Raw genomic sequence first — 72,089 nt, 5'->3', positions numbered from 1 at the left:
AGTATTAAACAGTAGATAAAATCATGCTTTACAGCGAAAGCCTGCATGTCTAAAGATGAATGAGGGGGAATTTAGAATGAATGTGTTTTGTAGGGTTCTCCACCTACACTTGAATTTTAAGAATGTTAAACATAGCTCATCGAGTTTCAGTACGTCGGATTAAGGTGTGTAAGATTTGGTTGTTCGAATTCTAACAAATCATTGTGGTTAGGGGAAGTGTTGTAATACAAAAACACGAAGATTCCCGTTTGACACCACACATGGTGGAGAACCAGGTAAAGTTAAATTCATGTTTGAATATTTGAATGAATGTGAATGTAAGCAGTTAATTAAGGAAAAGAAAAGGATCGAAAACGAAAATGTATCGAGTGTTAAGAAAGTGTAAATCATAATGTATTTCCAATATACTGATGCTTATTCCTTCCAGATGCTGGAAGAAAGAGAAAAGATTGATTGCTGAAGACCAGAAAGGATCCTGTAAGAAGATATGGTAATTTATTCATCTACAGAAATGATTGTAATTTTTGAGGAAACAGTTTGTTTTATGTAAACGGAGCTCTTGAGTTTTAGGTCAGAATATGAAAACTTTTTCAACAGGTCGTTTCTAGGACCTGCTTCCAAGTTTACCAAATTCTGGCAGCGGCAAATGTAGGGTTTATATTTATTTTAACTAACATTTATTTTAAGTTTAAGCTATCTTTCCTGTCAAGCCTTTACTTTCATCTGGAATTGCCAATGCCAGAGTATGTGAACTGTAGTAGAACGCGCAGAGTATTCAAATTTTAGCAGAAGTAATTTGAGTTTAAATAGAAGGGAAACGAAATTGTAAGTGTGCTTCTTGAATCGCGAGCGTGAAGGTTGCTAGGTAGAAATTTAAGAACCGCACGTTTCGGCCTGTGTGCCTATTTCGGCAGTTCGTTGAATCTTCAACTTCTTAATCAGTAAATTTGCTGAATCTCAGCTGTATCCTAGAACGCGGTTAAGTTAGTTACGATTATAGAGCCTCGCAGATAGTGATTTCGTTATTTATTCATCCTGTCATTTATTTTTAGTTGTACTTTGCTATTTTGTTAAACCGCCTGGTCGGTGTAGTTTGCGAGCGTCAAGTGAACGCAACTGTGATTTCTAAAGTGGAGTAAAAGGGGATTTAAACCCTTCTTACGAGTTTGTGTACGTTACAGTTCATAGCAGTCACTACTACTGTTGCTGACAAGTTGGGGCCACGCAACATCATACTTTAATCGAATCATGCAATGCATAAATAATAATAAATTAACAAAGATAAATACTAATAATTATGCCTACAAATAATGATGCTGTGCATTTAGGGAACTTCCGAAAACTGTGGGTCCAGACTATTCTGATCTTTGGTGGTGATAAAATAGCAGCTAGAGTCTTTTATTTAAAATTTTAATATAATTTTAAAAGTTTATTTTGTGTGTTAACCCTCTAATGCCCACTACAAGAAATTTCCAAACAAAAAATTATTTGTTAGTGAAAAGAGTGTTATTTTAGGTCAAATAAAACAAACATGGCGAAAAATTGTGAAAAAAAAATATTTTTTAATGTTTTTTTATGGTAGCAAATATGCTACCGTGGGCAGATTAGGGTACAAATCAAGTGATTTTCAAAATTTTCAAACACATTTCTTTTAGATTTCGTTTAGTTTATGTACAGTTATTTACAAATGATAAGCTCTAAAACAGTTTCTGTCCTTGTTAAAACAAAGATATTTTTCACATTTGTCACATTTAAATTGAGTAAATATTCCTCTAGGGCATATGTGGCATCTTTGCCGTATGGAATTATTACACTGGCCAGTGATGCACACCATCAATTCTTGATCCTAAAAGTAATAAATAATTGAAAAACAAATATTTAAGGTTACAATATTTATATTCACAGCTATGATATCTGCGTTCTTTACAGATGCTACAGAATAATCAATGGATCCTCTGCCTTCTTTTTTCACTTCTTTCTCTTTCTTTAATTTACATTTCATTAGCCCGTTTTCTCTCGAAGTCCCAACAAATCCTACATTTTTCTTGGATAATTCATATACAAATATAATTCCAGAGAAAACGTTATCCGCAAAGATAGTAGTTTTTGTTGGGTTACTTAGAGTGCTGCATAACTGCATCACAACACCTGCTCTTAGACCTAATGCATATACAGTTTGATCTCAATAGTAACCTTCAGATTTTCCAGTGTAAACATCAAAATCGTAACAAATGCCTGACTGTCCACACCAGGCCCACATTTTTAAACCCCATTTACTATGAGGTTTTTAGGCATACATATTGTTTGATGTGGATTGTCCCACGAAATGGAATCATTATTTCATCAATAGACTGCTTGGTCTCACCTGGAACGGATAGCATGTTTTCTCGTCTAGACAACAAAGTCTTCTAACATCATCATCATTTGTCACTTCTAACATCATCATCAATTGTGAATTATCCGCAATATGCAAAAATCTTAGGATATTTTTTTCAAATCTGTTTCTAGACATTACTTCTGCAATTGGTTCATACTTCATTCCTTCTTCTCAATATCCTCTAATATGAGGTATACGGTCCATTCGTATTATTTGCTCTGTTTCATTTGCCGTCACCATAAGAGAAGTCTCTGTTTGTTGAACTCTATACAGATTTGTTTGTTCAACTACTAATTTTATCATATCTGTTAATATGACAATCTGAAAATATGCAAGAGCAGATGGAAGAGATTCTGCAGGATCAGGAAATTTATCATCATTTGATGAAGGCATAAGATTAGGTTCTTTTATCCTCCAGAGAATTTTAAATTTATATAGCTCTTACGTAGATAGACACTTTCTTCAATATTTGATGCATTTTGGTCATTTTCTACATCTTCATTATGATCTTGTTCTTCATCATCTGAGTTTCCTTCATGGCTCGTGTAGTCATATATTCATCATCAGAGTCCTCATCAGATATATCGGATAAATCACTTTCCAAATCATTCATATATGCTATGGCATCTTCTAGTTTTTTAAACACATTTCTTCCTCTTACTCTGTGGAAAAAGGGACCTGAAGTGCATGGCTGGGAAAAAATTCAAAATTTTATTCGAAATTCCGAAAATTTTATTAAATTATTTTTAAAATTTTCATTCAATAAATAAAGTACAAATATATTAAAAAGAACTTGAGATTTAATAGTGGATTAAATTTATTTTTCAACTTAAATCTCAAAATGAATTTTCTTAGAGACTTTTTAACAGAAAAAATATATCTTAAAAGATTTTAATGAAAAATATTAAACTTTATTAAATTAAATAAAATTTAAATCCATAAATTGTATTTAAGGATATATGTATTATCTCTAAAATTACAAAGATTAAAGATCATGAACTAATTTCAATGTAAAAACATATTTTCTTCAGAGAACTGCTAGGCTTAGATACAAGAATGCCCATGGTAGCAGATTTGCTACCATGATTTTAAAAATACATTTTAGCATTAAAAACGATAATTTTGTAAAAGTTATTTTATACTGTGTGATACATTCACTCTTTTACTTTATATAAATAGTAATTATTAATTGTTTTATTAATAAAATGTTTGTAAAATAAACAAACAATTTACGTCTGAAAAGGTGCTTGCATTGTTTGCTGCATCCATGCTTCTTCAATTTTTTTTCCTTTGAGCTGGTGCCGCAATCTATGCTTAAACTTTGCTAATAATACACGAGAAAGGTTCAATCTATAAATTTGTGACATAAAAATTATATTTCATGGCGTTCCTGGTATAAAAACGTGGCGTTTAATATATGGTAGCAAATATGCTACCATGGGCATTAGAGGGTTTGTGTTAAAACAAATGTTGTCGCTACAAATCTGGGTTTTCTTAGCAGTAATAAGACTAAACAATCAGGAAAACGTAACGTAATGCGACTGTGAGCAATATCAACTTTTTGTGCTAAATTTATGCACTGCATATCTGAAATTAATAATCTACCAAATGTAAGGAGAAATACTCTAAATGAAATGGTACCAGAAATTAGTGGAAGGCTTTTCAGAGAACTTTGGTTTGATATTAAATTAAATTAAAATACTGCCTTATATTTTTAAATATTGCGTATTTGGCGTTGATTAAACTAACCATGTAGAAGTTACGCTAAGGGATACAAGTTGCTTATACGCAACGGCTGCTCACTGCTTGAATAGAAAATAGAGTTGGAGAGCGGGAATGTTTAAGCGTATTAAAGTGAATTTTTATGCACAATGAAAAATGTTAATACGCGGTATCTAAACTTAGCAGGACTGCTTGTAAATTATTATCTAGTATTTACGTTAACATTTGTTCTGCTTCTGGGAAGTTGCGGAGATTATTTTCTGTTATTACGCAGGTTGTGTAGCCTGCGTAATAACCGACGATAAATAAGAAGTTTTATTTGAAACCTTCTTCTGAGCATTTTACTTGGAAGTTTAAGACAAGACGATAAGTCGTATTATCGTCTTTTCTGTACAGTTAGACAGTCAGAATTTATGTTAACTTTTAGAATAGTAGAGATCGAGCCAAGCGCTCTAAAAATTAAAGAATGTTTTCTGTCCATGATCGTTTGGTTACTTCTTTCCCATTTTTTTTACTTTTTGTAAGGAGCTTTTCTCATATAAGAAATAAGCAAATACGAAGACCACATTACTGCCTTTCGAGTGAGTTTCGAGTGAGTTAACATAAATTCTGACCAATTATGACCTAAATTATTATTGTTGTCAGTTCAGTACTACAGTTTGATTGTACAGTATCAATTAAAAACTGTAACACTATTTTTGAAATAAATTTTCTGTTATCTTTCACTTTGAAGACATCAAAAGAGAAATGCCAACTCTTCACGTTTTTTCTGTCCAATCTTTATTAGCATTTCTCTTAACTATGAAGCAGAGCTGATACTATCCTGCTGAATGTTTCTACTTTTCTGCATTAGCGTAAGTCTCTCTCGAGAACATTGAGCTCTCGTTTGAAAAATCTTTCATATTTTCTCTATGTGATTTTCTTCCCGTGTGATTATTCTATTTCGCCTTCTTTTGTTTTCATATATTAACTGCATCAAAGCTTGAGAAGGTATTCCCTTGAGTCAACCACTCTTATTATAAACCCAGATGGTTTTAAGGGAAAGGGCGGGAAAAAAAGGAAAACAGATACCTACAACTCTTGTTTTTCCAAGTTATGGACTTTCTCCTATCCTTTTTTTAGAAAAAAGAACATGCATATATATATATATATATATATATATATATTTCTTCTGAGACAAAAGGTGTTCCAGGCACAAGTAAGAGAGCCAGCATGAAACTATTTCAAATCTCAAGTATTTCTTATGTATTACATATAAACAAAATGGGGTTTTTCACAAAATATGCAATTTATCGTAACCCTTAATAAATCAGATATTTTTACAAATGTATGTTTTGACCTAAGAAATATGTGTTTTTTTAGGAGCTGTAACTCTTTTGCTAAAGTGTAAAATTCGAAAATTTATCTTTCTTTGCACACTACAGTTTAAAATTTTCATCTGCTTTATCTTAATAACTAACCCAAGTTTTAAATGCAAACAAAATGAGAAATTCAGATGTTCTATAAACTTGCAGGAAATGCATACTCAAAACTGCGAAATAAAATATTTTGCCTAAAAATGGTTTAAATTTAAGTAAAAAAAGAAATTTTTCTCCATTTAGACCATTGTATAAAGTGCTGTTTATTAGATATTACGGCGATGGCCATTCGCTAGCCGGTGTTAAAAGTCGCCATGAGAAATTTGACACAGCGTAATTACGCCAAATAACTGTAGTCTCTGGCTGCGGTACTTTTAAGTTGTAAATTCAACGTTATATTCTTTTACTATCCTCAAGCGGCGGTGGCTTTAGATTGTAAGTGCAAACACTTTTTGCAAGGTGTGCTTTCTATTCAATTCAATGCTAATAAAAAGAGTTATTTAAATGTTCCATAAGAAATTTGTCGTAAATTTTCAGAGGGAGCGATAGTTCGTTTGGTAGTCTGAGAAGGTCTAGAGGCCTTTAGGTTAACATTTCACAGTTAAGAACCTGTATATTAACAAATTAAACGGAAAAAAAAAATTAATTATTGAATCATCTCATGCTACCAATTTAAGCCAAAATAATTGTTACATACAACTTATACTAACAAATATGAAATGCCATATTTATTGACAAATTAACTCTCTACACAAATAGGCAGATGCAATCAGTATGGCCGTTAAGTAACTATTACATAAAATCTCACTATATTATAATTGTAAACATCATTCACGAACAAGTTTATGTAGGGCTGCTTAGTTGACAATACTTCTTTCCGTGCGAGCGGTACACTATTGAACATGCGGAGGAAACGAAATTCCTTTAAAATTTATCAACGGAATGCGCCACTCGAGAGCTAAAATGTAATATTAGTAGCAATATAACAGTCTTGAAATAGAACACTCTTAATATTTATGGGTCCCAGATTAATAAAGATAATTTATAACTTAATATCATAAACGCACAGGAATGAAAAACTTAATACAGTGCAGTAAGCACTCTTTTAACTTTGTTCCAAGAGTTATGTTGTAGAGTCTTTATGTTTGCTCAAAGCAGAAAATACAAACACAAAATAAATAAATAAATAAAATAAAAAAGAACTAAGTTGTTACTACTTAAAATGTAACCAATTCCTTGAAACAGAGCTGATTAGCTTTAGCTTTAAAGGGAAGCGTTCCATTCATAATCCACAAAAGTTTGAATTTCTTGAATGCGCGCTACGAAAAAAATGGCTTACTATCAAGATTATCTTATCTTGATAGTATCTTACTTTGGCTTACTATCTGTATGTATGTTGTAGAGTCCAACAGATACACTTCTGTATGAAAACTGGAGTAGTAGGAATTACACAAGAGAAGGGTTAAAGTACCCTTTGTTAGTTCCTTAAAATTTATAATGCGTCAACTCGACGCTAACAGACTTCCCCTTTACTCGGGCGGTAACTGAAATCAGATAATGAAACTAAAATTTCAAGATATTAACAAGTGATAGAAGTAACCTACAGGGCTCAGCGAGATCCCGTAACTTAAACCCCCTTTGAAGCAGTGACAGCAAGTAAATGTAATTAAGCCACTTGAACCAGCACTAAGCAAACGTATCTACGGCAGAGGTGGTGGTTATAGCCCAACTCTCTTTCCTCTTATACCGAAACTCTTAAATACTTCCTTCAAAGTAGAAATTTGCATTCCTTTACGCGCGCTACAAAATTTAACTATTCTGGCACTGGCGATTAGGGGAATGAAGGCTTATAGGAAAGTTTTAAAATTTAACTTTAACTTGTTAGTTAAAATAAATATAGATCCCTACAATGTCAGGACAGAAATAATTAAGCGAGAAATATTTTTCTCCTTTGGTAGAAATGAACTGTTTTGATAGTTGATATATACATATACACATATATAAGTATATATGTATATACATGTTATATATGTTATACCATATGTATACATATATGTTACATGGGCTGTGTTCCATCCTTGCTGACAGATGACATTGGAGTCATCGCTTTGGATACCAAAACTACGCTTGTCGAGGACAGTGTATCACCTCTTGCTCAGGGCAAGGAAAAGTACCGTAGCAAAAAGACGTTCGCAAAGGAGAAGGGTGCTAAGCTAATGTGCAGATAGCCTCAGATCATTTCTCTTTCGATAGTAGTTCAAATAAGTAGTGACAATCTACAAGCCAGGAAGAGGTGGTATATTTTATTGACTGTAATTGTGCATGCAATCACAACTTCGTGAATACGTCTGCTCCTTCTAAAATTACACTTTACATATTGTAAATAATAGCGTAATAAGTATATGTTAACAATGCTGGAGTCTTATTCAAGAGATCTAAAAAACAGCCATACATATAGTATATATAAAGTATAGTGTGTGTGTGTGATGTATGCGAATGTGTACATTTAATGCACTTCTCTGAGTTGTTTACTGTATATAAGTAAATTTTCTACTGTATCAGACCCAGCTAGCGAGTGTTAGAGCTTTTTGAGCTCCACGTTTTCCGCCTTTAGATCTGGCAATATTCATCGGAGAAGTATAAAAGTAGTTGTTCTGTGTAGCCTAAAGCGTAAGCATTACGCGGATACCAAGTTTACATGGATATGACCAGTGGTTTGTGAATTATGAATTTTCTAAGAATATAGAAAATCACTACATTGTTCTGTGCCATTTTCTGTGTTACCGCTAGCTTTATCACCCAGTCGAGACGCCGTTGTCCATCGCAGGGGATAATTTCTTGCACCATCAGAAAGAGCAACTTCCCAGCATTACCACAAAAGTTGTTTCATTGGAATTGGATAAGTGGATGATTTTTTATCAATTTTTAAAAATTTTTTGAAACTCTAAGTTAGCATATTTTGCACGTCAAGAAAACCAGTTCAAAGGAGCGACCCTTGGGAGCAATCGTCCCCCCTCACGGGCAGGAGAACCAATTCAAAGGAGCGTGCGTTCAACACCTCCTTATAGAAGTTATTAGGAGGTGTTGGTCAGGGATAAATCATGGAGGTAGGAAGTAAGAAGGAGTCGCCCTAAACAAGTTTCTCCGTACCCTGCTCTGAAGCACCGGCGATCCCTACGTGGTGACCAAAACATTGGGTCATTTACCATTGAGTTCTATGGGATTTGACGCGTTCGGGTGTAAATATTTTGTAATTACGTCGCAAATATACATATAAATGTATATATTTTCTTTTTCTACAACACTTCAGAGTCCTAAGTATGTGAAAGCAACATATTTTTAAACAACATTTCATTCTGAACGGAATTAAATGCTATACTTTTCACAGGACAGTTTTCTCAGAATGGTTTAATTTGAATCAAATATTTTCACAAGTTTTCGTTAATTACATTAGAAAAAAAATTAATTCGATTTTATTCGGTTAAGGTACAAAAATTAAGATCAAAGTTTATTGTATTATTAATATTAAAATTATGCATTATTTCTTTTCTATTTATAGAGCTTCTTCCTAAAATACTTTCTTAAATATGACATGATTTTTTGGCTTCTTTTAAATCGAAAAATGTAAGTCAATTTATAATTAATGCTCTATTCTATTCATTTTAAATTAGAGAATTATTAGGAATTAAATAGTATTTGACTTTCTCTGAACATTTCTGAAAGGGAATAAAATAAGTTTTTTTTTTTTTAAGTATTATTTAAAACTTGTAACTGAGTTATTATAAATTGTAAAGGGAATAATTCTTTTAATTATACTTATCAGATTTTTTTTTACCCTTCATTTCAACAATACATATTCCAAAACTCTTTATTACGTTCTTAAGTGCGCATCTCATAGCATTTGCTTTACAATACCTTTTAACAGATTGCTTTCCAATACGAACAATTCTTGCTTAAATAGTTTTATAACGTATTTGTCAACAGGATTTCAATTTATGTTTACAATTCAATATTAAGGTTATTATACACTCACGTTTGTGAAAATTGCAACACCAAGAAGGAATCGTCATAACTGAATGCAATTTAATACACAGTTGAGTGGTAGTGGTACAAATAAATGATTAAATGTTCAAAGCAAACAAACAAGAACAAGAGATCAGAATCAGTATTTTGTGTGGCCACCACGCGCCGCAATAAGTGCTGCTACACGACGTGGCATGGAGTCAAACAAAGTTTGAATGTCTGACTGAGGAAGAGCATTCCATATCGTTTGTACGCGTACCCAAAGTTCGTCTGCAGACGCAACAGGACGAGGATCACGAGCAAGACGCCGACCAATGACATCCCACACATGTTCAATTGGCGACATATCCGGGGAACACGCAGGCCAAGGAAGAAGCTGTACCTGCTGCGCTGCAAAGAAGGATTTAACAATCCGAGCAGTATGAGGGCGGGCATTGTCCTGTTGAAATACAGCGCCTGGCAAGCTTTGAAGGAAGGGAACAGCTTCGGGCTGTAGAACTTCACGGATATACCGGTTGCTGTTCAGATTGCCCACAATTCGTAGCAATTGAGATCGTCTATGATATGCTATGGCGCCCCAGACCATAACTCCGGGTGTTCATCCACTGTGGCGTTCGATAATGCACTCCGGAAGGTGGCGTTCACCAGCATAGCGTCTGACACGAATGCGGCCATCATGGTACCACAAATTAAAGCGGGATTCGTCAGAAAACACGACATGCTGCCAATCAGCACGCCAGTCTCTATGCTGATTGGCCCATTGTAGCCGCAGGCGGCGATGGTCGTGCGTTAGGGGGATCCTGTATAAAGGAGTCCGTGCGCGCAGTCCACACTGCAGCAGACGTCTACGAATTGATGAAGCACACAATGAAACACCTGTAGCTATTGACCACAGTGCTGCCAATTGTCTAGAGGAAGCTGTACGGTCCGCCCGCGCCATGCGGACCAGGTGTCTATCATCGCGAGCTGGCGTCACATTTCGGGGTCCACTCCCGGATTTCCGAGTTGTCCGACACTCGTCCGTTCACTGCTTCCAAACGCGCATCACTGTGCTGCTGTTACGCTGCACACGAGAGGCTACTGCACGATACGACAATCCAGCTTCACGAAGGCCGATGATTCTCCCTCGTTCAAACTCTGTAAGTTGTTCAAATCTCGCTCTCTTTCGTCGACGAGGCATAAGTACAGATTAAGTTAACGTTTACCACTAGCAGATAACCACCGATAACCATACACGCCTCGCTACAGCCGTCTATTTATTCGGATCCATCAGCCGTTCAGAGGGCGCTGCTCAGCATACGCATGCGCTACGGATTTGCAATTCTAATCATTTGCATATCATGCGCTACTTTGCATTTCCTGAAAATTTCAGCTCACTCGCGTAAGTCCTTCATGGTGTTGCAATTTTCACAAACGTGAGTGTATATTTAGATAACATTTATAATCATCATAAATTAGATACATTTAATCATTAGATTTCTTCACAGTACTTTCACAGTTGTTTATAAGTGAATAAATTCTTCATTTCAAATACATTTATAAATAATTTAATGAATATTTAAGTATTTTGTCAAAGGCAGATACATGCTTTTTGCAAGCACATGCATAAATACCCATACATATTTTCTATTTATCATTTCCGGCATGTGCAAATCTTTAATTTCTGTGCATTCACTATATTTTTCGTGTAAAGTAATTTACACTAATTTAGCATACACCCGAAAGTTTTACATAAAAAATATATATGAATATAATTTGAATGAAAATTATAAGTATTATTTTTAATACCCACTCAAAGGTCAGTTTTTCTTCAAAATTCCCCCACGATGGCATCTCTCTCTTTAGGCAGATAGCCCTTGCATGCGTTACTGTATTTAATAAAAACTTAATCTGACCTATGTGCCTAATTACAAATATTTTAACATACATAATTTTATATTTACATTTAGCCATCCAGTTTCAAACTTTTCAAATCTTCTAGAAAATAAATTTTGGCAGATCTCTTTTAGCAATTTTCTTAAAATCTATCTTTTTGTAGTGCAACAGCTTAGAATTTTATAAAACAAATTCATAATCAAAATCGCTGTTGTTAGTTATCGAAAAATAACCAAGCTGTGATTTTTGCGTAAATGTCAGTAAACTATACAAATTGCTATTATCCATAACACTATGAATGTTTCTTTCATGCGAGAGTGTCCCTTTTTCGATTTCTATGGAACTGTCGTGTGTCGAAATACTATCAGAATCTTGTCAAGCGAGCTTCTGAATGTAAACAAAGAACACCCCGTCTGGTGACCCAAGTTTCAAAGCAGTGCTTCACTTCTAGCGCGGAATGGCCCCTCCTCCCTTTCTTACCTCCATGGGATAAATAGAAGGGCTAGCTCATTTCTTTGTTCGACTCCTCGCCGACGCGAGCCTAATGGGGGGACGTAACAGGCAATAACCTGACGTCACTGTGATGCCACCTGTCCTGATTTCCCGCGTTTAAAACAGTATTTTCATTGAGCTGCGAAACGATTTTCTAGAGGTTACATATCCCAAATTAATTTTAATAATATATATATCTGTTTTCTAATAATGTATATTTTTAAAATAATTTATATATATGTAATTTTAGTCAGTTTTTATTTTAAATTCTATATTGTAAAGTATCGTTTACGTAATATGGCTTTTTGCGCTGCAGTAACGTGCCGTAGCACTTACAGAAGTATGAAAGGGTGAGATATTTTATTTCATGGGACCAAAGGATCCAAATGAGAGTTTGCTTTTGAAAAAAGTATGGATACACAGATGTCAAAGAGAAGATTCTATTAATGTGAAGAGCGGAAAAATTTGCAGCGAACATTTTCTATGCAGTGTTTATGAAGATGATATGAAAAATCGCTTGTTTGGATAGCCACAAAAAGAAACTGTTGGAATGGAATGCTGTGCCGAAAGTAAATTATGATGACAATAATAAATCGAAATTGATGATGACAATAATGAATCAAATTTTAATGATTTTGAAATAAAACTCACAAATGAAAATGTAGATCATCCTGAATGTTTAAGGATAAACAAGAATGCATTGATAATTTGAAGAACAAAATAATATCCTTAGAAAATTGTATTAAATTGTATTAAAGTATTGAAAAATAGAGAAAAGAACAATTTTAGAATGTTTGTTCAGCGACCAAGAAGGTGGACGACATCTAGACAGAAATTGGTATCAGAAATTAAAATCTCAAATAGCGAAATTTGGGGGGGGGAGCACAAATCGGAGAATTTGGAAAAATGTCTAAAGCCTATTTTTATAAAGACGCAGATTAATGCATTACTGAAAAAGAAGAAAAAAATCAGGTGGACTAGTGAAAATATTTCACGTAGCATCGTCATAAGAGCTGTGTCATCTTAAAGCTATGATTTTTGGAAAGAAAAAAAAATTGGAATATCTTTACCTAGTGTTATCAAATTAAAGAAATTGTGTTTATTTTATTTTTTAGTGTTTTCTAAATTTTAGTGTAGTCCAAGAATTCAAAGTAATTTTCTTACTCTAAAGAAGAAAAGAGGCGAATATTTGTATTCTGTAGAAAAAATATGCGTTCTCAGTTTCGACGAAATGCATATAGATTGAAAACTCTGCTATGACTCTAAACTGGACTAAGTTGGTTCTTTTCAAAATGTGCAGTTTGTTTTAATCAGAGGTCTCATTTCGCGCTCTGCCTCAAATTACTGAGAAACCGCGTTTTAGATAGAGAATTTGTTTTAGAAGATGTAACTGTTTTAAATTTTGATATTATTAAAGAGGTTTTAAATAGAGATTGAGAAGAAATCAAATTGTGTCACAAACTAAAACCAAATTATTTAATGGTCAAGGGAAACGAGAGACAAAAAGTCGCTCCAGAGAAAACATTATTTTCAAAAAGTTCCGCAAAAGGTATACTCTACACCACAGGAAATCAGAAAGCATCTGACTTCTATGAGTTAATCGATAATATCTTCGGTATTATCTGTATGTGTGTATTTAATTATGGCAAAGCACACTACAGCTATCTGCCTAAGGGGAGGGATGCCTTCGTGGAGGACTTTCTAAGGGAAACTGGCTCGTATACACGTTACACATGGGGAAAACCACGAAAACACCCATGCAGCCAGCCCATTCGCGGGATTAGAACCTCGGACCGAACTACCAGTGTTCAGCGACTTTACCGCTCGGCCGCTGGTGGGCCTCTTCGGTATTATGAATAGTACCAAAATAGTACCAACAAGAATAACAAGTATTTAACAAAATAGTTTTGTAAAGTACTTGCTAAAGTTATTCTTATTGTATCCTTTGTAACTAATTATTGATTAGATTTTGTGCTAGATTAGCATTCTAGATAAAATATAATAGTATAAAACATCAAAGTAATTGGCATAAAAAGACCTGTTTCCTTTACTCACACTTTTGAAAAATTAAATAACTGTTTTAGGTACTCTGAATAAAGCTATTTTGTCAAAATTAAGGTAACAATCTTATATACATTTATTTAATTGTAATATAGATATAAGTATAAATTACAAAATTATTTAAAAAATATCTATTATATTGAATCGGAAGAGAATTATAACAATGTAAAATTTACAATTAGGCAAAAAATCAAACGTAGGTTAGCAGAAATGTTGCCATATATGTCATATATGTTTAAACCTATGTCAATGTAAAGTTGTTTTTTGAGTAAATTTAAATAGCTGCTATTATAGTTATCTTAGGAGCAGCATAAAAATTCTCTCAGTTAGCATTCAAATAAAGAACGTGCATTAAATAAAATAACCTGCAAATAAAAATAAAAAAAACCGCGGAACTTTATGTTAAAAGAGTAGCACATTTTATGTATTATTTTAAAATTGAGTAAGCATTATTAAATTTTTTAATGGTTCAGTCTAAAATTCATAAAGCAGTAACATTGCCTCTTCCAAATTATAGCTATCTTTCACACACAGCTCATTTTAAACGCTGGTTCAAAAACGCTAATTTCCAAGCTGTGAATTATATTGGCGCGCTCAGTGTCATCATGGCTACGTCATCACTTCTCACTTTCTGCTTCAGGGGGAAAATCTCTATGAGCTAGCCCTTCTCTTCTAAGTCCTGGGTGTTGGTACGTTGGAAGCAATCGTCCCTCCCACCACGGGCAGGAGAAAATAAATAGTCAAGGACGTTCAAGTGTAAGCGGGCATTCTTTAACAACTAATTGGTTATTTAATTAATAACCAATTAGTTCCCTTGACTCGGGACCAACACTAATCCTCCTAACATCCGCTCGCGGATACAGGATTCTAAATTTGGAGACAATCGACCCTTTAGTTCCGGAGTTAGTATTTTTTGAGTCAATTATTTGGACTTAGATTTTCGTCATCTGTGTGCGAAAAGTGCTGTGTCAACAGTGAGTACCGTGTGTGTTAATAATGCCATTCCCTTTCACCTAACAAAAACGGGAAGAAGGACTGAGGATTATTAGCATCAAGCGACTAATTGGAGTAGATCGTCGGGACCCTTGGATTTGGAATCCTCACGCGATAAGGATCACGGATATTTAAAAATCGAAATTTTTGAACGAGTACAACTAGAGATATTAACTTTGTGTTATTCCGGACTAGAATTTACATCTTCCAGTGATTGTGCCAGTGATTTGCATAATTAAGTGTTGTGTGACTATAATCCGGATTACGCAGTTCCGCAGCAGCATCCTGTACAGAAAGCACAGATAAGATAATAACGGCCAAGGTAGGCTTTCTCTACAATAATTAAGTATCTAATTATTTTCCGAGTTTAGCTATATAATTGATTTAATTTTCCGCCGGATGTAATCAATTACATAATAAGACAAGTACTCTTTTTGTTAGCTACTTCAAAGACTAAGATACAGGTTTCTATTTAATTAATGTAATTAATTTTCCTAATTTAAAAATTTAAATTGTGTGTTGCTCTGATCGATGGTGCAGCAGCACTGAGTAAGAAGCATATGCTAAGCTAATTGACAGATTTTTGCTAAGTAGCGCAGATAAGTTTTTAATTGTGTATTTAATTACCTGCTATTAGCAACTTTATTTTGATATTTCACAACATTGTGGTATTTATTTTGTGTGCAGTCCGCATATCGTGACATCTAAGCAAACTGTAGTCTGATAGGTGCCATAGATTAATTAATGTATGTGAAGTTAATTACCTGTAATTAACAAATCTTCACGTTACCTGTTTCAGTGGTCTTAATTTTGAGTGTATTTATTGACATAGTTGCTTCACTGTTGAACAACTGTGTATTAATATTGAATAACGAATTTAATTGACATACAGTCAGTTCCCGTTAATTTGTGCACAGAGTGATATATGCGATTGTTTAACAAGTGCTTAATGAATTTAATTAGCATCTATAGTTAGTATTTGATAATTGTGTGCAAGTGATATATGTGACATCATTAACAAGTGCTAAGGAAGTTTTAATTGATATATACTGTAAGGATCTTAAATTTTACTAACGTTTATTTTATTTTAAATCTTTACTATCACTTCTTATTTTCTACTTCCGGCCAGAATTATAAGCGTTAACGTATTTATGCAAAGTTTGTCTGGCGAACGCCAAGTACTTAAGTTGTGGCTTTTTGCCAAGCGAAAGAGAGGAAGCAGTTAGTCGAAGCAGGCCGCTTACCTTAGAAGTTTTACTCAGTTGCTGGTTGCCTTCCAGGCCAGAGGTTTAATCCTCTTGATAACTTTAAACGTATTCTAGTGTTCACAGTTCTCTGTACTACATACGGCTTCCTGTTAATATAAGGCCAATCTTCCACGTTTATTATTTTAAAGTTAAATTAGAGTTTAGTTTTATTTTTATATTTTTACGTTTAGACCACAAGTAGTGGGTCTTTGTATTCCGAAGTACGGAAGTTATTGTAAATAGAGAAAAATAAAGGGTTTTGTATACCCTTCTTGTGTATCCTGTCTACTTCCCACAGTTATTGGACATAGCTTTAGTAAGCTCTCTGTTCCGAGTCAGGTCCTTGCATGTTCCCGAAGAAAGTAAGACGGAACATTGAACCTGATAATACAATTAACTATTTATGACTTGTGCACAGTGTGACACATGTTATTTATGTAATTTATTTAATGAGTGTTCTTATTTTGACATAGACAGTTAGTCTTGATTTATCGTGCACAAAGTGATTTTCATGATTTATTAAACAAGTGTCAAGTTATCTTAATGGTGTATACAGATAGTTCTTGATTAATTGTGCACAGAGTGACATATGTTATCTATTTGACCAATAATAAGTGCATTGCGATTCTTCGCATTAAAGTGCCTTAGTGAAAGTGAAAACAATGTTTAGGGCATCGCGTTTAGCTGTTAAAAGTGCCTTAGTGAAAGTGTCATCAGTAATTAGTGCATAGTGTCTACTCACATAAGAGTGCTCTAGTGAAAGTGTCATCAGTGCTTACCGCATCGTGTATATTCGCAAAAGTGCATTAAGCTACACCAAGTGTTTTTTAGTGAATTTTTCTCAGCGTAAAGCGGATCGTGCGATACTAAAGTGACATGACACACCCCTCAGTGTTGCCAGAGAACACGGACACCCGAAATCTACAAGAGCCACTGGATACAAATGCGCTGACAACCTCGGAAATGACCCCCGAGGACCGAGTTAAAGCCCTTGTCAAAGACATCTGGCAGATCACTGCCACTTACAGAAGGGGAAGGCATCTTCTTCCGCAGGATCTCCGAGATCGGGTCCAGCAATCTCTAAGTATCCTACAGGGCTTAGCAATTGAGGGTGAAGACTTTAAGCCCAAGCGAGTTACTGCAGAGATAGGTGTGAATACGTCCACTTTTGTTTGCTGCAGCCAGCTGCACACGCCGCCCACGACAGCACAAAGTGAACCTCAGCAAAGAGCCACTCTTCCAGTTCCAGAGGCATTTGCTGGTGCACAGGACACAACGCCAAGGTCGTTTGCAGAGGTCGTCAAGCTTACGCAGAAACCCAGCCTAATCCTAAAACCTTCTGCGCAAAAGAACAAAACACAACTGAGAAAAGAGCTACAAGAGAAGGCGCCTCTCAGCAAGTTGCAAGTAGCAGTGGAAAGGATTTCCACCACAGCAAAAGGAGAGATAGAAGTCTATTGCAAGACAGCGAAGGACGTCCACAACTTAGAAGAGGCATTGCAGAAAGCCAACATCGATGCCAGCCTACGCAGACGACAACGAAGGAAACCGCGTTGTATAATTCACAACGTCTCAGACTCCGTTAAACCGGAGGATCTCATCGACGAATTGGCAACGACAACAAGCATTTCAACCAAAAATGTCAAGGCCCTTTTCAAGCTCAGAGAGAGAAATCCAATGCGTGTTAAATGGGTCCTGGAATGCGACCCCTCCTGTATCCAGGCAGTCCTTCGAGCTAGAAGAATCTACATCGGATGGCATGCACATAAAATTACAGAGTACTTGGGAATACGCCGATGCTACAAGTGCCAACAGCTCGGCCACACACAAGACCAATGTACCTGCAAAAAGGAATTCTGTGCTTACTGTGCCGGACCCCATCACACCAGCAAATGTAAAGCCGAACTTCCAGAATGCATTAACTGTCGGGATGCAAATGAGAGACACGGAGCTAGGTATGACTGCAGGCACCCGGCATACGCAGCGGAGTGTCTAGAGTACCAACGTTCATCGGCCTATATCAGAAGTATTACCCAGTACTGATAATAGCATCATATCACAAAACAGCGGAAGCCAGTCAAAAACTGATGTACTTGTCAACCGAGAGACTATAGCAGAAGAAACACCGGTGAAAATACTACAAATAAATATGCAGTGCGCCAGAGCGGCAGTCGCTCAAACAATACAATATGCAATCGAAAAGAACATAGATATAATCCTTGGTCAAGAGCCTTGTGTCAGAGAGGGGATGGCAGTAGGTTTACCGGTAAAATGGACGGTATTTCAGAAAATAGATAAAGATAATGCACCAAAAGCAATTTTAGTATGTTGCAGGCCGGACTGGTCGCCGGTTATCATCGCAGCGGAACAAGACAACATTGCAGTACTCCTGGAAGTTCATTCACTTACTTTGGCCATCGCTTCGAGCTACTCGCCACCGACAGTGGAAATTGGGCCCACTGCAAGGTTCATGGAGCAAGTTTTACACAAGATAAAGATTCCATACGTACTTTTCGAGGGAGATTATAATGCTCATAATACTACCTGGGGCTATCGTGCCACGGACACAAAGGGCAGAGGACTTCCTCAGCTCGAAAAATCTTGTTATCCACAATACCGCAGAAGCGCCACCCTCCTTCGACAGAATCTTCGCTCGGGGCTGGCCCGATCTCACTATTACGTCTTTGCAAGCAGCGTTCTTACTGACAGATTGGAAAGTAGGAAAGTAGATGATCAAGAAAGTCTAAGTGATCACAAATTTATAACTTACTCTCTGCGGCAGTCGACATCTCTCACCAAAATTAAAAGGTACAATCTCCCAGGTAGAAAGCTCCTTACCTTCACTAGGAAGGTTAAAATGCACCTGGAAACTCTTGAACCGGCGCTACAGCATGCAGACACAATGGCAGACTTGGAGAATTTCTCCATCAGGCTACAGAACACCCTACAGTTAGTTTGTGACCAAAATCTCCCCAAGAAAAAACCTCAGAAGATAAAGGAAATGCACTGGTGGACGGGCGCATTACAGAAGCAACAGCGTAAATGCAGGGCTTTGCGAAGGAGATTGAAGTACGAGAGGCGGCTAGAGATCACCTCGGACACACTCACCATTTTTCAAAGAGAGCGAGCAAAATACAAAAGGATGATCATCCAGGCCAAAGTAACATCTTGGAGAGAGTTCTGTTCCAATACAAAAGAAGTATACGGGCTGCATCACAAGATAGCAACGGGGAAGGTGTTCAAGCCTTCGCAGCTTCAAATCCCGTCATCACTGGATAGCAGCCAAAGCTACACGACTGACACTTTGAATGTAGTTTTAAATACTGTGTTCAGTCAGGACGATGCAGAGCAAGACACCGCCGAACAAGCTGCCCTTCGAGCAGATACAAATAGTGTAGACACAGAAGCAGATCCGGAATTCACGCTTCAAGAACTGCAGAGAGTGCTGGCAAGTCTGCCGCGAAAGAAAGCCCCCGGGACAGACGGCATGGACTACACAATCGTAAAAGCTACCATAAAGGCATACCCTACATTCTTCGTAAGTTATTTCAATAAGCTTCTGTCAGTAGGACTTTTTCCAACACCATATAAAATAGGGCAAGTGGTATTATTCCTCAAGAAAAACAGAGATCCTTCAGAAGCCTCATCATTCAGACCCATCTGCCTTTTGTCGGCGATGGGGAAGGTGTTGGAGAAGCTAATCATCAACAGACTGCGCCACCACTTGCATCTCAACGGTTATCTCAGCAGCAGCCAATATGGCTTCAGGACTGGTTCATCGACGGTGCATGCCCTCCATAATATAAAGGAGGCAATTCTGGAAAATAGACACAGCGGCCACCACACGGCTATGGTCAGCATAGACCTAAAGAATGCTTTCGATACGCTGTGGTGGCCGGCTATCAAGCAGGCATTACGAAGGGCCAATTGCCCAAGTAACATATATAGTATAATAAGCAACTACCTGCAGGATCGGAAGCTTTTAGCGGTGCATAATGCAGGCATTATCGAAAAGGTGCAAACTAGAGGATGTCCGCAAGGATCGTGCGCCGGGCCGCATTTATGGAACTTAACGTTCAATGAAGTACTGACAGCGACGTGGCCGGCGCACACTAAAATCATTGCATACGCGGATGACGCGGCGCTTATCGTAAAGGGTACCTCGCGAGAAAAATTACAGAAAAATTGCAATGAAGTTTGCGCGATCTTTCATGACCAGTGTACAAAACTTAAGCTCACAATTGCAGAACATAAGTCAAAAGTCCTTTTAATTCCGAAAAAAGGAGGATCCTTAGTAAGACTCCCCACCATAAAGATTAACAACCAACGCCTGCAGATAGTGGACCAGCTAAGATATTTAGGGGTCACTTTTGATCATAAGATGACCTGGATCCCTCACGTGCAGGATCTCAAACTCCGGACGGCAGCCATAGCCAAACAAATGAAACTCTTTTATGGTCACAAATGGGGGCTTAACCCCCATATTTAAAAGGTATTGTACACGACAGTCATCGAGAAGATAGTGACGTATGCTGCCGTAGTATGGGCCTACCCAATGCAAGGAAGGAAGGTCAGACATCTTAACAGCATACAACGACCATTCGCATTGGGAATCACACGGGCCTACCGCACCATTTCCACCGATGCCATTAACGTACTTGCTGGTCTCCTTCCCCTGCACATCCGGGTTGAGGAGGAGGCAGCACGCCAACACATTTTGCAACTTAAGAAGGCAGTTACTTCTGACGATGAAACATACTACCCGGATGAGTACGAAACAAACTTCTGCCCTCTCGACGTCCACCCGGCAGAGAAAGGCAAAGGGATACTTATCTCAATTAATCCCACTGCAACTCATCACTCAAGGGAAATGACCATCTATACAGACGGGTCTAGATTGGACGAAAGAGTGGGATGCGCCTATGTCGCCACGAAACAAGACAACGCAATCGAGAAATGGAAGGGACAGTTAAGACAACATAACAGTGTCTTTCAAAGCGAAGCAGTGGCAATTGCACAAGCGATTCGCTACCTGCACTCGCACCAGCATAGCCATGTCACCATTAAAACGGACAGCTTATCATCGTTATATGCCATTTGGAATGCAGATCATCCCTCGGAGATTATACAGGGAATCCAGAGAGATCTTAGAAGTAACCCCCCAGTACCGCACAAAATTAGAGTGGATAAAGGCTCATGTTGGCCACTATGGCAATGAACTTGCCGACCAACTCGCCAAAGAGGCAACAACTGACCCGCCTGATGCACCAATTATCATCCCATGGCCGCATTCGTATTTAAAGAAGACACTACGCCTAAGGGCTACTGGCAGGTGGCAGAACGAATGGGACCAAAGCACCACAGGGAGAAGGGCTATGTGGACACTAGCCGAAATGTAGCGAACGCACAGTTGGTGAGGTTCATTTCCGGGCTTGGACCCTACCCGGAATATTTCTTCAAGCGTGGCATAAGTCACACAAGTCAATGTGCATGCGGCGACTCAGGCTCACCAGAGCACTATCTAACGTCATGCCCATTAACAGAAGGACTGCATATCAATCTCCCTGAAACAAATCGCCAGCTATTCTGTAAATATATGATAAAACAGCGGCACTTTATTAAAAAGCTGGTACAGTTGATGGACAGACTGTCCGACTTAGATACAGACTTGTGTCAGCCATAGAACAACCCAGCATGTAAAAACAACTTAAGCATTTTAAAATGGACATGTATTGCAATGTAAGAAAGCTGTCATTCAAGTGAATTGTAAGAAACTATAATGTAGACTAGAAACTCACAGTATAAAGACTGCCTGTATTCATACCTGGAAAGTCAGTTGCATTTAACAATGTGCATGTACTGTGTAAATAAATTTCGGCAAATTATACCGTAAGACCATATATAATGAACCGATATATAATGTAGGCATAACGAATGTATGAAAGTGCATATATCTGCAAGCAAAGTAATGTAAGGGAGTGTAATATATGTAAATATTTTTGTGTATCAGTAAGCTATGTATAAGTAAGTTATGCAATTTAAAGTAATGCAATATAAATGCAGAAATGTCTAATAAAAATGCATGGGTAACATATATGTTTTGTATTATGAATAAGGGATATAGGATGTCTAACGCAAAGCAATGTATATATTGGAATGTCTATTTCATGTACTGGAAAATTATGCAATAAGTACCCAAATAACATGTAATGTAAGTAACCTGTAAGACTATTATGTTTGTAAATATTTGTATCTAAAAAATTAATCAGAATGTATCTGCATGTATCTATATGCAACTGCAAGTATACGTGACCTAAGGTTAAGCAGTGTAGGTAAAATTAAGTAATATGTGAAGCAGGCGTGCCTGACTATGTATGTATATAAAAATAATGTAACGCAAGGCACATGTAATATTGGCATATGTAACTGTACATGCAAACTGTATTTATATGCAATCTACAAGTAATGTAGGTATATTTATTGAAATGTACAGCTAAAAACTGTAACTGTACACAAAAGTAATCCAACGCAATGTAAGATTAATGTAATTCAGGTAATGCATATGCATTGTATGCCGGAAATGAGAGACAAAGTCAGTATGTAACTCTGTAAATCACGTTATCCATAGAATATGTTAACCAGCAAACAAGAATGTAATACTAAATATTAACAGCCCTTAGTAGTAACCGGAGGTAACCGTGCTACGGAAGTGACGTCACAGAAAAGGGGCGTGGTCGCCGCCATCTTGAATCACGTGACAACCGAAAATGACGTAGATGGAAGGAATGACGTAGACGGAATGACATCCTCAAAGTTTCGTTTTGATTCTGTGGCAACGATTTTATGTCTCAAAGTTTTTATTTTTTGTGGCATTGAATATATATTTTTAGGTTTTGTGGCAACGAACTCTTGAACCACGTGTTTGGAATGACATCATCCATTTCTTGTTGGGGCATGTTGTTTTACAAAATGGCGTCTGCCGTATCACACCTTTGTATGCCTCCGCTAAGGTGTATGGATACTTTTCTGTGAGCCAATCAGATTCTTTGAAATATGACCTGACCGTCTCTTAACCAATCACCGTTGAGATGAAATAAAGAGTTCCTACCCGATAAGTTTATCCCGAGCAACGTTCCGCATTTCTTTCCTGCCTGTCGCCCTGAGTGTACGTACCTGCTTTTGCTTCGAAAATCTTTCTTCACTGCTTCGAATGGATCAGGCACGAAACAACAAAGAAGTAAGTAACGTTTTGAAAAGTTACTGTTTTTAGATTTTTAATCTTTAAATACTTACTTTTCCAGACAACAAAATATCACAATTTACCACTCAGCTTCCTACTCCGATGGATTTAAATAGTCAGTGGGAGTTATTTCTTGTGGACTTTATTTACCCTCACACATGGTATAACGTCCGAAAAGACAATAATTTATTTGGATTTGATTTGGGTGATGGAAAATTGGAAGGTCGAAGAGTGCCTCCAGGATGTTATGAAACGATACCAGATTTATTAAAAGCCATGAAAATACCTTCCCATAAAAATAAGATTGAATTCAGTTACCATCCTGTTACGAAAAAAGTGACCATTAAGACCGACGAAAACTGCAAAGTCATTCTTCACGAAGGATTAGCGGAGCTTCTAGGGTTCGAGCCGGGTGTTTACAAAGGATTGGAACAAAGTCCTTTTGTAGCCGATCCCAAAGTATCTTTTCCTGTCATGTATGTGTATTGCGATCTCGTAGAACCTCAAATTGTGGGAGATGTACAAGCCCCGTTGTTAAAAATTGTCACCGTAGAAGGAAATGACGGAGACATCATAAACGCTCATTACCCCCGGCCCTTTTACTTGCCAGTTATCCGTCTACATTTTCAGACTATACATATTGACATAAGACTTCACTCTGGAGATTTAGTACCATTCGAAAGAGGCAAAGTATTTCTTGTGTTGCATTTTCGTCTGAGACAAATTCTATAAAAGAAGCCTTCATTTGCAAATTGATTTCATTTGGATTGTGTATGCAAGATTAGAAGCGTCAAACATGCGGGTGCCTTATACGTGTTGCACGAAAAAATTTGAAGATTATTATTTAGCTCAAACTGGAAATGGATTACCTTACTATCAAGGAACCATTTTACAGAAAGGTTATGGTATTGGTGGATTTTTTGCAAAGCTGTTTCGCAGTGTTATGCCTTTTTTGATGAGTGGAGCCAAAACAGTCGGAAAAGAAGCCTTGCGGACTGGAACACAAATTGCAAACGACGTATTGTCGGGAGAAAATTTTAAAGTCTCCCTCAAAACCAGATCTAAAGAAGCTGGCAAAAAATTAGCGAGGAAAGCAGTTCAGAAAGCAGATGAGATGATTGGTCACGGAAGGTTTAAAAGGAAGCGCAAAACCCCCAAACACTTCATTTCGTCTAAAGCCAGGAAGGTGCAACGACGTGATATTTTTGACTCGTAATGGCTTTTCTGTTAAAAGATTCTCCGGAATGCGCAAAATCCGAATTGGATTTATTTTCGTTACCTCCCACACAAACAGTTATCGAAAAAGGTCAGTGGGTTGAATTTCATCCATTAGCCAATGTATCGGAAGGAAGTCCTGTCGAGTTCAATGTTTCTGGAAGCGGAGACGACTACCTAGACTTATCACAGACACAACTCTACGTCAAAGTGAAAATTTTAAAAAATGATGGCAAGCCAATCACGGCTGAAAGTAAAGTGGGACCTGTCAATCTCTTTTTACATTCTATGTTTTCTCAAGTGGATATTAGCTTAAATGAAAGACTCGTTTCCACCAGTAATAACACGTATCCTTACAGAGCCATGATAGAAAAATTATTGAATCATGGTTTTGATACGAAAACGTCTCAACTGTCATCAGAATTGTTTTTCAAAGATACAGCAGGACGTATGAACGTTTTTGATATTCAAGACACTCAGCCGAATGAAGGATTCAACCAACGAGCAGAATTGTTTAAACTGAGTGCTTCGGTCGATATGATTGCCGATTGCACTTGGATATGTTTCATCAGGAAAGACTTTTGCTGAATATGGTGGATATGAAAATTAAACTCATACGCAGCAAACCTGAATTTTGTTTATTGGGCGAAGGTGAATTTAAAGTTTTACTCGAACAAGCTTCATTGTTTGTACGCAAAGTGAGAGTCAGCCCAGGTGTTGTGCTAGGACATGCCAAAAGCCTAGAAAAATCAACAGCCAAATATCCCATTAATAGAGTGCTCTGCAAAGCCTATTCCATTCCAACGGGAAATATGAGTTTTATTCAAGACAATATTTTCATAAGTCAAATGCCTAATCGTATTGTGGTGGCATGTGTCGATAATGATGCCTTTAACGGAAACTATAAAAAGTCTCCTTTTGAATTCAAGCATTATAATATGAACTTTATCGGCGTTTATGTGGACGGGCAACCGGTACCTCATAATCCTCTTCAGCCTAATTTTGACAAAAATCATTTCATACGAGCTTATCAGAATTTATTTATGAATGCAGACGACAGAGGACTTTACCTTTCAAGATCAGAATTTTCAAAAGGATATTCCTTATTTCGCTTCGACCTGTCACCTGACCTTTGTGATGGCTCTCATTTAAATCTAGTTCGACACAGCAACTTAAGATTAGAAATAAAATTTGGGACTCCCTTACAACAAACTGTTTCGTTATTAGTGTACGCTGAATTTGAAAATTTGATAGAAATCAATAAAGCTCGAAATATTCTGTACGATTTTGGAAACTGATGAATTCATCACAGATTCATCAAATCTTATCTCGAGATCCTATTTCTTCGAGATATTATGCGGGTGTTTTTCCTTGTGATAAAATACCTGCGATTCAAAGTTTTCCCTGTGCACTGGTGCTCAATACGGACAAACATGATGAAAAAGGAACTCATTGGCTAGCTGTCTACCTTGCAGATCAACACACTCTGGAATTTTTCGACTCTTATGGACTCCCGCCTGAAGTATATGGAAAAGATATCACATCCTTTGTCAAGAAATATCGTCATGTTTGCTGGAACAAGATTTCGCTTCAGAGTTTAACTTCTAATGTATGTGGACATTATTGTATTTATTTCATTATTAAACGCTGTCAAGGACTCTGTATGGAACTCATTGTATCACCCTTAGATGGGAAGAATCATGATTTCCAAATATTTCAATTTGTCAAAAAAAGATATGGTGTAAACATGATTTTTAAAAAATAAAGTTGTTTTAATTTGTAAAAATGTCTCTTGTTTCTACACTTATTTAAACAAAATGAATAAATGTCTTATGCAAAAGGATTTTCGATTAAGTATAAAAGTGAGTGTTTTCTTAACATGCTGTCATTTCCAAAAATGGAACTACCCAAGTTCGTACATCCTTCTACTTGTCTTCTGAGCGGACCTACCGGTTCGGGAAAAACATTTTTTGTGAAGAAATTGATAGATCATAAAATGTTCCATCCCATGCCGACCAATATTATTTATTGCTACGGAAGTTATCAACCTCTTTTTAATTCCATGAAAAACGTAAATTTTGAAGAAGGATTACCATCTAACCTGCAGACTCTTCAAAATGCTTTAATTATCATAGACGATTTAATGTCTGAATTAGCAAGTGATACTCGCTTAAGCAAACTTTTTACAAAAGGAAGTCATCACCGAAACCTTTCAGTCGTTTTTATAACACAAAATCTTTTTCACCAAGGCAAGGAGATGAGAAATATTCATTTAAATTCCCATTACCTTGTCCTATACAAAAATCCTAGAGATAAAAGTCAAATTATGCATTTAGCTAGACAAATGTTCCCCGGAAAAGTAAAGGCCTTTCAAGAAATTTTTCAGGATGCTACTTCAACTCCATTTAGCTACTTGTTGATTGATTTACGACCTGAAACAAGTGAAACGCTTCGCCTTCGTACAGGCATCTTTCCTGGGGATAAATACTATGTCTACCAGCCCCGATAGTTCATTTCAGTTTGAGACGTCGAATGGCTAACATGTCTTCTCCCATCGTGATCGATTTCGAAGGTTTTCAATGGATGCCTCATTGCTACGTTGTTAAAGAATTAGCCTTGTATTCTGTGCATGAAGGATATCACAGTTGCTGGTCATTTTTACCTCCTCAACCTTGGAAAACATTATCACGATCTCAGCAAAAGTGTTTTGCTTGGGTCACAAGAAATCGTCATCACATGAATTGGAGTGAGGGTGTATTACCTTATACTCATCTTCGTATTATTTTGCAATATTTGTCATCTATTTATTCTGTCATATACGTGAAAGGATTAGAAAAGAAATTATTTTTAGAAAATTTATTAGGTAGGGACATCATAAATCTAGACTGTCCTAAGATAGAGAATTTAAAAAAGAAAAGTTCTTTAACATGTTCGATTCATGCAAAAGGATTTAATTGCTGTGCTTTAACCAAAGCGGCTGCATTTGCTACCTATATAAAAGAAAGTGTGCAGGAAGAAGAGTTCATTTGTCATCAGCATGTCTCATCTGAAGGATGTGGATTATCTAAAACTATTAGGAAAAAGTCGAATAAAAGCAGCTGTACTGAAAAAGTGTCCGAATCATCTCATAAAATCAGTTTGTGAGTGTGTTTTAAATCTTCTAAAAGGAAACGTACCCATCACCAAACGGGTCAAAAATCGACTCGCCCCTTTTAAAAGAACTTTAAGAAAACTAGCGGACAAAAAAGTACCTCTTTTTAAGAAAAGACGTCTTTTGGTTGAAAAAGGTGACGGTTTCCTATCTTTCCTGATTCCTGCAGCAGTCAGTGTCTTATCCTCCCTTATCCATGGAACACAGTAAGAAATTTGCGCTGGTACCCCTGGATCGTATGCAGCAATTTGAAGATGAACATTTGAGTGATTTAGATACCCAAATTCAAAACATCTTAAAAAAGAAAATGGATGATGAAGAAAAGTCTAAATTGTACATCCAGGTTCTGCAAAAGTATGTTACATTTCCTCATGTGAACACTTCCGAAGAACAACCGCTTGAACAACGTTCCGAGAAAGATATAGAAAAAGAAATTATGCAAACAGTTCCTGTGAAGCAGAAAAGAACGGCACAGAAAATAATAGATTTTCTAAAAGAGCATCAGATTTCCTGGACACAGAATAAAGAACTCAATCTAGATGATCATGTGTTTTCTGGCTCTGACATTGTTCAGTTGATAAACTTTCTGTTGAGAAATAGAACTCAAAAACCTTTTGCCTTTGAACAGTTTAAAAATGTACTGAATGTTAACAACTTTCCTCAAGACTTTGTCAAAAACAAACATTTAATGAATGTAAAAATTATGTATGCTAGACCTAAAAGAAACGCATCTTCCAAACTATGGCTGAAATTGTAATGATACGTGAATAAATGTAATGGCTGATCATTGGTGTTGTATTTCTTTCTAATTAAGTTAACATAATTTTTGAAAATAAAATATGACAATTATTTTCTAGGAAAAACTTACCTTTCATGAAATACTTTCAAATAAGAAAAACACAATTTTATCATTCAAACTTCTGTTTATTTTTTTTTCTAAATAAGTTTTCTTTTATACACATACAAATGCATGATTCTGCACATATATATATATATATATTTACATACAAAATTTCATTTTCAGATAAGGTTCTAACAAAAACATAAAAATTCTTTTTCAATATACTAATGACCATACGGCAATGTGCTCAAGTCTTTTTGAATTACCCGTTTATCCAACACAATTCTGTACAGTTTTGTCTCGGGTTTATTCATCACCTTTCTTCTCTTCGCTTCTCGTGTGATTTTGGAGGGGTTGTGGAGAGAGATGATCTCACTTCGGTCGAGGCTGCAGACCAGACTTTTAATGGCTTCAAAATTCAGCAACTGAGAATTCCGGAAATTCAATGAAAATCCTCGGACTTTGCAGCAGGTTTTCCCAGTGGCCGTCTGGTATGCGTAGTTTTTCGGTCCTCCTGAAAAAATAAAACATCATGAGAAAAAAAGAGATAATAGAAAAACTTTCAATATTTATGGTACATGTTAAATAAAGAAATTTTTTTAAAGGTCTTTACCAGAGACAAAGGTTTTGATGACATCACCCTCCAGTTCATCCGTAAATTCACCCAGGAAGTTGCCCAAGGGGGGATCATTGCGGCCATTCGAGGCATAGATGATGGAGTCTGTGTCGTGGTACAGGACATCTCTACCCAACTTCTCCATTTCACTATACAGCTTGAGACGAGCCCAAGCTGTTGTGAAGGTCGCTAGGAAAATGTTGGTAGAGGCATCCTGTGACACAAACTCCTTCGCAGATTCCCAGGAAATGGCAGCCACCTCAGGCGTGGGAAGAAAGACATCCTTGATCTAAAAAATAGAAGAGTCATGAGATAACAGTTCAAAATAGTCATAAGTTAACAGTTTGAAACTCTTTGAGTTTACAGATGAATAAAATCGGTAAGGAAACTTACTTTTTTAGTAGAATCCGCCAACATCTTATTGAAGTCTGGCACCGTGTGGACATAGGTCAGTTGGGCTTTGTTCACGTTCATACCCCATCTGAGTGAAAAAAAGCTATCATAAATCACAACGAATTAAAAATATTTATAAAACTTAAGTACAAAAGAAATCATCTTACCTGCCCCAGAAACTGTTCAGGGCCAACTTGGCGACTTGTCGACGCCCAGGGTTCTTGGAAATCTTTCCAGCGTCCAACTTGACGCCCTCTCTTTCTTCATACTGGCGAATGTACTTCAGTCTGGCTTCTTCTGTCACACACTCCGAAGGCCATCCGCTACTTTCCTGCTTGATCTTCAGAAACAGATCAATGTATGATCTGAACAGAGAAGTAGACGATGCCTGGAAATGGTACACTTCGTAAATCTAGAAAATAAAAAATAAATGTCAGTTATAAAAAATTTTTAAAAGTAACCTCTGAAACTAAATAAAGATTAAAATAATCTTTGAGTACTTACATGTGTGACGCGGTAACCTTTCTTTTTCGCCAGTTTGACTTCCTCCGTTACCCACGTTCCGACAAGAGCTCGCTCGTCGTCTGCATGGGTACACGGAGTCTGCAGTTGAAGAAGGGCGCAAGTCCGACACAGGGGGAACATCAGCTTCTTACGGCACCGATAGGGCAGTACCGGAAGATACAGATTCCGTGGAGGAATCACTCGGCATTGGATAATTCCAAAATAATCTTCCACATCTCTAAAGCTTTCCGTGATGATTGTTGGATGTCCCACAGGGTAGACGCAATACTTGTTCACCTGTGAATGAAAACAAAAAAAGTCAGAAAAAACACATCATAAAAATATACAGAAAATTTAGAGAAGTTTAAGTAAACATTTTTGACATAATAAAAAGTACGAACCCATGGATAGAGTGAGGTAAAATCCACATATTTTGCGTCTCCCTCGTGGAACAATTTGAGGGCATTGGTCCTTCCTCCAAAAAACGACTCGCGAGGATTGAGTCGATCCCTCAGATGGTGTTGCTCCAGGAAAGCTTGGAGATCTGGATTTTCCTCCTTCTCTCTTTGAAACTCATGCTCCCACATTTCGATGACGTGGAAACCCTGGGTGCGAAGATTTCTTGTCGTCTCTTCTGTCTTTTCTCTTAACGTTGCCATGGAAACCCCTTTCAGTGGATGTATGATATCACCATCGTAACACGAACTACACCCGTGGAAGAAACAGCCCTAAAATAATACAAATATATTAATAGTGTTCCACATGTAAATTAAACATTAAAAGTGTAAAATCATTAAAAAGAATCATATAGAAATATAATTTACTTTTTACATACCTGAAACTGATAGACGGTTTGTGTTTCTTGGCAGAATCCGTCTACCGAGATTCCGGCGACTCTGTGCTCTCCGGAACCGTTCAACGCATGTTGAATCTGTAGGCCTTCCGAAGCAGCAACAAAGTCCAACCATCGGATCGAATCAGGGCTGTAATTCGTTGAGTTGATGTAGCCGTGTGTAGGCACCATGGCAATCGTGTCGGGTTGAATGTGGCCACTCCGATACGTTGCCATACAGGCTGACGCAATGGTCACGTATCTGAAAAGACAAAAATAAAAACGATTTAATGAACTGTAAATATGATTATTATTGTATAAGAAAATGAGAAAATGACTTACTGGAAAGGATCCACATTCGCCACATCCAAAAACTGGGCTCGAAACTCCAGGCAGCAACGGCGAAGAATGTCCATGTCCGATCTATTAAAAGAAAAAATGTTAAAAATACGAAATATAAAATGAAATAAAATAAAATAAAAATAAAACAAGAAGGAAAAAAAATATACCTGCAATAGGCCAGCATCTCATCTTGAAAGTTAAACACATCCCCCTTGTGTTTCTCATGCCAGGACAGAAATGCTTGTCGTGCTGAAGTGCTCATGGTATCCGGGCTGTAGTACCGGGGCTCAGGCAGCGGTCCGTCATAATTTTGGTTTTCCCTCGAGTTGAAAAGATGGGGAAAGTATCCCTTTTCAGCTCGCTGAGACCGAAGCACCCCGGTAGTTTGGCCAACGCCATCGGTAAAAAGTTTAACGAGTCTATGACCCGAATGTTCAGACTAGGGTGTCTTACACTCATGATCATAGACCCGTTAGGGATCACCTCCGGCGCTGTGCCTTGCTCCAGGAGCCAGGCCATCACGAACTGTCCGTCAAACCTGTAAGTAAAAAAAACATGAATACTATTGAAAAAAAAAACAGCCATGAAAACTAAAGCATGCAAACTATGGTATTTTTAACTTACCCTTTCATGTTGTGTGCCACGGCGGTGAAGCCCTTGTGTTGTGGGGTGAACAGCCAGGCGCAGAAATCTTGGCATGCTTCGTAACCCGAAAACACTCTCTCTGTGCCTTCGGCATACTGAGCCACCGCGAAATTTACGAGATGCTCCCCCGAAGACTGGTCCGTTTCAAAGTCAAAAAAGATGAACTTGTCATCAGACTTCTTCGGAGCAACACGTCGCAAATAACAACGGTGCTCAGCAGCCACGACAAACTGGCCGCAAGACGGACATTTGGTGGTACCGCACTTATGCAGATCTTTAGGGCACTTACGGCGTTCAATCACTTGGCAGCAGTCCCTGCACTGGTATACCTGTAACGACAATAATTTTTTTTAACATAACAATTTTGAGAAAATTATATGATAAATAACTTTGATCATTAAGATATATTTTCAAAACACTTACCTTATCGCAAAGTGAAAACTCTTGGTTTCCAGTGAGGGCTTTGTGTGCTGCATAACAGGCATCGGATCGGCAGAGACGGTCACAGTTTGGGCATCGTTGGGGCTGGCCTGGAAAGCAATCAGTCCTTAGGCATATAGGGCACGCATTGGCACATCTATGACTTTCAGGCATTTGGTAGGGCTTTTCACATGCTGTGCAATAATGGTTGCTACCAAAAAACCCTTTCAGGGACTTAATGACATCATAATGTTTATCGTGAAGCCACAAATTGATCCGTTGTGCCCTCTCTCTTCCTTTGTACACCACCTAAGATACAGCAAGACAAAAACAAAATTCTCTTGAATTCCAAAAAATCAAAGTAAAACCAGTTTTTAACATTTAATTGCATACATAAAGCGATCTAAAAATTCCTAATGCATTTAACATCGAAAGTAATTACATGCATATATGTTAAAGTAAAACAAAAAAAAATTTTCATCGTGAATTCATTTTTTATAGTTTAAAGTTTTAACATCTTAATGAATTGTGTGCATGCATAAAATGAATCTAAAAATAAAAAATTCTTCATGCATTTTTTTTTTTTTTTACAAGTCATATTTTTAACATCGAAGCGAACCGCATTCATGCATGCATTTATGCATAAAATTTAACGCAATCTAAAAAATTCGCCATGCATTCAGTTTTACAAGTTAAAGTTTTAGCATTTAAATGATCAGAAATATATGCCTAAATGTTCACTTTTTGCTATATTTTTAACACAGAAACAAATTGCCTTTGTACATACATGTAAATAAAATCGAAAAAGTTAAAGTATTCTAAAAATAAAAATTTTTAAAAGTGAAAGTTTTAACGAATTGCATACATAATATAAGAAATTAATCTAACAATTTTATGTAAACTAAAATCTCACTATGCATTTAATTTTTACAAGGTATATTTTTTAACATCGAAGCGAACTGCATACATTCATGGATTCTATGCGTGAATATGCATAAAATATAATCTTAAAATTTAGAGCAAGTCAAAAATTCACCATGCGTTCAATTTTGACAAATTATATTTTTTAACATGGAAATGAAAAATGCATCATGCAGAAATTTTTCTCTAAAAATCATTCAAAAATCGGACATTTTAGAAATCAGTTTTTAACTGCTATATTTTTTAACATGTATACGAATGATATGTATGCATAAAAGTTAATCTTAAAATTTAAAGTTCACTGTGCATTTTGTCAAATTATATTTTTAACATGGAAACAAATTGCCTACATGTATAAACTATAATGTGCGCATCTCAAATTTTAAAACTATTCATTACCAAAATAAATTTTACAGTTTGTCACATAAAAAAGAAGTGAAATCAAATTACGATTTTAAAATAAATATGTAGAAAAAGTTTAGGTAATTTAAGGCTAATATTTATAAGCAGAAATATCTTGAGAAAAACTGACTTACCTGATTCAAATTTTCCGATGAGAAGACTGCAATTTGAGTATCCAGGTGCTCTTCAAATCTGGCAATTTCGGTAAATGTGCAGGGACCTAGAGGCACATTTGCGGCCACATGGAGTTCCTTGGCCCTGTTCACAAGAGCTGGCCGACTGCGATTTCTCATGGCATTGATGGCACTCGTATCTTTTTTGAAATGTGCGAGGGCATACACAATGGCTTTGGCACAGCACAGCCCTTCCTCATCGTACGGAATAGACAAAATAGACTGTTTTCTCAATCTGTCTATGGAGATATTGATGACTCTCCGATTTCCTCCGGCACCCACAGGTCGTCTGATGGTGATGACATCCACCGCGAATCCTGAATCTAGCTCAATTTTGTCTTTCGACTGCATAACTTTCATCACGGCAGCCAGAATCTTTTCCACTGTTAAAGTCGAAACTGTCATGAGGGAAGTACTTATCGGTTTATCCAGCCCTTCTGCTTGGATACAAAATCGGATGAGGTCCGAGGGACCCAGATTAGTTGTCGTTCGGCGAATGAGCTGCTCAAACAGTTCCCGGACGCTGTCCGGAATTCGGACCATCGGGATGCGTTGTACGTTCTGAGGCAGCCGTTCCATATCTATACTAGCTCGGAAGGTAATCTCCTCGGCCTGATATTTATGGTTTCGGCGACGAGACTTTTCTTCGAGCACAATCGCCTCATCGATCTGAAAAATAAAAATAAGTTTCAGTAATAATGAAACATTTTCAAAAAGACATTATTTTAATAAATCATGCAAAAAAGAAAAATACACACCGAACGTTCATCGGAACCAGCCATAAAAACAGACCCACGAGCTGATGACGGAGAAGTCTAAAAATAAATAAATGCATTTTTAATACTGAGAAAAAATATTCTAATAAAATCTAAAAATGCTGAAATACTTAAATAAAGATATACTTAAATATTTACCTCAAATCCGGAGCCCACTTGATAATACAAGGGTAGATCCATAGGATTTTCCAGAAAAATCTGATCCACTTCATCGATTAACTATCAAAATAAAATAAAATACGTTTAAAATACATTCAAATAGTAATAAAATACGTTAAATAAAAAAGTGCGTTAAAAATACGTGTAAAAACTTACATCGTCATCTGAGTCCCAAAAAGGAAAGTCAGGATCTTCAAGCAGGACCTGGCAATTAAAAATTTAAATAAATAAAAGATTCAAAAAGAAATAAAATTCGTGTTTAAAATAGTAATCTAGACATTAAGTACAAGCGAAAAAATACTTACATTAGATGCAGAATAAGTTCGTTTAGCAGACATCGTGTACAAGAAAACGAAATGGCGCAGGAAAATGACAGAATCAAAATGACGTTCACTCAGCAAGAATCAGAGTAGAAATGATGAAATCGTGAAAGCTAGCGAATTTATAGGCGATATATAAGAAACAAACACGCTGCTTGGCTGAAATAAGATAGATATTGTTAGCGGAATGCTGATTGGTTGTTAAGATTGTATACGTTCGCCACGGCGGATGCAGAAAGCGTGAAGCGGTTTCAACAGACTGCAACGTGAAAGAGATGACGTTTACCTGTTCCCCCCCCAGCCTATGACGTCATGGTGATTTTTGTTCCAAACGGAAAAATAACAGGTTTGATAACATGAAGGGCTTAGCCGAGCGGTAAAGCGCTAGACTCCCATCCCAGAGATAGCGAGTTCGAATCTCAGCCGCGGAGTTACTTTTAAAATTCAGGGAAAATAATATTAATTTCCACAAAAATTCATTAAAGGTAATAAGTAAAATAATGATGTACTAAATAGTTAAAAATAATAGTTAATAATTAAAAAGTTAAAATTAATGACGTATTAAAAATTAATCAAATAACAAAATAATATTAATCACATGTCAAATAATTAAAAATAATTAATTAAAAGTGATGTCATTCCAAACACGTAGTTCAAGAGTTCGTTGCCACAAAACCTAAAAAATAGTGTCGATGCCACAAAAAATAAAAACTTTGAGACATAAAATCGTTGCCACAGAATCAAAACGAAACTTTGAGGATGTCTTTCCGTCTACGTCATTCCTTCCATCTACGTCATTTCCGGTTGTCACGTGATTCAAGATGGCGGAGACCACGCCCCTTTTCTGTGACGTCACTTCCGTAGCACGGTTACCTCCGGTTACTACTGCCCTTGTATGGCCATGTAATTGTTCTTTTGAAAGACTCAAGGTTCAACTCTAGATATTGGTGGACGTGGCGCTACACCAATTAACCGACGGTAAAGGGGTGGTGCCCACGTCCCCCGTCGCATGTCGCATGTATATAAGTAAAGAACAGAGAAAAAAGTCTTTCAATTTATCGATGAAAATAAATGTAAAGTAGTTCAGTAATTCAGTAAAATCTATGCAAATCAACCTGGGCAATAATTTCGAAATCTAATTGTTGAAGTTATTTACCTATCGTACATAAAAAAATGACACTGTGCAGATTTACTTAGAATGTACAGACTGTTTCTAGACGAAAATAATGCGAAACCCCTTAAAATGACCACTCGCTGTTCACTACGGAAAGTTTTGGTCATCCTCGAATATGGCTAAGTTAGAAAACATAACTATCGATGATTTTCATTAAAGTTACTTTGCTAAGCTCGGTTAAATACTGTTTACTTTTCAGCTGTGGGCGCCTTTGGAAGGTGACTGGTTTCGAAAGGATTCGTGATTTATCTTAAATAATGGAAAATTACTCTGGAGTTTTATTTAATGATACTTTTTCTAAAATCAAGATCTAATGAATTCTTCATTTTGCATTGACCAATTTAAACTTCGTAGTAATAGTATTACGCTAGATTGAAACTGATAGTTTCAAAGAAATGAAAGTTAAAAATCTTATTTAAACAAACTTCATAAATTTAGTAGAAGAAATCAAATAATCAATAAACAAATTACATTTAAATAAATTAATTAATAACAATTATTCCTTAAACCACAGTAAACGTTTTATCCGTGACTATGCACTTATTTTAATAATTGAACCAATCACACAGAAAATACATAGCTTGAGAGTGTGATGAACAGTGAATATTAGCATAATATTATCTTCTGTGATCTTTCTAATAGCTGGAACTAAGTAAATGCATACGGCCAGATGTACCATATACTACTGAATTTATTCCGCTGAGAATACCTCTAGAATAAATTCCATTTGGCAAAGGAAAATATCATATTGAATCAAGCTAAACCTGGCATATTTGTTTCATGTCTCGTTCAGCTAATATGAGCCATCATTTAGAGAATTTATGTCATTGCGAAGTATTATAATCTCTCATTCCGTAAAAATGTTTTGAATATTATAAGATGAATTACAGATAAGATGAAGCTTGCTCATAAAATGCAAGACAGAAATGTATTTTTACAGCAAGTCTAGTTTTCATATCAAAACAGTTTTACGCTGGTTCTTTACTTCTTAAGCATTCTTTTCCCCCCTCTCTATCGGACACCGTTGATCCATTGCATAATAATATACATAACAATACCTTTTGGTTCTTATTTCGCTGAAGTTGATTTATATATTTTAGGTGTCAAACAACATTAAAATAACTTGGGTTCGAATATTTTCTAAACGAGAAGCCTGATGCATCAATGAAAGGACGCGAAATTGTCATTGTATTATTTCTTCTATTGGTAAAGATGACTAATTAACAAAAGTGTAAAAACTATTACAGATTTTATATTTAATCATTCTTGAGTGTACTCTGACATCATGTATTAAAAATGTAAAGTGATGAATCCTTTTATATTCTATTACCATAAAAGTGTTTTTTTTTTTTTTCCTTTTTACTATACCAAAGAAAATTCCATTTCCTGTAGTACTTTTAGCGTATACATCCATTCTCTTAATAAGGATATCCTGGAACTTCCGATCTTTCATTCTTTAGTTAGAAAGTTGTCATTTTGCATTATTAAATACCTATAAACCATATTTCTGAAAAATATAATGTACTCTGGTGTATATTTGATCGGACAAATTTTCTTCATGTTAAAGATAGTAACTTATGAATATGACTGGTCATCTGCAACTTGCAGCTTAACTAGATGCTACAATCGTATGCATAAAGAAATTAAAAAAATAATATTAAAGACAAAGCTGTCTCTATCAGATCTTCTGATAAGAGACTAGGGAAATTTCAAACAAAAATGAAGCTTGTTTATTAAACAATCATGTTTATACGCAGACATATTGGAGTCCATTTCGTCCTTGACATGTTATAAATTGTCTGAGGCCTTATCTCCTGAAATGTTTCCAGTATAATTATTTAGTCAAACAAAACTTACTTATTCACGAGCATTCAAACAAAAGTTATTTATTCAACATGTTAATAGATCAGTTTTTTAACGTTGGCAGTATAGCTTTCACAAGGCACTTTTATTTTCTAAATATATTTTAATTATACGTTAAGTATGCCCATTTCTATTTTCTAAATCTTTACAGATATTAACACAAATTTTAATTGTCATCAGGTAACAAAATTACTTGATATTATGTTTTACTTTGCGCAAAATTGGGTTTCTGTCAAACTATGAAGCTAATTAAAACGTTACAAACGCAGGTTATGCCAGAAAATTTATTACACAAGTTCCTCCGAAGAAATACCATTATACGAGACCTGTATTCATAATGAAATATTAACAGCAAGTCATGATTGTGTATGTACATAAAGAATAATGTATATCGGAGATTATTAAGGGCCTCTTTAGTGCTTTGGGTTATTGTATTACACGAGGCTTCACAGGTTGATTTCATTAAGGCTTTTATCAGGCTTCATGAGCCCTTTGTGTGCTTCAATTTGATTAATCAATCATAGTAATGTTATTGCAATGATTTGATCATCTGCTAGAATTAAAGGGAATTCCAATTTCGTCTCAGTAATTACAGTTACTGAAAGTAATATTTTAAATGAATAAGTTTAGCCTGTTATTGTTCCAGCTTATTGCAGTAAATTGCTTTGCTAGTTTTATTATCTTCTTTCAAGCTGTACATCGAGTATTCTCAAACTGCACACAGGCAAATCTTTCATAGAAATATTATGAAATATTGAGAGAGATCTGTACAAATGTTCTTTTTTCTCGATATACGTAATGCGCAATGGATGTTAAATGACGTTATTTTCGTAAGGAACACTAGCTGATACTGACAGTTTACAATCCAGTGCAATCTTATACACTTTGTGCAAGAAATGATCATAAAAGCACTGCAAACTGTTGAAACCAGCATATGTTCTGTACTTATCTTTCATTATAACAAATAAATACAATAGAGGAAACTACATCATTACTTATGTCTTTTAAATTATTATTATTTCTAATTTACAGAAACATAAACAAAGTTTAAGTATTTAACTAATGAAGCCGTTTAAAAAGACACTTGTATTTGTGCTAAAAATTAAGAGTGTAATGCATACTGATTCTTCAAGATTAAGACCAAAGGAAAAAAAATTAAGCCCCTGTAATTTCTGTGTAGCTCTGAAATTTTCCTCTTGAGGGTGGTGAGCATCGTATTAATTAGGTTGATTTTTAATGGTTACATTCTAGTATATAAAATTAGATGCCAATTCCGTGCTTTTTGCCTTAGCATGGTGTCATTCAGCATATTTTGCTTCAAAAAGGGTAGCAGTGTTCCAAAACATAATTTTTAAATGACGTTATTCTTTTCTAGGTGGCTTTAGTGATATTCTCTTAAGTAGAGCTAATGCATTAGAAATATAAAGACATGTAACTAGGCACAGTAAACGTACTTTCTTAAAAAATGTGGAATGAGGAAATTAGTCTCTGTTACTTAAAAATTGGTTACAGAGGTTTAAGACATAAAATTCTGAATTTTGGGATATACGCACATATGAATTAGAAATCCTTGTTGAATGCTTCAAATGCGAAAATAAAATAAACGAAACAGTTGTTGAATAATTTACCCATTAGGTTTTTTTTTTTTTTTTTTTCATAAAACAAAAGTCACGTAAACTAAAATGTTTGCATGACAGTTTAATAAAAATGGATTCCTCGGTTTCGAAATTTAATATTTCAATGCAAATCCTACCCCCAAATATGTTTCTAACAAATCATATAGAAACTATTATGATTAAACCAGGTAACCCAGAAGATAGGTTGAACCCATACGAACATTTATGGGCCATACTTCCAAGCAAATGATACAATTAACGATGGTATACCGAAACTATGATGGAAGCAATGATGGTACGCAAGCTGCGGTTAACCAATCAACAGGCATAACGTAAAGTGAATCATAGGTTCAAATTTCAATATGCATCACCACTGATCACATACATGCCTTGCATGAGAAGATAAATAGACTAAATGTTGCGTATGTTGAGTTAGCAAACATTTAATACATTTGTTATTGCTTCATGTTTTGTTCCAGAGAAAAGAAAATGAATATTATCCAAAAAATAAGAAACATTTTTTACTTATGTCATGCATAGGATATCCATAATTAAAATTCGCTTGTTCACAGTTCCCTACAGTCGCAACCAGTCATCAGAAAACTGTCATACTTGTGTGTGACGTAATTAAGGGATGGAAAAGGTATTTATAGACTTCGTCTTTAAAGGAATTATATACAAATAGTACACAAGTAATTGTTTTAGAACTGGGTAGAAGCTGTTATAAAATCTGCAAAAATTCGCGGAATTTTGCAGTAAGATCGCCACTTACGAAAATCACTCGTCAGCTGCTTTAAGGATATTTCAGACAGACCCAGTTACTAGTGACTGCTAAAATGCTTCGAAAGACGGCACTAGTTAAAGTTGAAGCAACAGGGTCATTGGCTGTGAGTACTGGAAGGAGACAAAAAACGTTCTGTAGGTAGAGGTGGTTGCGTTTAGAAAGCAGGAAGATAAGTTTGAAACTTCAAAGCCAGCAATAGCATTCGCCGTGTAGCAGAAGCATTGGATAAGCCGCTCTTAATTGACATAAGATCCTGTAAATCATTCTTCGACGTTAATTTTACAAACATTTGATGGTTTAGGAATCGAATTGAACATCTTGTGAACAGAAGGCGCTGAGTTCCATTTAGACGGTTCAGTGAACACTTATGGAATCCGGAATTAAAAAATGAATCTGTGTTCGATCCTAGATGTTCCGTTGCATTCCCCAAAGTAACGGGGTTGTATGAATTTATTGCATCATTTATTCTAGGGTATGAATTCGTCGAAGAATGAATTCCTACAGTCCGAGGAGCATACACACTTACCATGCAGCAATATACAGCATTGTTAGAGAAAGAAATTGTTCCAGATGGGCAAACATGTTAATGCTTATACACACATCTTTATGGAAAGAACTGAGCTCTTCCACACACTGCACAATGTTTTAAGGATATTCCCTAAAGACATTTTATAGAATAACGGGTCACTAATAGGCACTTTTGTCATTTGTTTTCCCGATATAAAGATCTGAATGCAGGTGGTTTTGGGCTTTGAAGAACTTTTATATATCTGGTGAGTCGTGACAGAACATGTTGCCTGATAAAGACATTTCACAAAACATGCACGAAATATCCAGAAAATCACCCAGCTGTTCTAAGATTTTGTAAGCTGTTGATTATGGACACACATGAGAGATTACATCATTTGAGAGTAGCTACTTACATTATCACATCTTCGAGAGAAATATGTTATCATTAAAGGAAGAAGATGAAAGAAATCCGATTTAAAACTTGCTTAAATTGTAAAGAATTAGCCTTTAAAAGACGGGTGGCCTAAGAATCGGCCAGAGATGCAGTGTCTCAAAAAGATGGCTGTGGCCGAAATGGTGTCTTCCTGTTTGCGCGGTTGTCAAAAACGTTCCTGTTTGCGCGAAATCACCAATCTTCATTACCCCCTTCCAAAGGGGTTCCATAATGGAGGGCCGACTGGGCGTTGGCCTCTTCCGAAATGTAGGAAAGCAAAAATTTTTTAGATTTAAGAAAATAATTTTTAAAAGAAATAATCGAAAGATATTTGCGAAGTCTGAGTCTTTGTATATCTTTGCATAAATGAAGTACTGTATTTAAAAGGGAAGAGATGTTCAAACTCTGCAATGATTTTGGCAAAAAACTAAAAGATCGTTTCCTAAAGTAAAAACAGTATTCTTCCGAAATTCTGCATAAAGGTGAATTATAATAAAATTTCAGAATATATATTCGTTGCGAAAAGAAAGGCAGATGAGAAGAAAATATACCTCGAATATCAAGGCAGTTACTGAGATAACTTTGTCCTAGCCAAAAGAAGCTTTTTTTTCCTAGCTGTAAATTGTCAAAGTCATAATTCAGAAATATAGCATCTGAATCTCGATTGAATGGACTTGCTTTACTTGCATTCATCGGAATATCCAAATACATTAATAGAAACCATTGATAAATTTATTAATTGCCAAAGGTAAATTTGTTAATTTCAAAGATTTAATTCAGAAATTCCAGAAGCATAGCGCACGATTCAGCAGTCATTGTATATATTTATCATACTAATTTAAAATAATTAATTATGTGTATATACTTGTTAGTAATTATTGACAGTAAATATAAATAGTTAAAGAATATATTTTAAATCATTTATTTTTATATACACATCTGTATTTGTATATAATGAAATTGCTAATTATTATCAACTTATTTGATATTATTTCATTTTAAAATGCTTTTTTTCTAAATCTCCTATTCATCTAGCTTCTTTTTTAAGAGAAACTGTACTTTATGAGTCACTTCCAACTGTAAATGCGATTCGCAATTTAATTAATTCTTATGGTGGCAATATTAAAAACTTCGAAAGCACTGGTTCAACAGTTGTAACTGAAGAGTAAGTACAATCAGCTTCTTTAAGGCAAATATCAAACGACTTTAGTTTACTCTGACGATGGATATTTAAAAAGTGAAGAATTCAGTATTCGTCGAATATTGCGATATTCTGATCATTCCTTAAAATTCGTGCTTTCAAAATCTCTGATAATCCCTTAAAATGCATGCTACGATTAGAAAATTTAATAAATTTGATTACAGTGTGACTTTATTAGGTTTAATCAATGCAGCAAACGTGAAAAATATGCAGTGCCCCTTCCCCGAGTCTCGAACCCTGGATCTCTCGAATGCACGCCCGAGTATGCTTCCAATTAATCACGAAGGCATGCGGAAAGGAGGCAGAAAATACCTTATAACTAAAATTAACAATTTAATAACAGAGAAAATTCAACTTTCCTTCACACTTTTCCAAGCTTAGGACTGGCAGTAAAAATGCTGGCGTGTTTAAAAGTTGTGTGATGTTAGTCACTTTCCCTTAAAAAAAAAAAAAAAAAAAAAAAAAAAAAATTATTTTTAGAGAAAATTTTCATATGTTTTAATCGAATTTTTGTAGATAAGAAAGAGATAATAAGCACTTTCTTATATTTTGTGATGAGTAAAATTCTTGCATAATACGTTGGATTCTTTCCTCTTTTTTGACCACACTTGTTTTCCTTCTTTTCCCTTCTAAATTTACATAACCTATAAAACAATCACTTTCTTTAGCTTCGTTTGTCAAAAATTTTATCAATTCTAGAGTTTTAGGATGGATTTTCCTGATAACAGAATTTAATTTATGATGCCATCCTTCAACAATACTATTTGTCCTGTGAAATTTTTCATTTCAATTCCACATCCGTATAGTTACGACGTCATTTTCAAGCCACTGCTCAACAAAGTAATCATAAAATGCCTCTAATCTTGCATTACGAGGTGAACTTTCTTGTATGCACAGTCAACCATCATCGACACATTCCGCGGGTATGTATGCAAGGGACGCGCACATTCTGAGATGGGTTCTAATTTCTTCATTATGCCTATATTCGTTAACAAGTCCCAAGTCTTAAATCTTTATCCACAGACACTGATTTAAGTGGAAATTGCAACCTCTTATATTTAAGGAAGGAAAAATATTTTTCAGCGAAATTATAACTGCAATTTCAAAATCCATCACAATTTCTTTAGGATCCCAATCAGAAATATGATTTTTAATTAAACGAAATAATCTCTCATAAGTCTGCTTTCGCTTATCGGGAAGTAAGCAAACCAACACAGGAACAACAATAATCTCGTTAGAGGTACTTCCAATATCAACATGGATAGTATAAATTTGAGAGAAAAGCTTTGATCAACTTTAAAAAGTTCCATCCATAAAGAAAGTTTTGCCGCTTTTCATTGCTTCCCTCCCCTTCTTACTTGAAAATACCAAAATTCGGCTATCCTTTAAATCATCGAACAACAAGAAACTAAAGTTATCATCCATTGCTAATAATTCATTAGGAATTTCTAAATCTTCCATACATGTAGTTTCTCGATCGTATCCTTCGGCGCTTTGCCTAGATTTGTATAGAGCTACTTGAAACACTTGAAAACTGAAGATTATTGGTTAATATGTCAAAGCCTTGATTGTATAGTTTTCCAGCTTCTTCATTGTAAATTTGAGAAAGTGGAACATTTTCTTCTTTCGCTCTCATTTTTGCTACAGATATTTGTTTTTTTACTAAAGAAGGTGCTGTATCAGGTTGACTTGACATAAATAAATTTTTTCTTCTAAAACAACTTCTTTCTTGGTCTTAATTGAGCCTTTGCAGCTTTTAGTTTTTTCATTTATGCAAATCCAATAAACTAAATTTTCCTTATTTCTATTCCGAATTCGATATTGATAACCTTGTAAAGGGATAAAGGCTTTTTCCTTTTAGTTTCAATAATCTCTAAAACATCCATACTGATTTAGATACGAAAAATAACAGCTAATACTAAAGATTTTAAAGTGGAATGAAACTAAAGATTTCCAGAGGAGCCTAACTTCAGTCTAACAATGTCAAGACGATGACTAACTTATTCACCAAGAAACTGCCCAACTCTTCTTAATGACTCATCCTGACATCCCTGAAGAACTTTGGGAGGGGGACTGTACTCCCCTATTTCGCGCAAACAGGAAGATTTTTTAAAAACGCGGAAACAGGAATCGCGGAAACAGACCTAAATCGCCGAAATATCGGCCAGCGAATTCCCCTCCCCCCATCCTTCAGGGTGCAGAGATAGTCATTGTCCGAATAACCTCCCTTGCCACTTATGCGAGATGACCTTCGCGCCTCCCAACTTTGGGGTTTCGTAAATTCCCTTTCGTTTCCCTCAGCAGTGAAATCTTAGCAATTTTACATTAGTATTAATTTCACCAACTTTTCAGTGTCATTAAAAGTGTATACTTTTCTTTATATTTCCCCTTTTTATTGTAATTTTTGTATTTAATGTTGCTTTTTGAAACATGCAAAATTCAATGCAATGAAAATATAATCAATAAAACCTGTTTTTAAAGTAAAGGAAAATAAATTTAAAAAACGCTAAAGGAGGATAAAAAAGCTTTTATCACAAAACTGCAAGAAAGAACAATGAACAATAATGTAGTTGAAAGTTGAAATAACTTACATTACAAGCGGGGAAAAATCAATAAATTAAACTGAATATGAATACTAATGAAAAATGTAAACGAAACTAATATAAGAAAAATACAACGGGATTTGTTTGATATATAAATATAAGCTGTTACACAATGCTTGGAAACAAATAAAGCGAAACTGCCGATTTATACGAGAAACAAATACTTAAACATCATTTTCGAGTATAAATTAAAAATGTTAATTAGTACATGTAATTTTAAACTAAATTCAGTTTGGAAACAAATAAAAACTGAATAAACTATGAACTGATTACAGGTGTGTATTTGCAGCAAAGGCGTATTTTCATTATGACGCAATGTCAAAAGTTAATATTCCAACGTACGACAATTATTTAGCTACGAAATCTCATCCCTAGTTCAAGGAAAAGAAACAGCAGAAAAGAGAAAAAATTCTTTTATATTTATTCCCTAGTCTCTTATCTGAAAATTAACAAAGGCGACCCCCAAAGGGACCTACAGGAAAAGTTGCAAAAGAGTAGTAGTTTCCCTTTACAATGGCAGCTAAAAGGGGGATGGAAACATATTTGGATTTCCCGTCTTTTTAAGTGAAATCGTTCCAAACTGTCCCGTCTCTTAAAGGTTAATGCTACTCCAGGTAAGGAAATACACTCATGTCCATAAATTAAGGATAATTCGGATTCACGCGAACTCTAAAATGAATATATCACCTGTAAAATCACTACACACATCTTCAAGAAGCATATGCAAATTTCAGGAAGTAACCAGATGACACCGATGGTACGTCAGAATGACGGAGAATTATCGGGCGTCTGGAATGTGGGCGTACGCAACTGGAAGTATCAGACGAACTCGGAATTGCCCAGAGTGTCATCTCCAGGCTTTGGCAACGATTCCAAGATGATAGTAATGTGAGTAGACGTTACAGCACAGGTCGCCCCAGAGTTAGATCGCCGAAGGAGGAGCGGTATTTGGCAGTTACTGCCAAAAGAAACAGGCGGAGCACAGCCTCAGACCTGTCTCGTCAGCTCTCTTCAGCCACTGGTACGACAATTTCAAGGCAGACCGTGTACAGACGCTTAGCGCAGATTGGTCTATATGCTCGTAGACCTTTCAGATGCGTTCCACTTACTGCAACTCACTGTCGCCTGCGGTTAGCCTGGAGTAGAGAGCATGAATTGTGGACACCGCAACAGTGGGCTTGTGTGATGTTTTCCGACGAATCCAGGTTTAGCTTGCAGTCTGATTCTCGCCGGACTTTCATATGGAGAGCTCCAGGTACCCGTTACCACCAAGAAAATATCATTGAACGACACCGTTACGGTGGTGCAGGAGTGCTCGTTTGGGGTGGAATTATTCTGGGTTCCAGAACTGACCTGCATTTTCAAATTGGAACCATGACAAGCCAAATCTATCGGGACGTCATTCTGGAACAACATGTACGTTTGTTTCGGGGCGCCATGGGTGCACAATTTGTGTTTGTGGGTGACAACGCCCGTCCTCACCGTGCACACATCGTAAACGAATGCCTTCAATTGGAGGATATCACCCGTATGTACTGGCCAGCATTCTCATTGGACTTGAATCCAGTAGAGCACGTGTGGGACATGCTTGGCCGCCGAGTTGCAGCCCGTCAACCTCCTCCTACATGTCTACCGGAACTTCGGAGAGCATTGTTTTTTGAGTGGTGTAATATCTCCCAAGATCAGATCGATAATTTGATACTCAGCATGCCTAGGCGTTGTACGGACTGTATTGCATCGTCTGGGAGACATACAATGTATTAACAATCATACCAACCATGTAATATTGGTTTTTTGTAAATAGTCTTTTTTTTTTTTTTTTTTTTTTTTGTAATTTTCTCCAGGGAGAAAAAATCGCTAATTTTTTTTAATAATATCAAACATATAGCATCTTTTTTTGCTCTTTACCTTTTGTTTAATAAATAAGCTTTACAAATAAGTCAAATTTGTTTTGCTTCTCTCTCTTTCTTTGCCTGATTTTGCATTATCCTTAATTTATGGACATGAGTGTAAAAGCAACACCGAGAAAGGTGCTTTGTAGGACTTGTTTTACGTTTGAAGAAATAGAAACGACATTGATTGAAATTATGATAGTTATGAACTTGTAGACACATTAGGTATTTTTTTTTAAGCAGGCAAGATGAAAAATGAGCAATCGCCTTCGCGGGGAGTCGAACCAAGGCCCTCTGGAGTACCGGCACAGCGTGCAGAATCACTACACCATTAACGCATGCTAGGAAGGCGGTAGAAATACCTTATAAACTCTCGACCATTGCGTTATATCTACGAACAGCCCTCCGAACCAGAATCTTTAACTCCAGCCCATTTTTTTGTAAGAAAACGACTAACATCATTGGCTCATGGACTGCCTGTAATAACTGGATCTGAATACAACAAAAGAATGCTTAGAAAAAATTAAAATATGGACAGCAAGCCATTAACCCCTTTTAGAAACCCTGGAGGAAAGAATATCTGTTAGAACTCCGTTCTGTGTATCAAATCACTCCATCAGAATCCTCATCATTTAAAATTGCTGACGTAACGCTGATCCATGATAAAAGATTATCGAAGCATCTTTGGAAGTACGGATGTATAAAATAGCTGTCTTTAGGACGTGATTCAAAAGTTCCTGTGTGCTTAAACACCAACAGGAATTATAAAAAGGCCCATTCGATACTATATAATTTTGAACTGGACTTAATGGACTAATATTTGAATGTACAGTCATAAAATTATTTGCATGATTTTCATTTATTCATATAATTCATTTATTATTTTTTTATTCTAGATTCCATTCATATATTGTATTTTGAATTTGAATATTAGTTTGCCTGCTGTATGAAAGTATAACTTAGCATATTTTATTTTTATCCAAGAATTTGAAATGCCTACTTTGAAAGCGTTGAATACCTAACCATTACTAATTCAAAAGTCAAACAACAAAAATCAGCGTTATATTTTCAAATTTTCACAGGACTAGTTTCGATGGTTTTACCGAACCACCATCTTCAGCTGTAAAAGCGCAAATGAGTGCTTTCGCAGCCGAAGCTGAATGATTTTTGTTGTTTAACTTTTGAATTAATATTTGTTCGGCGTGTTATTGTGTCTTAACCTAACCATTAATTTACTTTTATTATTTTGAATTAATTATTTTTTTAATGGTGATAAAAAATAGTGATTGTTCATTCGGGGGGGGGCAGTGTGTTGTGGCTGTCTATTTGGCCGTTAGGTAGCGCTGAAGTGAATATTTGATTTTGCATACTTTAGTGGCAAACCTGTTGCACTCTGTTCTTTGAGAACTGTTGCAAGAAGCGACTGAGTTGGTAATAATGATTTTGAACTCTCGTTTTGAGAGTAATTTAAAATAGCTAATGTTGTAAATAAACTTGTAAATAGTTTAGTTCGTGTGTTGATTTATTTACATATTGAAGTGATTTTATTGAACCGTTTAACGGTAAGAATTACCAGACTAACCTGCTTGTAAGTGCACATAGTGCTTCAGATGCCTTTCGTACTTCTTAGTGTATTTTTCTTTTGTTAGCATAGAATAAGCACTTATTTATAATCCTGAAAAAGCAGTTGTTTCTTTTTAGACTTATTACCAAAATTCACCCATTTCTGGAGAGAATTATTCTTAGAATTTTGAATGCATTCCCAGATAATTAACTATATTTGCTTTCTGTTTAGCTTTTTACAATCAATTCGATTCTATTTTCATGAATCAAAACAAGAATAATGCCTCGGATTATACATTATGTGTGCACCGGCATTTTATCCTATTGTAATTTAAGTTACAAATCACGTGGCTACAGAAAATTACCAAGTAGGATTGAATAAAGATGCAATATATATCGAAAGTAGCATCCTCTTAACCTTATTAATTAGCTCTAATTGCATACCTCGTAGCAACACTCATTATTTTTGGACGACTTTTGATCGTAATAAACTTTGTTAGTATTCTAGCTGTTAATTTTCATTAAACAGAAGTGTTTCTTTGAAAACTAGACTAGAAACATTATAGTATTTAGACAGATAAATAGATAGATAGATAGGGAAAGAGAAAGAGCTCGTTGTTTCCTCGGTTATACTTTGGGTTGATTAAGCAGAATAGTTTTATTGTTCTCAATCTAGAAAATTCCAGCTATTTCGAACCTTTAGCACTTTTGATTGAAGTGAATTGCTTTAAAATACTGATTTTAAAAAAGCGTTAAATACACTCTTTTGCAAAATAATCAAAGCACCAAGAAGGACTTTTGCGAACATGACGAAATTCGGTATGCAAAACATCTTGATAGAACATGCAAATGATCAAAGTTTCAAGGCAAACAAACAGGAATTACGATCATAGCGCGCATTTCTAGTGCGCAATTCACAAAGTATAAAACCAATAACAGAGGTGAAAAAGTTCTCTTTTTTCTTTTTTTTGTTGCTCCCATTGTAATTCCGTAAAGAAGCAACTAAAGATGCCATTACGATGATATCGAAGACTTCACAGACAACTAAACGCCTTCGAACGTTGTCGCATTGTAGGGTTGCGTGAAGCTGGGGGGTCATACCGAGCAATAGGTCGCCACCTACAGCGTACAGACACTGTTGTGCAAAGATGTTGGCAGCAATGGTTGCTACAAGAAAATTGCCAACGAAATGAAGGCTCTGGAAGGCCAAGGATCACAAATGCGAGGCAAGATAGGATGATTGTTCGCCAGGCCCAAACCGACCCAACGTCGCCAATTGTCGACTATTCAACTCACTACAGCCACGCCTATACCTCCGGTGATACCGTCCACCATCTCACGGCGCTTGTCTGAGAGGGGTTACGCACACATAGGCCTTTAAGACGTTTGCCTTTGACCCCACAACATCGGCGGGGTCGTCTGGAGTGGTGTCGCAGCGGATTATCATGGCTGCCATCAGACTGGCATCGTATAGGGTTCAGCGATGAATACCGCTTCACTCCTGAAGCATATGACCACCATGTTCGTGCCTGGAGAGGACGGGGCCAGCGCTCCCAATCAGCTTTTGCTTTACAAAGTCATTCAGCCATAACCCATGGTATGATGGTGTGGGGCGCTAGTTCTTATGACAGCAGGTCATCTTTAGTCATCGTCCGTACATCTTTAACAGCTCAACGATATATTGATACCAGCCTGCGGCCGGTTGCATTACCCTTCATGGCACGCCATCCTGGGGCCATTTTCCAACAAGATAATGCCAGGCCACATACCGCTCGCATATCTCTGGACTGTCTCCGTGCGTTTGATGCTCTTCCCTGGCCAGCAAGGTCACCAGACCGTTTACCAATCGAACATGTCTGGGGCATGGTAGGCCGCCAGATTTGGGTACCACAAAATATCACAGATCTGGAGTGACAACTGATGAATGCCTGGCAGAATGTGTCGCAGGATGACATTAGGAACCTCTACCACTCCTTGCCTCGACGGATTCAAGTATGCATTGCCACCAGGGGCGGTTCGACCAACTACTAATTTGAACATTTAATGGGTGATTGTGAGCCGTGAACAGGTACTATGAGCTTGATATTTTAATCATTTTATTTTTTGTGTATGAGCTATACACATATTCAGTTTCATCAAAAACAAACCTTCATGGTTCTTCCATTTTTTTTTTTTTTTTTTTTTTTGCAAAAGAGTGTATTTAGTTGTTAACTAATTATAGTTAAAAACGTGGGTTTTCTACTTGAGGAGAAGGATGCATTCGTACAGGACTTTCCAAGGAAGTCTTATTTCGTATTCACATTACCCATAGGGAAAATCACGGAAATACCATTTAATTCAGCTCATTTACTAAGTAAAACTATCAATGTCAACGTTTTTAACCATTCCATCATGTTAGGCCAGTTTTTGAGTAGAATACGAGAATAATGTAAATATAAACAATTTTATTTTTATTCCTACAGGCTATCAGTGAAACTATCATTTTTACTTTTTTCGTAATTGAAATAAAAGTTTAATAACAAAGGTTAATAAGATTACGTCTCATAACTAAATATTACTAATTGAGAAGGTTAGTGAAGTAGCCATAGACAGCCAGTTCAACTGGTAATTGAACGTTTAACAAAGTTTTATTTTGTTTCATCCATTTGGAAACTGGTAGTTTAGTGAATGCAGAAACCTGGTTCGGAAATCAGATATTTTGCTTTATTAAAATACAGTTTGAGCGCGGTGACTGTTTATATTTTCGAAGCGCAAGATTTAAAAAGTCGAAAAGCACTTCTTATCATCATGTTGAATTGAAGAAGTGCAAAATATTTCATCTAATACTTCTTTTATGAATGAAGAAAGATGTTATAAGAAGTGCTATTTTTTTAGAATCTGTTTTCAGAAAATCTTACTTTTATAAAGCTCAAAAGCGTGCTATTCATATTTTCAGTATTTTATGTTATTTTGTTTTATCTATTTTTTAGAAGCATATTTCACTGTATAGCTAAATTGTTCTTAGTTAGCGCGATGCATAAAATTAACTTGCATAAAAGAAGCATTTGTAACTTACATAATATGAAGCATTTATACCCATGTATTTAACTTGCATAAAGTAAAGCATTTGTTGCTACCATATTTTAAAACTACGGCTCTAATACAAGAAGTATTACAATTTAAAAGAACATAAATCTTTTAAACAATTTTAACGCAAATGGTAAAGTAATAAATATTAAATGTTGAAGGAAGCTGTGAAATTTTAGTAAAATTTTTTAATTATAGAAATCTGTTAAATTATGCCCCGGTGGCGGAGAATTGAGCATGTGTCATCAGTTTACTGCGGGATACTCTGAGAGCTACAACTTAAAAGTATATGGAAGATACGTTACGTTTTAAAAAATGTTAAGGTGTTGCCGCATGGCCACGTGATGCTCACAGTTAGCATCTAGAAGATTCGTGCTTTGAATTCCCACAACGGGTAGTTGTGTTTCACATTTCCTACTCCGAACAATCTACTACCTCTAAAGTGGCACTTAAAATATGATGAACGATAAATTCACATTATACCGGTGACGTAAATACGACAAGCGGTATACAACCAATTAGACCAGAAGCCATCGGGGCCCTTAGCTATCCGCTGAACTATATTGCATGTTTTAAAAAGAAAATGTCTTTTATTTTTTAGTTTGTTCTCCTTTCTTTAATTATATATATATACATAATCAAAGATTTAAGTAAACGAGGTAATTATTAGTAATAAATTGCCTAATACTTGCGTTAAAGCTGCAAAATAATATAATAATAAATTGTTTTCTGTTAGATTATTGGAAACATTATCTCCTTTGAAAACAGTAGTTCGATTAGTATATATATATATACATATGATGCAGATAAGTGGCCTTTATAAATACACGAAATGTCTTGTACCACTGCATTAAATACACCAAAACTTCAATCAGAAGCTAAGTCGGATGTCAAAAGAGAGATGCACCGTGTTTTTATTTCGATTCTTGCCAAAGGAGCACTTTGAAGTCATTAATAGTAAGGGTCATTAGGGATAACTGATGACAAATTGAAACTCAGGCTTATTGTTAGAACAAGTTCCGCATTTCTCGAGGCTAGAGTGTGACAAGTGCCCTTAAAAATGAAGAAGAGGGAGGTCAGGACGCTCATATAGTGTAACAGAACTCCCAGAAATAAAACTTTTAGAAAATGTTTCTTTTCTTTTTGCCGCATGTCAAATGTTTTCGTAGTTGCGCGAAAAGGTAAGCTATCTAAGGGTAAGGAGTACTAACGTCAAATGCAATACTAAATACTAAATAATGCCAAATTGATTGCTAATGTGTGATGTTTTCGTAAGTATGCAAAAAATAGGCTAGCTTAGGGTAAGAACATTGTTGATTATACGTCAGTTATGCTTTAAAAGGACGAATTCACATAGCTCATGGAAATTGTTTAATACAAAACAAAATTTAAAATATTTTAAAATCCCTCTTCCTTTATTTCTATTCAAAATTCTTATTTCCTCACTTCACAGTAAAAAATTCGGCTATTTTTTTTAAATTTGTTTTTCAGTTGTCAGATAATCCGATAAATTTTTAACTTTTCTGACTCGCATTGATTTTGGTCTTTTTTTCAATACAGATATACACATATAATTTTAAGTATGTACGTTTTTGCTTAATATCAATTCTAATATTTTGCCATAATAAAATTTCATTCGATATGATTAGTAAGGTAATAAACAATCCATATAAATGTGTTCTTAACCTATCGCATTCCTCAGGAAATTGACACGTTATAACAAAGAACGGTATATCGGAAACTGTTTTAATCAAAGGGCTCTTATCGAAAGGTGGATTTTCGAAACGCTCGTTGTAATGGAACGACCAATGAAAACGAATCGTCGTTATATTAATCACCTATTGCACTAATATATCTGTCACGCTTTTTAACAAAAATGAAATTAGCTACCATGAATTTAGAAAAGTAAATTTGATAATTAAAGAATAATAAATTATAATAAATTAATAATTGAAAATAATAAAATCCAAATTAAAATACATTTGTCTGATTGTTTACGTGTTTCCCTGATTTTTCCAGAGAAATCATTTGATTTTTATTCTCATGAGGTTGATAGATATGTTTTGAAACGGTAGTTCAAATTTATTTTGTATGTGAACGTTTTTATTATTTTCTACTTCATTTGTAAAAGGAGACATCCTGCGTTCAGATGATTTTTAAATGCTATATAGTTTAAAATAATTTATCTAGGCAACAATATATATTTAAATAGTAATATACAGAGTTAAATAATCTGTAAGATCATATCAAATTACAATTTTACTTAATTAAATATGATAAAACGGGGCTACATTCGAAAAAATGCAAAAAATTATGCATTTTTTATAGAAACTTGCATGGACAATATAATATTGTCTCATGCGTTAAATAACGATAAAGAATTTATATTGAGGTAAGTCGAATAGGGAAAAGTGTTGCGAGTATAATCTTTGGAAGCGAAAATGTTATTGGAATTCCTAACATTTGTGTCGACGTTTCTCGAAATGCAACAAATGCATCTCAGAAAGCTAAGGCTAGTATAATGCGGTGAAAAACCTGAACTAAAAGCTTTAGAGTGCGGTAAGTATGGCTAATGGAAAAAAATAGAAACAGAACTAATGGCACCGATAGAAAAGGAAACTGAAAATAAGGTACCATTATTTTGCAGCATAAAAAAGGCATGTTTAAAAGTGTTTTCAAGCTGGAAGAGAAAACAAAATATGAAAATAATAAATTCGGGTTAGCAGCTCCTTGCTGCCGATCATATCTGCTGCTGGCAGAAATATAGGGGAGTGCAGTGAGTCATTTTCGGGCAATCAGTTTATGATCCTTTGAACTACAAATATGTAGTGGCCTTAAGCTGCGGGTATACGGAACACTGTTTGTCGCATAATTAGAGTTCATCTGAGCGTAGGACCTATGCTCAGATAAAGGGTGGAGCGAAAAACAATTTTTCTTAAGTTCATATTGCCTGAGTCGTAATCTGGTTTCAAATGGACTAGAACAAACTGTGTTCAAATTTCAATCCAAAATATTGGCATCTTGAGGTTCTACACTTCAAGTAGACATCTGTACTGATTCTTTTAACGGTTTTATGCTTTTTTCATGAATTGCTTTGCCAAAAATGCCATTATTAGAGCGAGAAATTGCTTCCCACACCAAAATACCAAATTGAATGTCAAATGATGCTCTTTAACGACAGAAGGGTTTCTGATCTGACTATTGGTTCTAGCTTGGGGTAAGAAATCACGTAGCTTCCATGATCCTTCAACGACATTTTATTGTTGATTAACTGGTTGTTCAGTATGTTTTGTGAATCCTGCTTTATCATGCATTGTTTATGTTGGACTAAGATGACTCCAACTAGAAGTACCACTTTTTTTAATACTTTTGGAACTTCAGGACAACATAAACAGACAGATTTACCCACGTATGCTGATCTAATGAAGCATTTCCATAGGGTCAGAAATGAGTTTTTACGGAGAGGTAAAAAGAAGGACCCATCAGTGAAACACATTACCGAACTGGTTTCCTGTGACATTTCAAGAATTTGGAAGAAAATTTCTATACCATGTAGGGTTTATATTTATTTTAACTAACATGTATTTTAAGTTTAAGCTATTTTTCCTGTCAAGCCTTTACTTTCCCCTAGAATTGCCAATGCCAGAGTATGTAAATTAGTAGAACGCACAGAGTATTCAAATTTTAGCAGAAATAAACTGAGTTTAAATAGAAGGGAAACGGGATTGTAAGTGTGCTTCTTGAATCGCGAGCGTGAAGGTTGCTAGGTAGAAATTTAAGAAAAGCGCGTTTCGGCCTGTGTGCCTATTTCCGGCAGTTCGTTTAATCTTTCAACTTCTTAAACAGTAAGTTTGCTGAATCTCAGCTGTATCTTAGAACGCGGTTAAGTTAGTTACGATTATAGAGCCTCGTAGATAGTGACTTCGTTATTTATTCATCCTGCAATTTATTTTTAGTTGTACTTTTCTATTTGGTTTAACCCCCGGGTCGGCGTAGTTTGTGAGCGTCAAGTGAACGCAACTGTGATTTCTAAAGTGAAATAAAAAGGGATTTAAACCCTTCTTACGAGTTTGTGTAATTTCTAGTTCATATCAGTCACTACTACTGTTGCGGACAAGTTGGGGCCACTCAACATCATAACCTGAAGTAAGAAAACAAGGAATTATTTGTTTTATGAGAAATAAAAATGAAAAGCACAAAAGCATAAAAAGAATATCAAAATCTAAGAAAGGGTATGATAAAATTAAGAAAGATTTCTTCGATCATGCAAACATTACTTTGTTTGATATTTCTGCATGCAAATGTTTGAATTACGAACAATATAAATGTTCTGTTAAGATTCCAATCATAGAGCGAAATTTCTCAACAGACGAAAGGAAGGGTCTATCGACATTTCTGAAAGCCGAAAGTTGCAGCGTATAAGAGAAAAACAACAAAGAAGGGAAAATCAGAAATATAAAGCAAAGGCATATAAACATAATGTGTATCTGTCTATGACGATTACAGACAAGTGAATTGTGTCTTAATGTTTGATTCATAAGGCATCCCTGAAGATGATGACAACGATTACATTAGTGAAGAAGCCAAACGGCTGAAACCATGCCAAATTTAGCTGTTGCCTATGATAGAGTGGGAATATCGGATAGGTCAGCTGCTGTCACTGCATCCTCTGTACTTCAAGATCTTCAAATTGTATCTAAAGATACACCATCTAAAATTATTGACAGGAGTAAGGTGTAGAGAGAACGTCGTAAGGTATGCTCTCAGCTTCAATAAACCGCTATACCAATAATAGTCTTTAATAGTCTTCGTATGGCATCTACTTTGATGGGAGGAAGGACAAAACTATAACTATGCTATATGAGAAGAAGAGAAATTCTTTCTATACGACTACAGCTGATGAAGAGCATATTCTTCTCTTGTCAGAACCTGTTTCTGTTCATATAGGACATGTAACTCCGGATTCTGGGTCCAGTGCAGGTATTACACAACACATCACGAACATTTTTACACATAAACTGATTAAACTTTCCAAACTGGTTGCTGATGGTGATGGAACGAGTGCCAACACTGGGGGAAAAATGGCATAATTAAACGTCTTGACATCTTTGTTGGTCATAAACTGCATTGGTTTGTATGCTTGTTGAACACCAATGAAATGCCTCTTCATATTCTTTTGTAGAAGATTGAAGAAAATTTATCTTAGCTACAACAGTTTTCTGGAACAATAGAAAACTTCCTGGAAACATATGTAACACTTCCCGTGACCCTATTCCATGTCCCTATCCGAAATAGTTCTATCCGAAATTGATCTATCCAAAATAGCAAAAATACCTAAGTACTGATCACAAATACTTCCTTGATATCTCTAAGGTAGTATACTCAGGGGAATACCATTAAGACCTAGCAAACAGGAGTCCCAGTTAGTTAGCCTACTCAAGATGGTTCACTATAGCCAACAAAATTCTTCGCCTTTATATATAAATTTCCGAACCAACAGACGACTTGAAGCTACTAGCCGAATATGTTATAAAAATTTATGTATCATCCTGGTTTCAAGTAAAGAAAATCCTGCGAACAAACATGAAGCACGTCGTGTTCACCAAATAATCATGAAAAGTTCATTCTCGCAAAAAACTTTCAAGCATTCTTTCTCGAAGATATTTAGAGGAACTGTTATTTTGCTCACTCTGAAAACTTCCTGCTGGCGATGCTGGAAGATGAAAGAGCACGTATTCGTGAACTTGTCCTTGGAAGAATACTGAAAGCAAGAAAAACTGACTGAAAGAAGAAACTACGACAATTTACGCTTCAAAAATTTAATTTTAAAGCAGAGGAGTATTTTGAGATGATTTGCTGGGACAATCTTTTTAAACCACAGGCTACCTTGAACCTCAGCGACGAAGATATAAGATTGATTAGGGGTGGTTCTCAGTTTGAAATAAGAAAGCTCCCTTACCATTCTCAAGAAGCAGAGAAACATTTGAGACTGGTGATAGAAGCATCATTGGCAACATGTGGTACAGAAGCCAGAGATGGATTCATATGCAGTGGAATCAAGTCTTGGAACGAACTTACGAAGTTCGACACCAAGATGGATTTCTTCAGTTTCCTTGTGGAACCTGAAGATGGCGAGTGACTAAGCTGAAACTTTTTTACTGGCACTTTTTTATACTAATTGCAACCGTACGTTGGATCAGGAAACAAAACTGTTGTAAAAAAAAATCATTAAAAAGTATTGTTAAAATGATGTTTTCATTAATATTAACATTTATTTTTTTACTTACCTTATAAGGTACTTCTCCTGCCTTCTTAGTATGCATTCGTAGTGTGGCGGTTTGCACCCTGGGCGCATATTTCAGAGGTCCTTGGTTCGATTCCCGGCGAAGGCGTTCCTCATTTTTCATCTCTCCTACTTCCAAAAATAACCTAATGACTCTATAACCTGATGTGGAACCTGAAGATGATGAGCGATTGAGCTGCAATTTTTTTGCTGTGTTTTTTTCATCGAACAGAACCATATTTGTGTCAGGAAATAATAAAAATTGAAAGAATGTGTTTTTGCCTTATTCACTCCACCCTAGCGTGGGTAGGGAGCAAGTCTTAAAACAAACAGTTAAAGTTGCACTTTACATTGACTTCTAATGATAAGATTGTTAAAGTAAATTAGGGTTACTTTTGCATAATGAAACTTGGCAACATCAAAAACAAACGGTTGTCAAACGATATATTGGCGAGAGAGGATACTACCTAAGTTGTTGATGCAAAAAGTCTTAAAAAAATTGTACTGACGTTGTACTTGAGCTCAATTCGTTTTCAGCTACGTTACGTTCCTTTTTGGAATGTACTTTTACTGCCTAATAGGTAAGCCTGAAGATATTTAAAACTTATAAATGAGTCTCTTGCAATTGTGTTTTCAACGCTTCAACTTAAATGTTTGTGAAGTCTGTTAAGTTTGATTTGTGTTCTATTTGAGATAAGCAAACTCTCTAATTTATTAAACAGAGATTTCATAGTTATGCTGTCTTATAATTCTTTGATAAAACTGTGCTAAATAGAGGACAGTGTGCTCAAATGCTTTAGCTGCGTTAAATGAACGACATGTCAAAGATTATGAGACTAAGTCCCCACAGCACCGACAGGCAGCATTGGAAAATTTCGATTCGAATCCTGGCGATGACGTACTTGATTTTCCACGTTTACTGCACGGAAACTTTGTAATGTTTATTTATAAGCTAATCCACAGAAAGAAAAGATCGGTTTGGTTTACTGAATTAATGTAAAGCAGTCAAGGGCTATCTGTCTAAGGCGAGGAATGCCTTAATGGAAGACTTTCTAAGGGAAACATGCTCGTATACACGTTACACATTGGGAACGCACGAAAACACCAACGCAGCCAACCCGTTTGCCAGGATTCGAACCTCGGACTGAACTATCAGCGTTCACCGACTTTACCACTAGGCCGCAAGTGGGCCAATGGAAATGTTGATTAAGAGCAAGTGAGGATTTAGTTCAACCCAAAACCGAGGGCCAATTTTCTTTTGTTTTTAAACTAAACCCAAAGGGAAAGCAAAACGACGGCAGGGAATACATGACATTTATTCCAGAAAAATATTTTCGTCGTCACCTTTTACCTTGGATACCTCTAACCATGTGCTTATAATACTTAATACAACCCTGACCAAAGTCATTATTTAAAAAGTTTGTTCATAAGATCATTCACTTTTATTTATTATATTTTTTTGGTTTTCATTTTCTTCTTAGAGCTGGTGAATCCTGAGGAATATTGAGGCTCACGGATATCCCTTTCCTGCATAGTAGGGTAGCATCATTAGGTATTTCGATGCAAGAGATATCGAAAAATGGACTCGTCGGCATTCAAACTAATGACCTCCCGAATACGCTTTGAGCTTACTTTCAGTTATAACAGCAAGGCATTTGGAAAGGAGAGAAAAAGTACCTTATAAGGGTTCTAAGAGCCCTAGTTAGGCAGCTGCATTACAAAGAAGAATATGGTGAAAAACTCAATTGCTTATGTTAATAGACGCATTTTAAGAGATGAAAATGTGAAATTATGCATAAATTTTTCTCTCATTGATATTATGATAATACTTTTGAAAATAAAACTGGTACGTATCACTCTGAAAGTCTTCGCATATTATTAAATCAGTAATAAAATGCCGTGTATTGATGTTTCTCAAAACTGAAAGAAATCAAATTTAAATTTCAACGAATTTGTTTATCTGAAGCATTTTGAGCATGTCTATTATGATAAATCATAAGAACTATTCAGCGTTCCTAAGCTCTTACAAAAACAGCTAAATCGATTTATAAAAGAGTCTTTTTTATTGCATTTTAGAATGCAGTAAATTTTATCGAATTAGATTGAAACTTCGAAATAGATCCATAAAATCTTTATTGCAAACACTCTTTGGGGTCCCAAGACGGTTACAGAAAAAAAGGACTGAAGCGTATCGAATTTTCTTGAACATCTTGAGATTCTATTTTGCTTCCTTCAGAAGCACTCCATTCACTTGTGGTTAATGTAATATCTAATAACTATTAAGTGTAAAAAATGAAATATAATCATCAGTTACTTTACAAGAAATCTTGGAATGATTATTCAGAGATCTGCATAAACGATGAGGTATTTATTTGTTTGTATACATAATTCTATGAAAAAATGGAAAACTGAGGTTATAAAAATGAAATCTATTCCAGTTATTTCAAAATATAACTTCAGTACGTGTACATTACTTTTGAGCTTTTAAACTAATGAACAAAACTAATAAAACTAATGAAAGTTAACGAAACAAAATTTTTTATATAACTAATGAAACTTAATGAAACAAAAATTTTTATATAATGCTTTCTTCTTTTGAAATTTAAAGTTTATATTTAAAGTTTGAATGATGCATATTCAAATGTTATTATTGCAGTTATTTCTTGTAACGCAACATTACATCAGGAAACAGAATTATATTCATATTAACCATTGTAATTAATTTAATCTAATGGAATTACGTATATGAATTATGGTATTATAAGGTATTTCTCCCGCCTTCTTAGCGTGCCTTCGTGGTCTGCACGCTAGGAGCGTATTCCAGAGGTCCGTGGAATTCTATTCCCGGCGAAGGCGTTGCTCATTTTTCAACTTGCCTCCTTCCAATTAACCTGATGTTTCTACAGAGGCGCCCGAACTAAAAGGGTGGTGGATGATGAATCTCCACACGTATGAGTAATTTTTGTTACTTATTTTAAAAAGCGGTTTACAGTGATACGTTAGTCTAAAAAACAACTTAATTTTCCCATTTTTAACTTTCAAGAATTAACAAAAATAAAATTAAGAAGGAAAGAATATAAAAAAATAATCAGGTTTTATTCCAAGCATTTTATCAACTAAGCAAAGACATTTTTTGAAAGAATTTATGGAAGAAATTCGTTATTCCTATATTAAAGTAATACAAATATATATATGCATGTAATGTTTATAAATGAAAAATGATTAATAATTTAATTACGGAGCAGTCCCCAAGACATAGTCCACACTTAAGCCTTTTACAAGTAAATCCATAATCTTATTTTCGTATTATTTTTTCTTCAGGTAAAGCAGTCTTTCCTCGAATCAGATTTTTTATGCAAATAAGATAAATATGCTAATTGAAAGAATTAGCTCCCCTATTTGCAGTACTCCTGAATAAATGTTAAAAAATAGAGCTTAAAATAAGAAATATGTGAGCGATAAATAACCCTTTATTCCTTTCTTTCTTGGGACAAACAACTTCGCAGAGATGCCTTATGGATTCTGGATACCATATCCTTAGTCGCTGAAACAAAAGTGCGCTATACGTATGGATAGTAAAGTAGTTTTCAGTGACATGAGGACATGAGATTCACATCTCGAATACAGTATAAAGAAAACTGCTGACTGCTTGCGGTTTTTTTGTAAGAAGAAAGGAAGATTGCTTTGGGGTGAAAACTGAAAGTGCATAACCACGGACGATCCATGGTGCATAATGCCTGGTTTCGATCCATGAAAGTATGAATAAAGTCTCCATAAGAATAAAACCTCTTTCCTACCTAAATGGCTCGGCTGCGACTTCTGCAAGAAGTCCCATGACACTCGTCAAGCAACTCATGGATCAGTCATTTATTGAGTCCAAATTTTCAGTTGGTTTCTTTTGCAGCCGATCAAGTGACGGTATTTTATATTTTTGATAAGTTTATTTTACATTTTGATAAGTCATTTAGCAAATTGTTTTGCGTTATTAGTGCTTGGTAAGAGCTGTGTAACGAATAGTAAATCCAATTACGTTAAACAGAGGGTGATGTATTGTTTACGAATTTCTGAAATATTGCAAAAAAGGAAACAGCTGTTGGTTCAAAAATTCCCTTAACGAGTTTTATTTCAAATAAAAGAGCATTATTTTCGAACATAATTTTCGCGCAGTTATAATCATAAGACAAGACGTTTAAATAGACGTAAATGGATACTAACAGGTAAATTTTAAACCGAATATTTGGAATCTAGATTTGATTTTTATCGTCAGATACCAGAGAGTGCCATTCATGTGACTGTATTGGATATTTTTAACAGTGAACGAAAGCTTCAAATAAAAAATGTATTAATAATGTATTCACATATGCTAGTTCCAAATAAATATCTGTATCATATGTATGTTAACAGATTTAGCTACATGGTCACATCTAATTATCGGATGTGGACTTAAATGCACGGATAAACGTACAGCACATTTTAATATAGTACACAGGGCGTAAACTTCCATATGTGAAGTACATAGAAGGTGACTGAATTTAGGCAACTTACTGATTATATCAAAAAATATGAAATGCATTTCCAAAATATGTCCAAATTAGTGCTAACTTAATGTTCACATTTTTAATATTTGAATCAGTTATTATAGGCTGCTTATACAAGATCTGACAATCTTGCAATTGTCATTTCTTTAATGTTGGCAGAAAAATACGATTATATTTGCAAATATTGGCCTAAAATTATATTAATATTTTAACTGACTATCTTCAGATGTTTTCTGCTTCACGTGTGAAGTAAAAAAAATAATAAAATAGAAATAATTATAAGAATAAAAATTTTAATTCTACTGGTAGAAAACTGCAATTTTATTATTTTCCGAACACTATCTATTTTTTAAAAATTTTGCCATGTGCATTGTTTATTAGCTCATTATCTAATAAAGTACAAATGTTTAAATTATAAATGTTATTATGATTCGTTATAAGGATATTTTCATTGGTTAGTCGTCTTTATGTTTATAATGTAACAAAATTGTAAGTTCTGTAATAAAATGATGAGTTTCTATATCATTGAAATGGCTGACTAAGAATGAAATATGACTAAGTGTTGTTCAGATGACCATCAAGGTGTCTATTTCTTACCTTGGAAGATTTGTCAGCCAATAATAATGCACTGCAAACGCCAGCAACATTAGTAGAGCGTCTTTCTATTTCCTCGATTTTTGTTTACGCAATTGTCAAGAGCTTTCCTGTTTTCCCTAAATAATCAATTCTAATTAACCCCCTTCCCATAGGGATTATATAGATCTGCAGTAGTGCATTATAGCTCCTCCCTTCCAGCGGGGGAAATATTATGAGGAGAGTGAAAAGAATTTGACTAGTGCTTGGAAGTGTGTCTTGTAATAAGCGAAACCAAAATTAAATATTTATAGTGTTTTGAATAACATTTGACAGATGTTTGCTTTGATGTAGCACTCATTTGAAATACGTAAGACAAAAAGAATCTGAGAAATCCTTTATAATAAATCTGCATTTACATATTAAAGTGCATCAACTTAATAAAAGTAAAGAATAAAAATTCTAAATGAAACAGAAAATGTAAAAGAGAATTACAGTTTGCAATTAAAAATTAATCTCTTACTTGAAATAACAAAATTTACTTTCAAAACAAGAAGTACAGTTTGCTAAACTCTAAATTAAACTGCAATAAACCATCTACAGAAATCTAAAGAAATGCTGTAACTATAGGAAAGGTCCATTTTCAGAGATATTTTAGGGCATTAAAGATAAATATTTTTATACACATTATAACTACATTTTTGAACTTCTGTTAACGATCCGAACTTGCCGGGTGGAGGGCAAGTTCGAGAGGGGCGAGCCCGACCCTGGCGATAAATTCTAATGAATTTAATACTGTTCCTGCTAGGAATACTTTGGATACACATAACATGAATATGGACCTATAATTCACTTAAGAAACAAACTGAAGGTTCTGAAAGTCAATATTTCCTTTGGTGAGAAGCACGAAGTTTCATGGAACGCACCCGCACTGTCGAAGAACCGAACACCGCCACGATTGACATAGTATCTGTCTGAGGAAATCAACAAGAGGATCCAACTACGGGGGGAAGTTACACTCTTTTCCTAAATTATTTGACAAGCAACCTTCCCCCCCCCCAAGTACAGACTTAGGAAAAATATTGAAAAGGGAAACGTTTAATACACGTAATAATTCTGATGATAACATCTATAACAATGACGGCTTCATCAAACCTAAAAAACCATTAAGCAACCTAAACGAAGCATTAGTCAAAAAGTACATGACATTATTTCTGTTAATAAATTCAACGTTCTGGATAATAATTAATAACGAAAATATTCTTTAGGCAGGTGCTCAAGCATTTACATCGGCGTCTAGCCAATCAACACAATTTCTTAAACCTGCAGTTCCACCAATCATGGTGAAGCCTCCAGAAGCACATCATTTAGTGCTTACTTAAAATTACTGCATACAGCGCCATCGCTAAATTCTTTGGACAGGTAAACAGCGATTTTCTGAAAATACTACCAGAAGCACCAGATGATCATAAAATTCTCACCACACTATTTCAGAAGAAAGCCACAGAGTATTATTTGATAAGCGCTAAACCTCTTACGACAACATAGTCATAAGAGCTTTTACTCACAGATTGCAAATTTTCTAACTTCACAAGGTTACAAAGCTCATAAGACAGTTCAGCTTACACGTAATTGAACACGAGAGAAATTGGCCCTCCACCAAGTACAGTTAATTGCAACACCTAATATAGAAGATACACACAAAAACACTCACTTGGAGCTCTTCATAGTAAAAACAGAGTAATACATCAACAAGAATTCGTTACCTCTGTACCATAATTGCCAAAACTGTCATCACTCCTCCATAAATTACTTTTTAGCAGCCCGAAGCTAGAAATGTTCAGGACCCCGCAAAACGGGTCTTTGTCCATACCCAGGACGTCTTGATGACCCAGTTTGTGCTAACTGCTCACTGAGTCACCAGGCTTCCTATCGTGTGTGTAAAACGTTTCCCCAAAATAAATCATATAATGCTTTATGACAAAGAAAACACTATCAATATTAAACCCATACTCAACACACCCAATAAAATTTTCCGTTCTTTTAATTCTTCCTTTCAGCTTTCTGTGAAAATAATTTGGGGACTAATTCCTGTAAAGTTGAGCAAAATAAAATAAAATAAAATAAAAATAGGACAATCTTTATCCATCTTCTTATTGCCATTGCAATAAAATAATTCTCACAGAAATTATCGATAATATTATAATCTCCTTTCGATTTATTGCATTATGTTCTTATCTCTCGGTTTTATTTTCTACTATAGGTATAGTATCTGAATCATTATCTATGACTGAGTCTAAAAAAATTGTCTTAGATTTAGTTAAGAAGAAGCAAGGTCTCTTCTAAATACAAACAAAATCCATTTTCCTTTGAGCTTATGCATATTTTAAAATTACTGATTTTTTTAGTTATCCTATAAAAGATATTTCTTATCATGAAGTAAACTCAGCATCATAAACAATTCAGACTTACAAACAAATGGTCCATAATTATATGCACTGTAACCCTTTTTTTGCAATTCACTGCAAACTTGAGTCAGGGTTGTATAAATTTTAATGCGGAATTTTTGTAGCTTCGAAAATACTTATTACTTGAGCCTTCATCTCTCCCGAAATCCTCCAAAACTTTCGCTGACTGATATAACTGAAACCTAAGATGTATAATTGATTTCAACTCTCCACAGAAACATGCTGACAGCAGAGTTAACCAATCTAACGTTCATTTTTCTTCTATTTGCATTTTTATTAACAGATAAAAAGTCAGCTGTCTGTTGTCACTCTTTAAGGATTTTAGCAAAACCTGTGTCTGATTCATCACTAACAAAATTTTTCTATTCAGTGTTAATATGAATCTAATACTTCTTTTAGATTTATGCAATTAGTATTATAAGGTATTTCTCCCACTTTCCTAGCGTGCCTTCGTGGTGTAGTCGTTCTGCACGCTGGGCCGGTATTCCAGAGGTCCGTGGTTCGATTCCCGGCGAAGGCGGTTGCTGATTTTTCATCTTGACTGCTTCTAAATATACCTAATGTCTCTACAGTGGCGCCCGAACTAAAAAGGGTGGTGGATGAGGTTTCTCCACACCCAGGATTTGGCGATTGGGTCCCCAGAAAACACCAGTCGCCCTTTAAAAAGGGGAGTATATAAGGTATTTATCCCGCTTTCCTAGAGTGCCTTCGTGGTGTAGTGGTTCTGCAGGCTGGGCCGGTATTCCAGAGCTAAGTGGTTCGATTCCAGGCAAAGGCGGTTGCTAATTTTTCATCTTGTCTGCTTCCAAAAATACCTAATGTCTCTACAGTATGATGTACATTCACCTGCTAATTATAACAACAGCAATTTGGGCATTCCCCGTTCCACAACACATTTAAGGTCGCACTACAGGTCCCCCCACTCCTTAGAACCAGAGTCGGAGGTTCAACCTCCTTTCTGGCCCCTTATAGAGAGGGGCGCACCGCCCGGGCAGTCACCCGGACGGCACTGGTCGTCTTTTGCTACCCACCAGTCGCTCGGGCTGCCCCTCGCAGCGGGTCATTACCCAGCGTGCCCGAGGGAGAACCCCCGGGCTACTAGTTCCACGCCGCGCTAGGACGTGCCAGACCCCGGGGGCCGGCCAATAAGTGACCTTTCCCAGAGCCTTCAGAACCACCAAGTTCATAAATTTTATACCCCCGTGGCCGAGACTGTCTAGGTACAGATCCTAGTCAGTAGCTTCGCAGAGTTCTCTACGTCGAACCCCGGGGGGGGGAACCTGCTAATTATAACATACAGCTGTGTTTTCATTTACAGCAAATTGCAAAATATCTCTTTGGAGTAAATTTTCGTTTACTTTCTTTTCTTATAAATGGGTTAACAATATTGAAAATATAGAGTCATAAAAACATATCTACGATTTCATGTGGTATTAGCTTTTCTCTGCCCTTCATTTACACTTGGGGCACGAATATTATCTTATTAATCTTCTCTCTCTTTTTTTTAGTGTTCTTTCACTACCAAGAATGAATTTTATTTTCCTTCTTAAAAACTATATGGAATTTTTTTGATAAAACATAATTTCAGTTTTAGATGTGATGCATCTTATCTTTCTTTCATACAGTCCTTTCTATCAGACTTACAGTAATGCCACTTTGATGATTAAAGCCCTCAAAGGCTCACTGTTTGTGAGTACCCGGAAGTGGCAATCCCGAAATACCCTAGCCTCTCAAGGTAACACCTTCTTGCTTAGATGAAAGTTACCCAGTGATTCTTCCCCCTTTCTCTTTCCCGCCTCTTTTCTTTTACGTTTCCAGTTTTTCTTCCCTTTCGGTTTACTTTCAGAAGGTTAGGAGTCAAAGTGACATACTGTTACATCATTTTGTTTCTAGTTTCTCATAAGAGAGAACTGCTTACGGGTTTGCATGCGTTGCGACCTGTAAAGCTGGACAGAAGGGTCATGATACACTATTTTGGCCTCTACTTCAGATTGAAAGCTATGCTCTCTCCGCTAGTGTCAATGGGCTGGTCACAAGTTCGTAGTGTCAGTTTCTTGGGGATAAGCTTTCGAGAAAGCTGGCTGTGGGGCTTCAGGCTGCGCATGGACCTCGTTAACACTGGTACAGGAATCTGCGTTCCCTTATTGGACTCCACCGTGGGGAGGACTGCTTGGTCCGAATCTTTAATTTCTTCAAATATCTCGTCTGAACTGTTAAACACTTGTAATTCTGAAATCAGTGAAGTATCAAAGAAAAACTATTAATTGAAAATAAACCTGACCAGAATTCTGTCCAGTTTCTTGTGATCAATAGCCCATCAGGAGAATTGCAAAAGATGTAGTCTTTTCTGTTTCAGAAATGTTTATAATACTGTGCAGGTTAATCTAAATAAGTGTAAATCGATACGGAGATCTATTTATAGAAACTGTGTGCCCTTATCTATCCGCTTCGCTTGTTACTCTGATTACTAGGCGGCAGCTAATTGTGAAGTAAAAGTCCATTATAAGTAAGTAACAGATCATAATACCCTCAGTTTCTTCAGAGAAGTTATTTCAGAACTAGATCTTATATGACTTACCGAGAAGGAATTCCTAGAAGAGCTTTCTGATCAGAAGGTGTGTGCTGTGAGGCGGATCAATATGCGAAAGGAAAGTCAGTTGATCAAAGATTTTAGAAAACAATGAGTCTTATTCTCCTTGTAGATTATATCAATGCATTTGACATAATCGATATTTCTCTTGAAGATGGGATATTAATATTTTCTTAGACATATTTCCTATGAAAATAGTATAAAATTTTTCTGAAGCCTATGGTAATGCAAATCAGTGATCAGGATAACTTATAGAGAAATGATTCAAAGTCCATATGAAATGGGTTTTTTTTTTTTACCTGCCTGAGAATACAGAGAAAATTTATCTACTTTATCTACTAGAATAGCGACTTAAGAATTACTTAATTTCATTTCAAACTTTCTGTTTTAAAATGGTAGTATTGTTGAAACCGAGGCTTCAAAACATGCAACAAATTGTTAAACAAATCATCATACCTATTCAGTAAAATTAGTTCTCGAATCATTAGAAGGCATGGTAAGAAAGATAAAGAGTTACAGGAAAATATCTGAAAATTCGATGATTTTCAGCCGTAACAATGTTAAAAAGGAGTAAAATACTCTAAGTGTTCGAAAGATTATCGATAAAAATTTTCTAAAAAAAAAATTTTTTTTTAAGCAGAAGGTGTCAGTGTCGGTGTCTGTGGCAGTGTCTTGACAATTATAAACCTGTACAAGACCAGCCCCCATTATAGCCCGAGGCGCCTTTCAGGTTGCTGTGTTTACTGTTGTTCACTTCATAGTCAGCTGTCTGTTCTTTCTACAGCGGGAAAACTGAAGAATTCAGAAACATAAATGGTGTTATGAAATGCCTATACAAATTGCTACCTAACAACTGCCTCCCAACATAGGAAATATCTCAGAGAGAACCATGCCGATTCAAGATTTAAGTTGCAACTTATTAACCACTCTTGTTATATTCGGTACCTTCGATTACCAAGGTACCGATTTAGCAATCTTTCTTTAGAATTTTAGTAATAATTACTCCCGGAAATTAAAGTTATAATATAAAAGGAAGTTGTAGTAATTTTAAATCTAAATGTTCTTACTTTTTTGCCCTTATGGGGTGACATTAGTTGTTAGTTGATATTAGTAATTTGAAGATACGATTTGATAATAGATATATAGCTGTAAAATAGAATTTCTAACAAATATTGCTTAGATCTAATTAGGAATAATTTCATAGAATAATGTTAATCTCTAATGTAAAACTTAATCAGTATAATAGAACACTTATACGGATAATAATAAATCAGTAGATATGTCAGTTATTTAGGTGTCCGGAAAACATGTCTGATCGCCAAGAATTTAGTTACTTTTTAACTTCTTTTCACTTTGATAAGCTAATTCGACATTAGAATAATAACCTCCTTTATCACACATCAAAGTAATATTTTTGATAACGTAAATTAAATATCACTCCTTCGCTATAAACTAAGCTGTAAAAATGCTATTTTAAATTAAAACTGGAATCAGTCATATTTGATAAAGTATAACTAAGCAGAAAAGGAAGCAACCTGTCATAAAGCAATTGCAGTTAAAATTTCGCAAAATGGGACAGTGACCATTAAGTAATATCATTTAAACCTTATTCCCAAAACACACATTTGCAGTCAATAAAGAAGTCTGGTTTATGAAATGGTCGTTATCATTTGTTGAAAATATGTACTTTGAAATGAAAATTATACATCAGTGTTTACCAATCTTTTCTTCAAACTATCATTACACGTTTTCTTCACAGTGCACGGCAATATGCAGAAAGAGGTAATAATGATAACAATCGTGAAATTTATTTTGGAGATTTATCTTTCTTTTTGAGATATTTTTAGTTAAATTAGTTTTTTTTTTTTTTTTTTTTTTCAGTTATACAACGTAAGAATTGTCTTTGAATAGCACCACATGAAAATGAAACCTAAAATGAAATTTTCATTACTATTTTGTATTAGTGTTCGGCTTCTAGACAGTCAAAGATATTTTTCTCGTGGACTACACATATGGTAAAAAATTTCAGAGGTAACCAGTTACGGTTTCAGATGATCTTTTATACAGGCGGTCGCCTTAAAGCACACGATTAACGAGGATGATGATTATCGATTTAGCTAAAGCACTTGCCCTATTCAAAGTCTTTTCGTGTCTATTAAATAAAAATATTAAAGCAGAAACGCAGCATATTGTTCTATCAATACCGTTACATCAATACGGTTTATTTGCAAAGATATAAGCACCAAATAAAGCATAGGGCTTAGAGAAATCATAATTAATGCTTTGAAATACTCTAAATGCATAATATTTAAAACAGAAAAAAATATAATCAAAAATTCAAAGCTTCAGTTTTGTTTAGAAATTTAAAAAACTCTCATTTTTTATTTAAATATCCACCTAGATATGCATGACCACTTATTTTTTTCTTTTAGTCAGTTACTTTCATTCCTAAAACGGTGTAAACTTCATGAGATAAATCAACCGCCTTTCCGCCCTATCAACAACCTATCGTACTTTTCTGCATAATTTTCTTTACAACTGTCATCAATATTTTCGATAGCATTCAATCGTGTGTCTAACGTTAAACTTTTTACATTTACAGGCATCTTAATCTAAGTTTAATCACTTAAGATTTACAGAACACAAAGTTTAAAAAAAGACATAAAGGCACTAAATTGTCATGACGGATTACAGAATTTCAAAAAACAAAAATGAGGTCCATTGGAAATTGTTGAACATAATTTTTTAGACGTCGATAGCTGCTCAGAGAGAAAATGAAAAAATAATACAAAGAGTTTAGGACTTTGATGAATCATATAAAGACTGGTGAAACATCACAACGGAATTTATGGTAAATTACGCTAGGCAAGATATGAAATTAACGGTTCAGAAATGAAACGTTACTGTTTCCAATAAAAATACTTATGTTGTTACGGTAAAAATGGGAAATGCAAATGGATTTTTTTAATATGTACAGAGTACTTCAGCATGATAGGGATATTAGAGTTTTAGCATTAAACTGAATGAAATATTAAAGATTTTGGCATTAAACTGGAAGATTTAAATTATACAAAACTGTAACTTTATTTCGGCGTAGTTATTGCCTAATATTCTGTAGAGACATTAGGTTATTTCGAAGAAAGAGATATGAAAAATGAGCAATGCTCTAGCCGGGACTCAAACCTCGGACTTCTCAAATACGAGCTGAGCGTGCTGACCATTACACCAAGAAGGCATGCTAAGGAGGCGGGAGAAATATCTTGTATACTCCCCTTTTTAAAGGGTGACTGGGAATTAGGGGACCCAATCGCCGAATCTTGGCGGTGGAGAATCATCATCCACCACCTTTTCTAGTTCGGGCGCCACTGCAGAGACGTTAGGTTATTTCGAAGCAAGAGAGATGAAAAATAAGGAATGCTCTCGTCGGGACTTGAACCTCGGACCTCTCAAATACGCACGGAGCGTGCTAACCATTACACAACGAAAGTATGTTAAGAAGGCAGAAGAACTGTCTTATAATTCTATCGATTTCAAAGGGCGATCAGACACAGATCTCTTTTCTTGAGGAGCAAATAAATTATTTGACCCAAAATTTACACCAAATTAAGGTTGCTGTTTTGCCTAATTTCAATTTTTGTGTTAATTTCGGTCCTGCTAGGGAGAGGCCCTCTTATGATAATTCTTAAAACAGATATTTAATTTCATTTAAAATTTAAAATTACTATATAAAGTTTAAGTCTTTTGAGTAATATCAAACGTTAAATTCTACGTAGACGATAAGCGACTTATAGCAACATTAAGAAAGGGATGGGTGTAAAAGACGTTTTATTTGAA

At 35.6% G+C, this 72,089-nt stretch overlaps 3 protein-coding genes across 3 annotated transcripts; all 3 read right to left on the bottom strand.

Annotated features, from left to right (window-relative positions):
* Positions 1-28,684: 28,684 nt before the first annotated feature.
* On the bottom strand, positions 28,685-30,400 carry LOC146993279 (uncharacterized). Its single transcript, XM_085807517.1, has 5 exons — positions 30,109-30,400; positions 29,772-30,016; positions 29,605-29,692; positions 29,209-29,500; positions 28,685-29,109 (listed from the first exon to the last, which is right to left on the bottom strand). Exons 1-5 carry the CDS (start codon positions 30,247-30,249, stop codon positions 28,820-28,822), a joined length of 1,056 nt encoding a protein of 351 aa, XP_085663643.1. The 5' UTR covers positions 30,250-30,400; the 3' UTR covers positions 28,685-28,819.
* On the bottom strand, positions 30,400-31,312 carry LOC146993278 (uncharacterized). The gene is made up of 2 exons (XM_085807518.1): positions 30,944-31,312; positions 30,400-30,836 (listed from the first exon to the last, which is right to left on the bottom strand). Exons 1-2 carry the CDS (start codon positions 31,175-31,177, stop codon positions 30,402-30,404), a joined length of 669 nt encoding a protein of 222 aa, XP_085663644.1. The 5' UTR covers positions 31,178-31,312; the 3' UTR covers positions 30,400-30,401.
* A 120-nt stretch (positions 31,313-31,432) lies between these two features.
* On the bottom strand, positions 31,433-35,235 carry LOC146993277 (uncharacterized). The gene is made up of 6 exons (XM_085807516.1): positions 34,758-35,235; positions 34,602-34,658; positions 33,805-34,512; positions 32,351-32,656; positions 31,907-32,256; positions 31,433-31,820 (listed from the first exon to the last, which is right to left on the bottom strand). The coding sequence occupies exons 1-6, from the start codon at positions 34,797-34,799 to the stop codon at positions 31,541-31,543; spliced, it is 1,743 nt and encodes a 580-aa protein (XP_085663642.1). The 5' UTR covers positions 34,800-35,235; the 3' UTR covers positions 31,433-31,540.
* Between the last annotated feature and the right edge of the window lie 36,854 nt (positions 35,236-72,089).

The sequence above is a fragment of the Stegodyphus dumicola genome, chromosome X1, assembly GCF_044657685.1.
Source record: "Stegodyphus dumicola isolate Sdum_Otavi_A_Nest chromosome X1, ASM4465768v1".
NCBI classification, from domain to species: Eukaryota; Metazoa; Arthropoda; class Arachnida; order Araneae; family Eresidae; genus Stegodyphus; species Stegodyphus dumicola.
This window is presented reverse-complemented; position numbering and strand designations above follow the sequence as displayed.

Bases quoted from the DNA above. Each gene is read 5' to 3' on its own strand.
- LOC146993279 (XM_085807517.1), bottom strand. From the start codon at position 30,249: ATGTTCCCCCTGTGTCGGACTTGCGCCCTTCTTCAACTGCAGACTCCG. The intron at 30,017-30,108 runs GTAAGTACTCAA...TTTATTTTCTAG, and splicing joins AAGGTTACCGCGTCACACAT to ATTTACGAAGTGTACCATTT. The intron at 29,693-29,771 runs GTAAGATGATTT...TTTTTCACTCAG, and splicing joins CTGAACAGTTTCTGGGGCAG to ATGGGGTATGAACGTGAACA.
- LOC146993278 (XM_085807518.1), bottom strand. From the start codon at position 31,177: ATGGCAACGTATCGGAGTGGCCACATTCAACCCGACACGATTGCCATG. The intron at 30,837-30,943 runs GTATGTAAAAAG...GTATTATTTTAG, and splicing joins AAACCGTCTATCAGTTTCAG to GGCTGTTTCTTCCACGGGTG.
- LOC146993277 (XM_085807516.1), bottom strand. From the start codon at position 34,799: ATGGATCTACCCTTGTATTATCAAGTGGGCTCCGGATTTGAG. The intron at 32,657-33,804 runs GTAAGTCAGTTT...GCTGTATCTTAG, and splicing joins CATCGGAAAATTTGAATCAG to GTGGTGTACAAAGGAAGAGA. The intron at 32,257-32,350 runs GTAAGTGTTTTG...TTGTCGTTACAG, and splicing joins AGTTTTCACTTTGCGATAAG to GTATACCAGTGCAGGGACTG.